The sequence below is a fragment of the Triticum urartu genome, chromosome 7A (genome assembly GCF_056163025.1).
Source record: "Triticum urartu cultivar PI428250 chromosome 7A, HENAU_Tu73, whole genome shotgun sequence".
NCBI lineage: Eukaryota > Viridiplantae > Streptophyta > Magnoliopsida > Poales > Poaceae > Triticum > Triticum urartu.
This window is the reverse complement of record NC_141879.1, coordinates 581,907,280-581,976,650: the sequence shown is the minus strand read 5'-3', so window position 1 is coordinate 581,976,650 and position 69,371 is coordinate 581,907,280. Positions and strand designations below refer to the sequence as shown.

The window sequence follows — 69,371 nt, the reverse complement described above, 5'->3', positions numbered from 1 at the left end:
TCAAGTGAGGAAAACCCAAACCCAAACACCTACAAACTCCAAGTGATTGAGCATCACTTAAGAGACTGATCCTACGTGGATCCGACGCTTGTTACCTTTGAAGACTGTGCTTCTTCTGGACGGTTAGGCGTCAAGGTCTAGAGCATCCAAGAGGAATTGTGGATCGCCAAGTGACCAAGTTTGTGAAGGTTCGGAAGTCACCTGAAGACTTACCATGAGTGATTGGTCGAGGTCTGTGTGATCTTAGCTCAAGGGGAATACGGTGAGGACTGAGTGTTCTGGACTGCGTGTTCAGAACTGGGTGTCCGGGATTGTGTGTCCTCAGGTTTAAATACCTAGCCGCCCTAACCAGATGTACAACTGAGACAGCAGTTGGAACTGGTCTACCAAATCATTGTCTTCACCAAGCTCACTGCTTCTATTTCCTCAACTCTTTCATTTTCTCATAACTATATTGAGTGCTTGTTCATATCTGTGTTTGAAGACTTTGACTGAAGACTTACTCAAATTCCTCAGGTCAATTTCTTCAGTCTGTTTGTCTTCATCTTATGTTATCCTGTGCTTACACTTTCTGTACTCTGTGCTTGTCTTCATTTCATCATGATGACTATGCTTGTGTTCTATTATGTTTACTTTTGAGTACTTATTCCGCTGCTAGTAGTTCTTCGCTAAGGAATTTCCTCACCTGCAAATTCCTCAGTGAAGAATTCATAAAAATCGCCTATTTACCCCCCTCTAGTCGATATAACGCACTTTCAATCGGGCATTGCTAGTGTTTATTCACCCCCCTCTATGCAAACCCTTTCGATCCGACAAGTGGTATCATAGTTTTGATCTCCAGTGCTTTGGCTTCACCACCTCAGAGAAAGATGAATTTGTCTACTTTGAGAAGTCTTAGGTGTAGAGTTCCTATTCTTAATGGAGAGTGTAGTTGGGGAACGCAGTATTTCAAAAAAAATTCTACGATCACGCAAGACCTAACTAGGAGAAGAATAGCAACAAGGGGGGAGAGTGTGTCCACGTACCCTCGTAGACCGAAAGCAGAAGCGTTTAATAACGCGGTTGATGTAGTCGAACGTCTTCACGATCCAACCGATCCAAGCACCGAACGTACGGCACCTCCACGTTCAGCACACGTTCAGCTCGATGACGTCCCTCGATCTCTTGATCCAGTTGAGGCTGAGGGAGAGTTCCGTCAGCACGATGACGTGGCAAAGGTGATGATGAAGTTACCGGCGCAAGGCTTCGCCTAAGCACTACGACGATATGACTGAGGTGTGTAACTGCGGAGAGGGGCACCGCACACGGCTAAGAGAAGACTTGGTGTGTGTAACGCCCCGAGACCGATGTGCCAGGTGTCATCCAGTTATTCGTTGTTGTTGCGTTGTCGTTGCTTGCATGTCATGCATTGCATATCATGTCATCATGCGCATTTCATTTGCATACGTGTTCGTCTCATGCATCCGAGCATTTTCCCCGTTGTCCGTTTTGCAATCCGGCGCTCCGTTCTCCTCCGGTGGTCATTTCTACCTTTCTTTCGTGTGTGGGGATTAAACATTTCCGGATTGGACCGAGACTTGCCAAGTGGCCTTGGTTTACTACCGGTAGACCGCCTGTCAAGTTTCGTACCATTTGGACTTCGTTTGATGCTCTAACGGTTAACCGAGGGACCGAAAAGGCCTCGTGTGTGTTGCAGCCCAACACCCTTCCAATTTGGCCCAAAACCCACCTAAACCTGTTCCATCATCTCGGCCGTTCAATCACGATCGCGTGGCCGAAAACCGCACCTCATATGTGGCCATCCCCGAAATTTTCACGGATGAACCCTAGTCTCCGTCCTCCTCCAGCCGCCGGACATGTCCGACCGGGCCGGACATGTCCGCCTCCGCCCCTCGTCCCACCATATCGCGCCACGTCAGCGCCCGCGCCGCCCCACTTCGCCGCCGGCCCGTGAGGCCCGAATCGGACCCGCCCCGGGCCGCGCCGGGCCCGAGGAGGCCCGTGCCTCCGCCGCCGTCCCCGCGTTGCCGGAGCTCCGCGCCGGCTTCGTCTTCGGCCGCCGCCGGCCAGCAGCTCGCCGGAGCCGACCGAGCCGACCGCGCCGCCCTGCCGCCTGGAGGCCCGCTCCCAGCCGGACCCCGCGCCGCCCAGATCCGCCGACGTCCGCCCGAGCCGCTGCTCTGCCCGGAGCTTCTCACACCGGCGAGCCCGCACCACCGCGCGCCGCCGCCGTGTTGCGCCGCCCCGCCGCCTGCCTCTCGCCTAGGGCGCCACCCCTTGCCGCCGCGCACCGCCAGCGCCACCCCCACGCGCCGCCCCAATGCTGCACGCAGGCCCCGCCGCTTCTTCCTCGCCGCCGGCCACCTCCCTGCTCGCCGGAGTCCGCGAAGACTCGCCGGAGTCCAAGTCCGGCCAGATCTGGGTCGGGTTGGACCAGATCCACCCATCCCTCCAACCAAACGACCATCCCGAACCGGATCCACCTCGTCCCGCTTCTCCTCATCCCGGGTTGACTTTTGCAAGGTTAAAATTTCTCCTAAGTCCTCGAGATTCCCAGTTTCATATGGCCATGTTCATCATGTCGTAACTTTGCATCCATAGCTCTGATTCATGCATATAGCATATCAAAATGTTCGTCTCAGAGAGCACATCATTTCATCTCATTGCATCATTTTCATTTGAGTTCATCTTGATGCCCGAAATGCTGTTAGAAGAGTGCTACTTGAGATAATTGTCAGATCTGCTGCTCCATTTAGATATTTGTCATTTTTGCCATGATTATTGTGTGCATGATATGCCCATGAGCTCTAAACATGTTTTGTTAAGGGTTTTGCCATCTTTCCAGAGGTGCAATCCATGTATTTTTGTGATGTGTGTGATAACTAGCACAAGCTTGCAAAGTGAGGCACCTGGTAATGCTGATTTCAGGGACTTAGCATTTCCACTAAGTCCTTGAGCTGTTTGTCTCATATGGCCATATGTTCATGTTGTTTCCTAGTGATCCATGCCTCTTTTGAGGATTATCAGTAAGGATGTTTTGTTAATCTTGTAGTGCTCTATCCATCCATGTCTTTGTTTGCAATTATGGAGCACCCTAGCTTGAGTCAATCAAGCTCTACTTTTGCTACTTCGTGAATCCGGGCAGATTGTCTACTTGTTAGCGATTTTGCCGAGGATGTTGTAGTTGATCCGTGCATGCTATGTTATTGTTCTTTCCATGTCTAGCTTGCATTTTGTGTATTCTTGATGTTTGTATGCTTAGATTGTCATGCCTTGCTCTGTAGTGAGTGCATCGAGCTCGTTAACATGCCTACTTGATATCTGTTTTCAGCATGCTCCAGTTTTCACCAAGTCTGAGAACTGATTATGTTTTTGCCATGTTCACATGCTTGCAATTGTATTTTCTGATCCCTTTTGGCTCAAGGTCACTAAGGGACTTTTGTTAAGCTATTTGAGTAGTTCCATGCCATGCTTTACTTTGCCATGTTCAGGCCCTGTAGCTTATAGTTTTCATGCTCCAAAGTGTGCTACCTGATCTGAAATTTCAGGCTTGTGTTAATTTCACTAAGTCTGAAATCTGTTTACCAAATGCATTTTTGCCATGCTTGTTTGAACCTGTTGTTGGATGAATTGGCCGTAGCTCAGTGTTCATCTTTTGTTAAGCATCATGAATGGATCCCTGCCATGTATTTTGATGCCATGTTTGGGTGCTGTAGCATGTTCATCTTGTTGCATTTAGATGGCTACTTGCTGTAAATCGCAGACCGTGGTCACATTTGCATTGCTTGCCATTTCCAAACTGTAGCTCCGATTCCGGTGATCTTTATATCGTTTTCAAGCGATTTCACCTCATCTTTCCAGTGGCACACTTGGATTTCCAAGTTGAGGCCAGGTTCATTCATTCCTTTGCAAATCATGCATATGCATCGCATACCGCATCCCGCATATCATACCATGTTCATGTGTTGGTTGTTTACTATGTTTTTTGCTTCTTTCCGGTGTTGCTTCTTCGGGTTAGTTCCAATAACGTCGTGTTGTGAGGATCTGTTCGACTACGTCCGTTTGTCTTCTTCATGGACTCGTCCTTCTTCCTTGCGGGATCTCAGGCAAGATGATCATACCTTCGAAATCACTTCTATCTTTGCTTGCTTAGTTGCTCGCTCACTTGCTATGCCTATGCTGCGATACCTACCACTTGCTTATCATGCCTCCCATATTATTGAACCAAGCCTCTAACCCACCTTGTCCTAGCAAACCGTTGATTGGCTATGTTACCGCTTTGCTCAGCCCCTCTTATAGCGTTGTTAGTTGCAGGTGAAGATTGAAGTTTGTTCCTTGTTGGAACATGTTTACTTGTTGGGATATCACTATATATCTTATTTAATTAATGCATCTATATACTTGGTAAAGGGTGGAAGGTTTGGCCTTATGCCTGGTGTTTTGTTCCACTCTTGCCGCCCTAGTTTCCGTCATATCGGTGTTATGTTCCCGGATTTTGCCTTCCTTACGCGGTTGGGTTATAATGGGAACCCCTTGATAGTTCGCTTTGGATAAAACTCCTCCAGCAAGGCCCAACCTTGGTTTTACCATTTGCCACCTAGCCTTTTTCCCTTGGGAGTCGCGCATTCCGAGGGTCATCTTATTTAACCCCCCCCCCCGGGCCAGTGCTTGTCTAAGTGTTAGTCCAACCCAGAGCACCGTGCAGGGCCATCCCTTGGCAACTTGGGTTACGTCGGCTTCTGTACGCTTAGCTTATCCGGTGTGCCCTGAGAACGAGATATGTGCAGCTCCTATCGGGATGTCAGCGCATTGGGTGGTCTTGCTGGACTTGTTTTACCATTGTCGAGGATGTCTTGAAGAACCGGGATACCGAGTCTGGTCGGAATGTCTCGGGAGGAGGTCTATTCCTTCGTTGACCGTGAGAGCTTGTCATGGGCTAAGTTGGGACACCCCTGCAGGGATTTGAACTTTCGAAAGCCGTGCCCGCGGTTATGGGCAGATGGGAATTTGTTAATGTCCGATTGTAGAAAACCCGAAGTTGACCTTAATTAAAATACATCAACCGCGTGTGTAACCGTGATGGTCTCTTTCCGGCGGAGTCCGGGAAGTGAACACGGTTGTTGGAGTTATGCTTGACGTAGGTTGTTCTAGGATCACTTCTTGATCATAGTTGTTCGAACGTGCTTTGCCTTCTCTTCTCGCTCTCATTTGCGTATGTTAGCCACCATATATGCTAGTCGCTTGCTGCAGCTCCACCTCATACCTTTTACCTTACCCATAAGCTTAAATAGTCTTGATCGCGAGGGTGCGAGATTGCTGAGTCCCTATGGCTCACAGATACTTCAAAAACCAGCTTGCAGGTGCCGTTGAACCGTGCAGATGACGCAACCAAGCTCAAGGAGGAGCTCGATGAAGATCGTGTTCGTTATGTTGTTTCCGTTTCCAGTTGATCAGTAGTGGAGCCCAGTTGGGGTCGATCGGGGACCGTGTCGCACTTGGGGTTCTTCTTTTATTTTGGTTCCGTAGTCGGACCTTGACTGTATTTGCATGTTGTAATGTTTTATTCATGTAATTGTGTGAAGTGGCGATTGTAAGCCAACTATGTATCGTTTCCCTTATGTATTACATGGGTTGTGTGAAGATTACCTCACTTGCGACATTGCTTTCAATGCGGTTATGCCTCTAAGTCGTGCTTCGACACGTGGGAGATATAGCCGCATCGAGGGCGTGACAAGTTGGTATCAGAGTCTTCCTCGACCTTAGGAGCCCCCACTGATTGATCGTTTTTAGCGGCCGAGTTGAGTCTAGAAAAATATTTTGAGTCATTTAGGAATTATATATCGAAGAGTTTAGGAATTCTTTTTACTCCCCAGTCTCCTCATCGCTCTGATAAGGCATCCTGACATAGAGTTTTGACTCTTCTCTTCCCAAATTTCACTAAAAAAAATTTAGGATCACGCGGGTATCTTGGAATCGTTCCAATGGTTTTGTGACGAGAACATTGTCTTGGTGCCTCCTGTCACGGGTTTTGTGGAAGTGTCCCGGGGAGTTGAGCTCCGAGGTGTTGTCGTCATAATTTTATCGTTGCAGTTCTGGAATACCTGAGTTTAGTACGCCGACATCGAAAATTTCTTTTATGCAGTTCGTTGGTGAGATAACCTCGACGCCACCCAGTACTGGGGTGGGAGTTTGGGAGTATTGCCATAACTTGTATAACGGATGTTTTTCGAAGGTTGAGGTAGACGATTTCCGAAGGTTTCTTGGTTATGTGTTGAAGGATAGATACAGCTGGATGTAGGATTTGCTAGATTTGGGTGAGATATTATGCTTCCCCTGTATCCCCAACACCTGATTGCATAACCAGAAAATTTCGGGAGTTTATAAGTGGGAATTCAAATAGCTCTTAGGATATCTTTCCGACAGATGTATGATATGAAATTGGGGTTCGACGTCTAGTGGTCCGCCTATTCACGGTCGGTTTTATAGTGGTCTCGTTGTGTCTTAAAGAGTCCTTGGCTATGCCGACTTGGGGACGCTTCGTATGTCATGTGCACTGCCTTGTACATGATGGTGCTGTACGATCGAGCCCGTGTAGGCCCCACCACGAAAACTTCGGACGAAATCTCTATCATATGTTTGTTCCGGCTTATTCTGCAAGCCAATCCTTTGTTTTGTTTTTGAGTTGTGGTATTCGAGTTGCTTCGAAGTCAAATGTTGATTCCATACCTTTCCTAAATGGTGTTCTCATATTCCTATGTGAATACTAGTCCTTCTCGATCATCAAGTTTGTCATGTCAATTCTTTTCAACCGGCGTGTTTTCTCTTCAAGTGGATCCGATCATTTCAACATCCGCAAGATCAATTATCAGTTCTTATCAACAGTGCTCATTTTATCTGTCCCAAGCTGCCTTTGTTTTCCCGCCCACCCACCCTTGTTTTCTTCGAAGACTCAGATTTCTTAATCAAGTATCATCTCAGTGATGAGAAGTATCTCCATTCTTTTCCATTAATGTTCTTATCCTGTGATTCTCATGAAGTTTCTGATGGAGCGTCAAGCTCATCATTCTTTGTTTTTTTCTTCTCCGGTGGAACCAATTCAAGCTTTGTTGATCATATCCTTTCCTCGTTTCAAATACCATCTCATACCGGTGCACCTCTTAATCATTCACATCCCGCTATACATTTGTTTCGGAGTGCTCAAGATATCCCGAAGATTCGTGTTTACACTCTGCTTTCATTCAAACTCTTTCGAGGATGTCCCCTCATTCAAGTCATTTAATTCAACCAGTGCAATATCTCTTTTCAAGTAATCATTCAACGGTGTTTCTTTTGAGTGGGCCCTAACCCACAGGTCTTTTCCCAGGATCTTACCTGACTCTTCTTATTTTCCCGGAGTTATCCTAAATTCTTGTCAAAGTTTGACGTAAGTATGATTTATCATTGGTCAAATGTGTTTTCCTCCAAAATCTCTCAAATTCCTTTCATCGTTGTTTCAACATTTCTAATTTTTCATCCCGGAGTGTCTCAACGTTCCATGGTGGTGCTTCTCGTCGCCATTCTCTGTACTTGAAGACCGAAGAAGATTTTCTCTCAATCTTGTTCTTGTCTCTTCAAGATTCATGGTGATAGCTTTATGCCATTCTATCATAATTGTTTTCGGTTGTGAGAATTCTTTTCACCCTTCCGGAGCAATTCGAGAGTCTTCTCAGTTTGTTTATCCGGAGCCAATCATCTAAGATTTATTAATTCTAGATTTCAGCTCTCATTTTCAATTCTTACCGGTGCATCGATCAAATATTCTCTAATCAGTGCATGATCTCTTCGTTCTCTCATATATAAATTGTCTCAAGCATCTTCATTCATTTGCAAATTCTTCCCGGTGTTTCTTTATCTTCTCTTTGTTCATTTTCAATTCTTACGGTGCTTTGACCAAGATTCTTCTTCCTTCAATATCATATCAATTCTTTCATTCTTTCAAACTCTAACGGTGGATCATTGAAGACCTTCTCAAGTTTATGTTATATCTCTCTTAATCTTTGCTACAAGAATAAGTAATATGTCAAATCCGTTGATTGTCATTAATTTAATTGATGAAGTATAAGCATAATGTAATTCTTATTCTTGTTTCATTGACTAAATTCAATTCCTTATTCCGGAGGCTCATCAAATTCTTGTTTCCATTTGTTCATCTTTCTTTACCGGAGTGCCAAGTTTTCTCTTTATCTCGTTGCTAAGCTTCATCTAATCATTGCAAGGCTTCAACCTTACTCTTCTCATCTTCCTTTCCGTTTGATCATTCTTTTGTTACCGGAGTTCGTCATGAAGGTTCTACATGATGGTTCATCAAGGATTTAATTCTTTCTCTTAGTGTTCATCGAGATTCTTTTCAAAGGAGCTCAAGCTTTCTTCATCTTGCTATCCGGAGTGCAATTCTTTCTTCCGTATCATTGGAGGTGGTATTATGTCATTCTTGATAATTTGAGTTCATGTTTCATGATTCACATATTATTAAGAATGAGGTATTTTAAATCTATCAATCTCGTCATTGGAATTATCTTGGGTTATTGAAGGATCTAGAAGTAGATGTGTCTAGAGGGGGGTGATTAGACACTTAGTGCTAAAGTTGCAATTTTTAGGCCTTTTTGGTTTGAGTGGAGTTTTAGGCAGAACTTCAACATACACAATACATATCAAGCAAGCATGCAAAGAGTATATGAGCAGCGGAATGTAAAGCATGCAACTTGCAAGAATGTAAAGGGAAGGGTTTGGAGAATTCAAACGCAATTGGAGACACAGATGTTTTTCCCGTGGTTCGGATAGGTGGTGCTATCCTACATCCACGTTGATGGAGACTTCAACCCACGAAGGGTAACGGTTGCGCGAGTCCACGGAGGGCTCCACCCACAAAGGGTAACGGTTGCGCGAGTCCACGGAGGGCTCCACCCACGAAGGGTCCACGAAGAAGCAACCACCCACAAAGGGTCCACGAAGAAGCAACCTTGTCTATCCCACCATGGCCATCGCCCACGAAGGACTTGCCTCACTAGCGGTAGATCTTCACGAAGTAGGCGATCTCCTTGCCCTTACAAACTCCTTGGTTCAACTCCACAATCTTGTCGGAGGCTCCCAAGTGACACCTAGCCAATCTAGGAGACACCACTCTCCAAGAAGTAACAAATGGTGTGTAGGTAATGAACTCCTTGCTCTTGTGCTTCAAATGATAGTCTCCCCAACACTCAACTCTCTCTCATAGGATTTGGACCTGGTGGAAAGAAGGTTTGAGTGGAAAGCAACTTGGGGAAGGCTAGAGATCAAGATTCATATGGTAGGAATGGAATATCTTGGTCTCAACACATGAGTAGGTAGTTCTCTCTCAGAAATAGGATGCTGGAAGTGTAGGCTTAGTCTGATGGCTCTCTTTTTGAATGAAGAGGAGTTGGAGGGGTATATATAGCCTCCACACAAAATCCAACCGTTACACACAGTTTTCCAATCTCGGTGGGACCGAATCAACAAACTCGGTCGGACCGAAAAGGTAAACCTAGTGACCGTTAGAGATTTTTGGTGGGACTGACATGCAACTCGGTAGGACCGACATGGTTAGGGTTTGGGCATAACGTAATCTCGGTGAGACCGATTACACAAACTCGGTGAGACCGAGTTTGGTAATTAGCTAACCAGAGAGTTGGTCAGGCAAACTCGGTGAGACCGATTTGCTATTTCGGTGAGACCGAAAAGTTACAAAAAGGAAACACTGAATTTACATTGCAATCTCGGTGGGACCGATTCGCTTTTTCGGTGAGACCGAAAAGTTACGAAAGGGAAACAGAGAGTTTGTAATCCCATCTCGGTGAGACCGAGATCCCTATCGGTAGAACCGAATTGCTAGGGTTTGGCAGTGGCTTATGACAAGTGAAACTCGGTGGCGCCGGATAGAAAGAATCGGTAGGACCGAGTTTGGCTTAAGGTTTAGGTCATATGTGGAAGTGGGAAAGTAGCTAAGGATTTTGGAGCATATCACTAAGCACATGAAGCAAGAGGCTCATTAAGCAACACCTCATCCCTCCTTGATGGTATTGGCTTTTCCTATGGACTCAATGTGATCTTGGATCACTAAAATGTAAAATGAAGAGTCTTGAGCTTGAAGCTTTAGCCAATCCTTTGTCCTTAGCATCTTGAAGGAGTTCCCACAACCTTTAGTCCATGCCACTCCATTGTTGAACTTATCTGAAACATGCTAGATAGAAATGTTAGTCCAACAAGAGATATGTTGTCATCAATTATCAAAACCACCTAGGGAGCACTTGTGCTTTCAATCTCCCCCTTTTTGGTAATTGATGGCAACATACATCAAAGCTTTAGATAAAGATATAAAGAACAACAAGTAAAGCTTTGGAAGGACATGTAACAAGCATAGGCTCCCCCTACATGTATGCACTCATGTAAATATGAAATATAGAGGCATGTGAGAGCATAACCATGACAGAGTAGGCAATGTGTTACATGTATCTTGGCCATATGCATCAGAGCAAAAGATTATCAAGGAAAATACCTTCATGCTCATGAGTCCTTCTTGCAAACAGTATGTACATAAGCAAGAACTCCTCATACTCATGATTTTGATGCATATACTTACCTTGTGGTCTTGAGTTGGCTTAGGATGGAATGAACCTGCACAAACAAAGTTAGATAACACAGGTACATCCACTAGCCAGAGCAAACAAAAGAAACCACAAGAATACCAAGACTGGGATGACATGTAGAGAGTGAGTACAAGGTACCACATTGGATTCAACATGTCCCCAAGAATAAAGATATGCAATGAATTTGACTGATTTCTTTCCCTTAGGTGTCTTGCTCCCCCTGAATCTTACATGGGATATTGGGAGAAGATAGGGAATAGAAAATCAGAGCTGAAAGATACAAATGAACATGTCTTTCCCCCTAAAAAGACATGTGACATCTCTCCTCTTGAACATCAAGCATCAAGCATCTGGGATCCTTGAGTATTCTCTCCCCCTGGAAGTCTCTCTCTCCCCCTTAATACTTTCTCTCTTGTAGGTTTGGTCCTTGAGACTTTTTCTCTCCCTTGATGTGATCTCTCTCTCCTACAAGCTTTGATGTGATCTCTCTCTCCCCCTTTTCCAAGAAGGGCTTTCTGGAATCCGTCGTATAGGTTTGGTCCTTGAGACTCAGCACAAAGCAATGGATAAAACTGTGATGCTTGTAGAGGACAAGATTCATTGAGTAGAGCTGGATCAGAAGAAATATAGAACAAGTGGCAAACTGTTTTTCCTGTTGCGAAGTTGGTGGCACCGAGTGGTATGTTTCGGTGGCACCAAAAAGATTCGGTTGGACCGAAAATTACAAGTCGGTGAAACCGAGTTCACACGAAAAAAAACACTTGTCACCTCAGCTCACTAGACATGTAGGATCTCACAAAGATTTGCAATGAATTACCTGAAGGATTTGCAAGGAATTGAATGCATAAAATGCAGAACAAAAACAAGGAGAAAAGAGAAGAAACTGAAAGATCTAGATGAAGTTTTTTAAAAAAAAAGAGAAAGAAACTAAACATGCATGAGACAAATGCAATAACACAGAAAAGAACACAAGAGAACTTCATCTAGAGTTGGGCGGTGAAATAGTCACCTATGTTAGAGTATATTGACTTAGGAGTCAAGTGAGAACACTTGATCATAGGTCATACTCATCGTTTAAGCTCAAAATGGGGTTACCATTTTTCATTTAAGCATCTTGATGTATTCACATGTTGTTGAGTTGCTTTGACTCATGTCTTGGAGTAAAGCTTCTCTAAGATGGAATAACATACCTTGGGTGGTGGTGTGGTTCTTGCTCATGTAGTTGAACTTGTGTGGGTGCTCAAGGTTGATGTAGCTCATCAAGAGTTGGGAGCACCACTTGGAGTTTGAGTTCATCTACCTACATGGGTTAGTTCTTTGCAAGGAAGAGCACTTGTGTATCCAAAAATGACAATCATGAAGCTCAACATAGAATTTGTCAAAGGATATGTTTGAATGGTTTTGTGCTTCCTTGTCTTCAACCACCATTGTGTAGAGTCTTGGTGATGTAGAGATTGCTCAAGATGTGAATGAGTCGCAATCTCATGGAATTAGATTCAACCAAGCACCTACATGGGTTAGACAACATGCAAGGTGCAAATATATCCAAGACATAAGATAGTTATCATAAGAGATATATCATGGATTAGTCATAAGCTCATGTCTTGCATGTGTCCAATGGAGTTTCTACTCCAAGTTCGAAGCATCAATGATGTTCAATTCTCCTCTCAACCTGCAAAACACTTTCTCATCAAGTGGTTTAGTAAATATATCCGCTAATTGCTTATCGGTGCGAACGTGCTTAAGGTTAATGTCACCCTTAGCAACATGATCTCGAATGAAATGATGACGAACTTCAATATGCTTAGTTCGAGAATGTTGCACAGGATTATGACCAATTTTGATAGCACTTTCATTGTCACAAAGTAGTGGAACATGTTTCACATAAATCCCATAATCTTTAAGAGTTTGGGTCATCCAAAGTAATTGAGCACAACATGAACCAGCGGCAATGTATTCTGCTTCGGCGGTGGATAAGGATACCGAGTTTTGTTTCTTGGAAGACCAAGACACAAGAGATCTACCAAGAAATTGACAAGTACCCGAAGTGGACTTTCTATCAATCTTGTCTCCGGCATAATCCGAGTCGGAATAGCCAACAAGATCAAAAGAAGACCTCTTAGGATACCAAATGCCAAAATTTGGTGTATGGATTAAATATCTCACTATCCTTTTCATAGCCTTAAGATGACATTCTTTAGGAGCAGCTTGATATCGTGCACACATGCACACACTTAGCATAATATCGGGACATGAAGCACATAGGTATAACAATGAACCAATCATAGAGCGATAAACCTTTTGATCAACCGGTTCACCATCTTTGGTCAAATCATTATGTCCACTAGTAGGCATGGGTGTAGACATACCTTTGCATTCTTGCATATTGAACTTCTTGAATAAGTCCTTGGTGTACTTTGTTTGAGAGACAAATGTACCTTCCTTAGTTTGCTTGATTTGCAAACCAAGAAAGAATTTGAGTTCACTCATCATAGACATCTCAAACTTCTCTGACATTAGCTTTCCAAACTTTTCACTAAAGAGAGGGTTAGTTGAACCAAATATGATATCATTGACATAAATTTGGCATACAAATAGTTCTCCATTAACCCTTTTAGTAAAAAGAGTAGAATCAATTTTACCAATTTCAAAACCACTTGTAATAAGGAACTTGGTCAAGCATTTATACCATGCTCTAGGAGCTTGTTTAAGACCATAAAGAGCTTTGTGAAGTTTGTAAACATGATTTGGTTTCTTAGGATTGATAAAGCCGGGAGGTTGTTTGACATAAACTTCCTCCTCTATTTCATCATTTAGAAAAAGCACTTTTAATGTCCATTTGGTACAAGGTGATATTATGGTGATTAGCATAGGCAAGTAAGATGCGAATGGACTCAAGTCTAGCAACGGGAGCATATGTCTCACCATAGTCCATATCTTCGACTTGTGTGTACCCTTGGGCGACGAGACGTGCTTTGTTGCGAACCACTTGTCCATCTTCATCTTGCTTGTTGCGAAACACCCATTTGGTACCAATGATGTTGTGGTTGTTGTCGGGCTTCTCAACCAATGTCCAAACTTGGTTTCTCTCAAAATTGTGTAGCTCTTCATGCATAGCGTTTATCCAATCCGGATCTTCCAATGCTTCTTCAACCTTCATAGGTTCAATGCTAGAGATGAATGAATAGTTTTCACAAAAGTTAGCTAAACGAGTTTTTGAGCGAGTGATTCTCCCGGTTTGTATATCATTGAGGATTTGCTCAACGGGATGATCTTTGGCAATTCTTGCTCGAACTCGTGAAAGCTTTTGCTTGGGTCTTCGTTGAACATCTTCTTCATCTTGTTCTTCTTCTTGGCCTTCTTCATTGTTGACGTCGTCGTTCTCTTGTCTTGGTGGAGAAGGAGGTTGTTGATGTTCGTCTTGATGTATTTCCTCGTTTTCTTCATCTTGGTGTGTCCCACTTGTGGATGCTTCCGTGTCGATTCTTGGTTCACCTTGTCGCGAAGTAGAAGCTTCCACTTGGACGGATGAAGTACTCTCCTTCACCTCCATTGGACGAATTTTGCCAATGGACAAGTCTTGGATTGCTTCTGAAGGCTCTTTGTCTCCTACATCAATTGGCAATTGCTCTACTTGCGAGCCATTAGATTCATCAAACTTCACATCTACCGTCTCTTCAACCTTTCGGGTGAAATTGTTGTAGACACGGTAAGTGTGAGAGTTTGAGCCATAACCAAGTAGAAAACCTTCATGAGATTTAGGAGCAAACTTTGAACGACGATGCTTATCAAGAATGTAGCACTTTGAGCCGAATACTCGAAAGTATCCAACTTGGGGTTTGTTACCGGTGAGAAGCTCGTATGCCGTCTTGCCGAGTAGCTTGTGAAGATATAAGCGATTTGTTGCGTGACAAGTTGTCTCAACCACTTCTGCCCAAAAGTGCTTCGGCGTCTTGTATTCATCAAGCATCGTTCTTGCCATTTCGATGAGCGTCCGGTTCTTCCTCTCAACAACTCCATTTTGTTGAGGTGTGTACGTAGCCGAGAACTCGTGTGAAATCCCTTCTTCGTCAAGAAAGGTGTCCACATTTGCGTTCTTGAACTCCGTTCCGTTGTCACTCCGAACCTTCTTGATCTTCACGTCAAACTGATTTTGGGCCTTCCTAGCGAAATTTTTGAAGATCTTCTGGACCTGCGACTTGTCATTAAGAAAGAACACCCACGTAAATCTTGAAAAATCATCAACTATAACTAGACCAAAAGAATTTCCACCGAGACTCTTGTAGGCGTTGGGACCAAAAAGATCCATGTGAAGTAGCTCGAGTGGCCTCCTTGTGGTCATGATGTTCTTCACGGGATGTCTTCCTCCAACCTGTTTACCTGCTTGACAAGCACTGCAAAGTCTATCCTTATCAAATATGACATCGTTAACTCCAAGGATATGATTTCCTTTAATAAGCTTGTCAAGGTTTCTCATGCCAACGTGACCTAGTCGTCTATGCCACAACCAACCTTTCGAGGATTTAGCAACAAAGCAAGTTTTAGGTTGTGCCTTTTTAGAGAAATCGACAATGTAAAGATCACCTCTACGCATACCGGTAAAGACCATTTTATGATTGTCTCGACGAAATACTTGGCAATCTACCTCAGTAAATAGGACATTCAAACCGAAATCAGCAAGTCTAGATACTGAAAGTAAGTTGTAGCCGAGAGATTCAACGAGCATGACATTTTGAATGGAACTATCATGTGAGATGGCCACCTTACCAAGGCCAACCACTTTACCCTTTGAATTATCACCAAAGGTGACATATTTTCGAGGGCCATCATTTTCAGCAAGCTCACGAAACATCTCTTCATCTCCGGTCATATGATCAGTACATCCACTATCAAGAACCCATTCCTTTCCTCCTGATTCATATCCCCGAAGATTTGCCATAAGACCAAAATGTCTCATTGCATCATCAAGATCGAAGTCACTATCATCATCATCATCATAGTATCCATGTTCATCATGATCTTGTGACTCATCATTTCCTAGAGAGGGTAATTCATTAGATAAATGATCATCAAAGTGGTCACTTTTATGAATTCTTATAGCTTCGAATATGATATCACTAATGATTCCAACATCTCCTTTAGCATGCTTAAGATTGGTAAGTTCAAATAGACAATTACCAAAACTAGGATCACTAGAGTTCATCTTACTCAAGGCAATAGATTTATGGAGAATTTCATCCAAAGTTTTTGAGGAATGATCGGGAAATCGTTCCTCAAGAAATTTCCATATAGTATAGGCACAATTAAGAGTAGGCAAACTAGAAATCAAATTTTTGGGCAATCCTCTAATGATGAGCTCAATAGTTCTAAGATTGCGAATCATGTTAATATCTTCGTCTAGGGTAGGATGCAAAGGATCAATATGAGGCGCACAAGGACTAGCAATATACTTGTTCAAATGATATTGATTGAAGATTACAAGCATCTCATTTTTCCACTCATGAAAATACTCTCCATCAAGAATAGGCACTCTACGTCTAAGACTCCCTAAGGTAGACACATCCATCTTCCTCCAATGGTGATTAAACCAAGGCAATGGAGACCAAAGCTCTGATACCACTTGAAGGATCTAGAAGTAGATGTGTCTAGAAGGGGGTGATTAGACACTTAGTGCTAAAGTTGCAATTTTTAGGCCTTTTTGGTTTGAGTGGAGTTTTAGGCACAACTTCAACATACACAATACATATCAAGCAAGCATGCAAAGAGTATATGAGCAGCGGAATGTAAAGCATGCAACTTGCAAGAATGTAAAGGGAAGGGTTTGGAGAATTCAAACGCAATTGGAGACACGGATGTTTTTCCCATGGTTCGGATAGGTGGTGCTATCCTACATCCACGTTGATGGAGACTTCAACCCACGAAGGGTAACGGTTGCGCGAGTCCACGGAGGGCTCCACCCACAAAGGGTAACGGTTGCGCGAGTCCACGGAGGGCTCCACCCATGAAGGGTCCACGAAGAAGCAACCACCCACAAAGGGTCCACGAAGAAGCAACCTTGTCTATCCCACCATGGCCATCGTCCACGGAGGACTTGCCTCACTAGCGGTAGATCTTCACGAAGTAGGCGATCTCCTTGCCCTTACAAACTCCTTGGTTCAACTCCACAATCTTGTCGGAGGCTCCCAAGTGACACCTAGCCAATCTAGGAGACACCACTCTCCAAGAAGTAACAAATGGTGTGTAGGTAATTAACTCCTTGCTCTTGTGCTTCAAATGATAGTCTCCCCAACACTCAACTCTCTCTCATAGGATTTGGATCTGTTGGAAAGAAGGTTTGAGTGGAAAGCAACTTGGGGAAGGCTAGAGATCAAGATTCATATGGTAGGAATGGAATATCTTGGTCTCAACACATGAGTAGGTAGTTCTCTCAGAAATAGGATGCTGGAAGTGTAGGCTTAGTCTGATGGCTCTCTTTTTGAATGAAGAGGAGGTGGAGGGGTATATATAGCCTCCACACAAAATCCAACCGTTACACACAGTTTTCCAATCTTGGTGGGACCGAATCAACAAACTCGGTCGGACCGAAAAGGTAAACCTAGTGACCGTTAGAGATTTTTGGTGGGACTGACATGCAACTCGGTAGGACCGATATGGTTAGGGTTTGGGCATAACGTAATCTCGGTGAGACCGATTACACAAACTCGGTGAGACCGATTTTGGTAATTAGCTAACCAGAGAGTTGGTCAGGCAAACTCGGTGAGACCGATTTGCTATTTCGGTGAGACCGAAAAGTTACAAAAAGGAAACACTGAATTTACATTGCAATCTCGGTGGGACCGATTCACTTTTTCGGTGAGACCGAAAAGTTACGAAAGGGAAACAGAGAGTTTGCAATCCCATCTCGGTGAGACCGAGATCCCTATCGGTAGAACCGAATTGCTAGGGTTTGGCAGTGGCTTATGACAAGTGAAACTCGGTGGCGCCGGATAGAAAGAATCGGTAGGACCGAGTTTGGCTTAAGGTTTAGGTCATATGTGGAAGTGGGAAAGTAGCTGAGGATTTTGGAGCATATCACTAAGCACATGAAGCAAGAGGCTCATTAAGCAACACCTCATCCCTCCTTGATGGTATTGGCTTTTTCTATGGACTCAATGTTATCTTGGATCACTAAAATGTAAAATGAAGAGTCTTGAGCTTGAAGCTTTAGCCAATCCTTTGTCCTTAGCATCTTGAAGGAGTTCCCACAACCTTTAGTCCATGCCACTCCATTGTTGAACTTATCTGAAACATGCTAGATAGAAATGTTAGTCCAACAAGAGATATGTTGTCATCAATTATCAAAACCACCTAGGGAGCACTTGTGCTTTCAGTTATATTTCACCTAAAGCTTTCCCTAAGGAGTAATGCTATTAATGGCGATAATATATGACCCAAGTTCTTCATGTATCCTTCCGGTGATAAGTTTCTCGTCTCCTTGTTCATTCCAATCCAATTCTTTTTCCGTGAGTGGCAGGTTGTCACCTCATAATTTGAGATGTATTCCATAAGACCATATCAAGCTTATTCTTTTCGTTGTTGGTTTTCCAACAACTCCGTTCTAGCATTTGTTGTAATCGTGCTATCTCAAGATATTGTTTTCCCTTCGTTCCGGAGGCATTGTGATGTTGCTCTCCTCAACCCATCTTCTTGGTTTGTCAGGACCATGTTTTGATCGTGCTTATCCTTTTAACCGGAGGTTGTGTGTTGATGATTTCATCAAGTATTCTCTCATCTTACCAAGTTCTTATTCAATTCCTGTTATTTTCAACCGGAGTGCTGCCCGAAGTTGTTCTTCCTTGTTCTTTTTCCCTAACGGAGTGTTTTTCAACTTCCTTCATCTCCGTTGCTTTCTTTCTGTCTTTTGTTCAAACTTTCAAGGTTCGTGGTTTCACTCGTTTGTCAAAAAAGCAACTAAATTTTTCCTCTTCTCTTTCTCTTCTGTTTGTCCCTCCGGTGCCATTCTAGATCTCGGGACGAGATCCTCTCATAGTGGTGGAGTGTTGTAACGCCCCAAGACCGATGTGCCAGGTGTCATCCAGTTATTCGCTGTTGTTGCGTTGTCGTTGCTTGCATGTCATGCATTGCATATCATGTCATCATGCGCATTTCATTTGCATACGTGTTCGTCTCATGCATCCGAGCATTTTCCCCGTTGTCCGTTTTGCAATCCGGCGCTCCGTTCTCCTCCGGTGGTCATTTCTACCTTTCTTTCGTTTGTGGGGATTAATAATTTCCGGATTGGACCGAGACTTGCCAAGCAGCCTTGGTTTACTACTGGTAGACCGCCTGTCAAGTTTCGTACCATTTGGACTTTGTTTGATGCTCCAACGGTTAACCGAGGGACCGAAAAGGCCTCGTGTGTGTTGCAGCCCAACACCCTTCCAATTTGGCCCAAAACCCACCTAAACCTGTTCCATCATCTCGGCCATTCGATCACGATCGCGTGGCCGAAAACCGCACCTTATTTGGACTCTCCTAGCTCCCTCTACCTATATATATGTGGCCATCCCCGAAATTTTCGCGGATGAACCCTAGTCTCCGTCCTCCTCCAGCCGCCGGACGTGTCCGACCGGGCCGGACATGTCCTCCTCCGCCCTTCGTCCAACCAGATCGCGCCACCCCACTTCGCCGCCGGCCCGTGAGGCCCGAATCGGAACCGCCCCGGGCCGCGCCGGGCACGAGGAGGCCCGTGCCTCCGCCGCCGTCCCTGCGTTGCCGGAGCTCCGCCCGGCTTCGTCTCCGGCCGCCGCCGGCCAGCAGCTCGCCGGAGCCGACCGAGCCGACCGCGCCGCCCTGCCGCCTGGAGGCCCGCTCCCAGCCGGACCCCGCGCCGCCCAGATCCGCCGACGTCCGCCCGAGCCGCTGCTCTGCCCGGAGCTTCTCACACCGGCGAGCCCGCACCACCGCGCGCCGCCGCCCTGTTGCACCGCCCCGCCGCCTGCCTCTCGCCTAGGGCGCCGCCCCTTGCCGCCGCGCACCGCCAGCGCCACCCCCACGCGCCGCCCCAACGCTGCACGCAGGCCCCGCCGCTTCTTCCTCGCCGTCGGCCACCTCCCTGCTCGCCGGAGTCCGCGAAGACTCGCTGGAGTCCAAGTCCAGCCAGATATGGGTCGGGTTGGATCAGATCCACCCATCCCTCCAACCAAACGACCATCCCGAACCGGATCCACCTCGTCCCACTTCTCCTCATCCCGGGTTGACTTTTGCGAGGTTAAAATTTCTCCTAAGTCCTCGAGATTCCCAGTTTCATATGGCCATGTTCATCATGTCGTAACTTTGCATCCATAGCTCCGATTCATGCATATAGCATATCAAAATGTTCGTCTCAGAGAGCACATCATTTCATCTCATTCCATAATTTTCATTTGAGTTCATCTTGATGCCCAAAATTCTGTTAGAAGAGTGCTACTTGAGATAATTGTCAGATCTGCTGCTCCATTTAGATATTTGTCATTTTTGCCATGATTATTGTGTGCATGATATGCCCATGAGCTCTAAACATGTTTTGTTAAGGGTTTTGCCATCTTTCCAGAGGTGCAATCCATGTATTTTTGTGATGTGTGTGATAACTAGCACAAGCTTGCAAAGTGAGGCACCTGGTAATGCTGATTTCAGGGACTTAGCATTTCCACTAAGTCCTTGAGCTGTTTGTCTCATATGGCCATATGTTCATGTTGTTTCCTAGTGATCCATGCCTCTTTTGAGGATTATCAGTAAGGATGTTTTGTTAATCTTGTAGTGCTCTATCCATCCATGTCTTTGTTTGCAATTATGGAGCACCCTAGCTTGAGTCAATCAAGCTCTACTTTTGCTACTTCGTGAATCTGGGCAGATTGTCTACTTGTTAGCGATTTTGCCGAGGATGTTGTAGTTGATCCGTGCATGCTATGTTATTGTTCTTTCCATGTCTAGCTTGCATTTTGTGTATTCTTGATGTTTGTATGCTTAGATTGTCATGCCTTGCTCTGTAGTGAGTGCATCGAGCTCGTTAACATGCCTACTTGATATCTGTTTTCAGCATGCTCCAGTTTTCACCAAGTCTGAGAACTCATTATGTTTTTGCCATGTTCACATGCTTGCAATTGTATTTTCTGATCCCTTTTGGCTCAAGGTCACTAAGGGACTTTTGTTAAGCTATTTGAGTAGTTCCATGCCATGCTTTACTTTGCCATGTTCAAGCCCTGTAGCTTATAGTTTTCATGCTCCAAAGTGTGCTACCTGATCTGAAATTCCAGGCTTGTGTTAATTTCACTAAGTCTGAAATCTGTTTACCAAATGCATTTTTGCCATGCTTGTTTGAACCTGTTGTTGGATGAATTGGCCGTAGCTCAGTGTTCATCTTTTGTTAAGCATCATGAATGGATCCCTGCCATGTATTTTGATGCCATGTTTGGGTGCTGTAGCATGTTCATCTTGTTGCATTTAGATGGCTACTTGCTGTAAATCGCAGACCGTGGTCACATTTGCATTGCTTGCCATTTCCAAACTGTAGCTCCGATTCCGGTGATCTTTATATCGTTTTCAAGCGATTTCACCTCATCTTTCCAGTGGCACACTTGGATTTCCAAGTTGAGGCCAGGTTCATTCATTCCTTTGCAAATCATGCATATGCATCGCATACCGCATACCGCATATCATACCATGTTCATGTGTTGGTTGTTTACTATGTTGTTTGCTTCTTTTCGGTGTTGCTTCTTCGGGTTAGTTCCGATAACGTCGTGTTGTGAGGATCTGTTCGACTACGTCCGTTTGTCTTCTTCATGGACTCGTCCTTCTTCCTTGCGGGATCTCAGGCAAGATGATCATACCTTCGAAATCACTTCTATCTTTGCTTGCTTAGTTGCTCGCTCACTTGCTATGCCTATGCTGCGATACCTACCACTTGATTATCATGCCTCCCATATTATTGAACCAAGCCTCTAACCCACCTTGTCCTAGCAAACCGTTGATTGGCTATGTTACCGCTTTGCTCAGCCCCTCTTATAGCGTTGTTAGTCGCAGGTGAAGATTGAAGTTTGTTCCTTGTTGGAACATGGAGATGTTGTTCCTTGTTGGAACATGTTTACTTGTTGGGATATCACTATATATTTTATTTAATTAATGCATCTATATACTTGGTAAAGGGTGGAAGGTTCGGCCTTATGCCTGGTGTTTTATTCCACTCTTGCCGCCCTAGTTTCCGTCATATCGGTGTTATGTTCTCGGATTTTGCATTCCTTATGCGGTTGGGTTATAATGGGAACCCCTTGACAATTCGCTTTGGATAAAACTCCTCCAGCAAGGCCCAACCTTGGTTTTACCATTCGCCACCTAGCCTTTTTCCCTTGGGAGTCGCACATCCTGAGGGTCATCTTATTTTAACCCCCCCGGGCCAGTGCTTGTCTAAGTGTTGGTCCAACCCAGAGCACCGTGCAGGGCCATCCCTTGGCAACTTGGGTTACGTCGGCTTCTGTACGCTTAGCTTATCCGGTGTGCCCTAAGAACGAGATATGTGCAGCTCCTATCGGGATGTCGGCGCATCAGGTGGTCTTGCTGGACTTATTTTACCATTGTCGAGGATGTCTTGAAGAACCGGGATACCGAGTCTGATCGGAATGTCTCGGGAGGAGGTCTATTCCTTCGTTGACCATGAGAGCTTGTCATGGGCTAAGTTGGGACACCCCTGCAGGGATCTGAACTTTCGAAACCCGTGCCCGCGGTTATGGGCAGATGGGAATTTGTTAATGTCCGGTTGTAGAAAACCTGAAGTTGACCTTAATTAAAATACATCAACCGCGTGTGTAACCGTGATGGTCTCTTTCCGGCGGAGTCCGGGAAGTGAACACGGTTGTTGGAGTTATGCTTGACGTAGGTTGTTCTAGGATCACTTCTTGATCATAGTTGTTCGAACGTGCTTTGCCTTCTCTTCTCGCTCTCATTTGCGTATGTTAGCCACCATATATGCTAGTCGCTTGCTGCAGCTCCACCTCATACCTTTTACCTTACCCATAAGCTTAAATAGTCTTGATCGTGAGGGTGTGAGATTGCTGAGTCCCTATGGCTCACAGATACTTCAAAAACCAGCTTGCAGGTGCCGTTGAACCGTGCAGATGACGCAACCAAGCTCAAGGAGGAGCTCGATGAAGATCGTGTTCGTTATGTTGTTTCCGTTTCCAGTTGAACAGTAGTGGAGCCCAGTTGGGGTCGATCGGGGACCGTGTCGCACTTGGGGTTCTTCTTTTATTTTGGTTCCGTAGTCGGACCTTGACTGTATTTGGATGTTGTAATGTTTTATTCATGTAATTATGTGAAGTGGCGATTGTAAGCCAACTATGTATCGTTTCCCTTATGTATTACATGGGTTGTGTGAAGATTACCTCACTTGCGACATTGCTTTCAATGCGGTTATGCCTCTAAGTCGTGCTTCGACACGTGGGAGATATAGCCGCATCGAGGGTGTGACAAGTTTGATCCAACCCGACCCAGTACTGGCCGGACTTGGACTCCGGCGAGTCTTCGCGGACTCCGGCGAGCAGGGAGGTGGCTGGCGGCGAGGAAGAAGCGGCGGGGCCTGCGTGCAGCGTTGGGGCGGCGCATGGGGGTGGCGCTGGCGGTGCACGGCGGCAAGGGGTGGCGCCCTAGGCGAGAGGCAGGCGGCGGGGCGGCGCAACAGGGCGGCGGCACGCGGTAGTGCGGGCTCGCCGGTGTGAGAAGCTCCGGGCAGAGCAGCGGCTCGGGCGGACGTCGGCGGATCTGGGCAGCGCGGGGTCCGGCTGGGAGCGGGCCTCCAGGCGGCAGGGCGGCTCGGTCGGCTCGGTCGACTCCGGCGAGCTGCTGGCCGGCTGCGGCCGGAGACGAAGCCGGCGTAGAGCTCCGGCAACGCGGGGACGGCGGCGGAGGCACGGGCCTCCTCGGGCCCGGCGCGGCCCGGGGCGGGTCCGATTCGGGCCTCACGGGCCGGCGGCGAAGTGGGGCGGCGCGGGCGCTGACGTGGCGCGATCTGGTTGGACGAGGGGCGGAGGCGGACATGTCCGGCCCGGTCGGACACGTCCGGCGGCTGGAGGAGGACGGAGACTAGGGTTCATCCGCGAAAATTTCGGGGATGGCCACATATATATAGGTAGAGGGAGCTAGGAGAGTCCAAATGAGGTGCGGTTTTCGGCCACGCGATCGTGATCGAACGTCCGAGATGATGGAACAGGTTTAGGTGGGTTTTGGGCCAAATTGGAAGGGTGTTGGGCTGCAACACACACGAGGCCTTTTCGGTCCCTCGGTTAACCGTTGGAGCATCAAACGAAGTCCAAATGGTACGAAACTTGATAGGCAGTCTACCGGTAGTAAACCAAGGCCGCTTGGCAAGTCTCGGTCCAATCCGAAAATGTTTAATCCCCACACACGAAAGAAAGGTAGAAATGACCACCGGAGGAGAACGGAGCGCCGGATTGCAAAACGGACAACGGGGAAAATGCTCGGATGCATGAGATGAACACGTATGCAAATGAAATGCGCATGATGACATGATATGCAATGCATGACACGCAAGCAACGACAACGCAACAACAGCGAATAATTGGATGACACCTGGCACATCGGTCTCGGGGCGTTACAGTGTGCCTTTGGGGTGCCCCCTCCCACGTATATAAAGGGGGGAGGAGAGGTGGCCGACCCTAGGGGCGCGCCATGGGGGGAGTCCTACTTGGACTCCCGTTCCAAGTAGGATACGGTCCCCCCCCTTTCCTATTCCAAGTAGGAGAAGAAGGGAAGGAGGAAGAGGAGAGAAGGAAGGAGGGGGCGCCGCCCCCACCCCTTATCCAATTCGTACTGGCAAGGGGGGTGCCCGCCACCTCCTGGCCGGCCCTCTCTCTTCTCCACTAAGTCCCATGGTGCCCATTAACCTCCCGGGGGGTTCCGGTAACGCCCAGTACTCCGAAACTTATCTGAAATGACCCGAACCATTCTGGTGTCCGAATGTAGCCTTCCAATATATGAATCTTTATGTCTCGACCATTTCGAGACTCCTCGTCATATCCGTGATCTCATCCGGGACTTCGAACAAACTTCGGTTCATCAAAACACGAAACTCATAATACAAACCGTCATCGAGTGTTAAGCGTGCAGACCCTACGGGTTCGAGAACTATGTAGACATGACTGAGACACATCTCCGGTCAATAACCGATAGTGGAACCTGGATGCTCATATTGTCTCCTACATATTCTACGAAGATCTTTATCGGTCAAACCGCATAACAACATACGTTGTTCCCTTTGTCATCGGTATGTTACTTGCCCGAGATTGGATCATTGGTATCATTATACCTAGTTCAATCTCGTTACCGGCAAGTCCCTTTACTCATTCTGTAATGCATGGTCATGTGACTAACTCATTAGTCACATTGCTTGCAAGGATCATAGTAATGTGCATTACCGAGAGGGCCCAGAGATACCTCTCTGATACACGGAGTGACAAGTCCTAATCTCGATCTATGCCAACTCAACAAACACCATCGGAGACACCTATAGAGCGTCTTTATAATCACCCAGTTACATTGTGACGTTTGATAGCACACAAGGTGTTCCTCCGGTATTCGGGAGTTGCATAATCTCATAGTCTGAGGAACATGTATAAGTCATGAAGAAAGCAATAGCAGAAAAACTAAACGATCATTATCCTAAGCTAACGGATGGGTCTTGTCCATCACATCATTCTCTAATGATGTGATCTCGTTCATCAAATGACAACACATGTCTATGGCTAGGAAACTTAACCATCGTTGATTAACGAGCTAGCCAAGTAGAGGCACACTAGGGACACTTTGTTTGTCTATGTATCCACACATGTACTAAGTTTCCGGTTAATAAAATTCTAGCATGAATAATAAACATTTATCATGATATAAAGAAATATAAATAACAACTTTATTATTGCCTCTAGGGCATATTTCCTTCAAGTGCTTTAACTTTTCGAAAGATGAGATGCTTAATATATTTGATGATTGCAACTTGAGTGAGTATATTCATCGTCCTTATGAACCCTCCATTGATCCCTTGCACCCAACCCCTAAAGAACCTAACATGCTTTGTAATTTGAGAACCGTAAATCTTTTTATTAGAGGTCTTCCTAATCGTGCTCTTCATAGTATGAAAAACCTTGTATGTGTTTATACTTTGTAGAATGACTTAGAAAAACGACATCCAAATTATTCTCTTAAGAGATTCGATGAGAATCTACACAAGATAACCGTTTTCCGTAAGATCATCAAGCCCGATGATCCCAACTTTGATAAGTACTTTTTTGTACTTAGAGATCTTATTCTTGTTAGAGAAAATCCTATCACCCTTGCTAATATTATCACCAAAGCTATTCGTATTCATTCTCTTGAAAAATGTCATGTTCATGCAACTAATGAGAATAATGATTTACGTGATCAAGAAGATGATGACATTGGTGAACATTGTTATTGTGATAAGAGCATTGACGATGATGATAAGGAGTATGAAAAGATATTGAGAAATCTTAGTCTCATGGTGAATGTTCGTAGAGATTATATGTTCGGTGGAAAGGAATGGATTCTTGGTTGTGGTTGCACCGATCACATGGCCGGCGACAAAGACATGTTCCGTGAGCTTGCTAACAATGATTGTCCACGCAAGTATGTGACTTTTAGAGACAACTCCAAGTACAACATGCATGGCCTTGGTAAGGTGGGCATATCACATGATAGCTCGCTCAAAAATGTTACATTGTCGAATCTCTTGGACACAATCTACTTCTTGTATATAGACTTGCCGATTTTGGTTTTAATGTTCTATTTACTAAAGTAGATTGTCAAGTTTTATGTCGAGATAATAATATATAGTTTTCATCGGTGTGTGTGTAGAGATAATTTATACATTGTTGATTTCACTAAAAAAAATGAAACCTCACACATGTCTTATTGTAAAATATTCTAAAGGATGGTTATGATATAGAAAACTAGGACATGTTGGGACCTTGCAAATAATCTAATCAAAAGGTGATCATATTCTTGGTGTTAAAAATGTTATCTTTGACAAAAAATAGACTTTATAGTGTTTTTCAAGCAGAAAAAGTTGCCAATGAAAAATATCAATGCTACGAGGAGACCACTTAAACTACTTCGCATGAATCTTTTTGGTCCAAATGCTTACACTGGTGCTCGCATTTTCCTGCATTTATTCCAGGCCTTTCGGTGTTGTGCGTTTAATGGGAGGAGATGTTCTCGTTGATTACAAATGTGTACGTGGCCACTTTGTTATACCAGGTCGTTTTCTCGAAGATGCTCATAGGGATATGATGTATGTATATGCGTTTATACTTTATATAGAGATAGATGTACGTGCGTATGTCTTTTATAGGGATGAGTGGATGTGCGTATGTATTGGGTTGAGAAAAAACGAGATGATTTTTATGAGACGACTGATAGTCGGCCCAATTACCGTTGATGAAGCTCAGTTGGCAGATACAACCAGATCAACGGGTGAGATCTCTTCTCTGCATTCCCAAATGTCCCTCGTCCGCCGCCGCCTCCTCTCCACCGCGGCGGCGGTTGCCGCTGCTCGCGGCCCACCGCCGGTTCGCGTCGCCTTGACGGACTCAGCCGGCCGTGGAGTCTTCGCTACCCGCCCCATCGCCAACGGCGAGGTCCTCCACTCGGCGCAGCCTCTCGTCACCCATCCGTCCCGCTCTCTCTTCCACGAGGTGAGCGCGCCCCCACTTGCTTCATATTGGCCACGAATGGAGCGAACTATATCGGATTGGTCTCCTCAGGTGTGCTACCGCTGCCTCAGGAGGAAAGCGGGGAAGGGCGGCGACTCCAGAGGGGACTGCTACTTCTGCAGCGACGCGTGTCGGGAGCATGCCGAGGTGAGGATGCCTTTGCACTGTTCCTCCTGCAGATTCAGTAGGTTTTAGTGGTTTGTACAGTTCCAGTAAGGACAGTCTATGCTACCTTGTTCTTCTGTGAGCAATGACTTTAGTCTTCACATTATTCTGAATAAAGAGATTGAGATATGCCATGACCGCTTAACTTTATTTTATGATGCTTCTTCGACTGTCAGACGGATAAAAGATACCATTGCTAATTCCGCTTCTTTCGGAAGAGCAAAATTACTGTCTCTTTTAGCGGCTAAGATGTGTGGTTTCATCCTGTTTAGGGATTCCATGGCATTGAAAAGAAGGCGGATTGGTCTTTGTTAGATGACCACTGTAGGTATGTTTGTTACTACATTTCATCTTGATGTTGATGTGCATCTCCTGACTTCTCTCTAATAACGTTGTCAGTTATATTCGTTTTGTTATTGTTACGATATTGCCGTTTTGCTTGACATTCGATTGTCAGTGTAGCATCCTGGCTTATCTGTCTTTATTCTTGTGTGCTCTGAAGTTCACGTGGTCTCAAGTACCCATACATGGTCAAGCGGCTAGCTTGCATGGTTATATCAGGAGATGTTGGTGCAGATTGTCTTGACATTCTTCAGCCAGCCCAATTGCACCAGGGTACACTTATTGAGGTAGCCCTTTTTTGCGAGCTGTCGAGCTAGTTTTTTTTACTGAGAATGGAGTTGATTTTTTCTTATGCTTCATATGTCCATCTTCACAGCTGTAACTATTATCATCGCAGAAAAAAGAATGTCATAGCATTCACATGTTTCTTTCCCTATGTTGTTGTACGGTTGGTCCTGACATGGATATAATTGGAATATAATAGATGGAAGAGGAGTTTGAATTTTTGAAGTCCACTTTTAGGAAGGCAGGGTTTCAGGAAGAACTCACAACTTGTATCCTTTTATATCTTATTTCACCCTCTCTATCATTTGGTTTTCCTGGAGTTTCTTTGACAGTATTAGTTTTGACCAAACAATGGTACATCAATGTACTTGCAAGAATACGTGTAAATGCATTCCGTATTGAATTGGTTGCAAGTTCATATGAGGATCTTCTATCCTCAGCAGTAGCGTCGGTAACATGTGATGCATCAGTTGGCAATGCTGTATATATGCTCCCCTCGTTCTACAACCATGACTGTGGTATGGCTCTTCACATGCTCCTGTTAACGGGAAAAGGGGATATTAATATTTACCATAATGGCTCTCATTATGACTTCTGAAGTTTTTATTTGAAAGCAAGGATATGACTTCTAAAGTTCTTATTTGAAAGCAAGGATTTAACTGCTGCATTTCCTTGTGACGTAGAATTTGTTGTTGTCTGTTGTGGCATATGAAGTGTTGATTGTGCTGTCTGAGTTTTCAGTATTATTTCAGTACTATGCAACTCCAAGTTATATCCACTAATCACTAATGTACTACTACCTCCGATCCATAATAAGTGTCGCAGTTTTGAACTAACCGCAGTTTAAAACTGCGACACTTATTTTGGATCGGATGGAGTATTTGTTTGCTTTCATTGCACTCGATGATGAAATACCTATATTGTTTTACATTCGAAACAAGATGAATTATCTTCCAATTGATGCATTAGAAAGAAGATTGCTAGTATAATGGTGACACACAACAATGGATGTAATTCCATCCTATAAGCAGCGATTTTTCTACTTGCTTGGGTATCACTTCCCTTTCTTTTCAAATTCAAATCCGAATATTCATATTCTTTTCCTGTCAACTTGCAGATCCAAATACTCACATAGTTTGGCTTGAAAACGCAGACGCTAAATTGATGACCCTTCGTGATATTGACGAAGGTATAGATAGGTGTAGCAGTACCTATGTAGCCTTTGTTCTCTTGACAACAGTTAAAGCAAAAACACTGATGGGTACCAATATCTTAATGCTGCTCTTTTGCATCTGTCATAGGTGAAGAGCTGCGCATCTGCTACATTGATACAAGCATGGATGTGAACGCCAGGCAGAAGATTCTCACTGAAGGATTTGGCTTCCAGTGCCATTGCCAACGGTGCTTATCTGGGGACTAAAATTCATCGTTTACCTTAATGGTCGCTTCCCTCGACGTGCGTGACATCAGTTTCTGCTATGGTTCATTTAATTCACATAAGGTCGCCGACCATGAGGACTGCACCTCTGCATCTGATGAAGCCAGTAGGCGCCAACACTTGCAGGTTCCTGTATCAAGATATGCCCCCAGTGTTAAGTGAACTGGTAGAGTCCAAATACTAAACATTATTGATTAATACTACTTAATAGACAGTTTTATAGGTTGTCGTTGACCAAGTGCTAAAGATTGTAAGTTGACATTGTAAGATCATTAGGTGTTCGTTTAATGCCATTGTTGAAGTTTCACACATGTATTCAATCTTGATGCATTCGCTATATACTTCTGTCAAAGCTACCATCAGTTTTTCTTTTTTCAAAGGAAAGCTACCATCGGTTGTTTCTGAAAGAAATCTGTCTTCACATCCTCATTTCTTATGCAGGTTAAACATGAACAGTGAACCTGTTGAGCTATCTATGATGTGGAGAAAGAAGAATCAGTTAAAACATAATAAGTTCAGTTCCCTGGATAATAGGCAAACATAATATTTTAACTTCAACTGTACAGTGTCCTTTTGATTTGTAATGTTAAGATAGTTCAATCACTATCCTTCCAATTTGCAGAGAGCAGCTTCATCGTCGCTCCTGTTTTCAGTTTAATTTAATGATCAGTTGATGAATGGAATTGATTTTCATATTAACAGTTCTGTAGCTCCCACTCTCTACATACTTTTAGAGTTTCATTGACCCCGACAAACTGAGACATTGGGGAAACATGGGCCGCCTGCACATTTTCTAGTTATGCTTTCTGGGAAGATGTACTCGTCGAACTGAGGATGTCCGGCTCATACCATGCCGAATTTTGTACACCAACAGTTGATACATACAGGTCTTTAAAAATGGTCAGCATAGTCCTAGTTAAGCAAGTTCAGCAATCGTATACGACACAGCAAGTCACTCAGAGAAGCACCAGAACATTGCAGCTATTTTACTCGAAATACCTCAAGACTCCGCAAAAGAAAGGCTTGCATAATGTTTATTTATTTAATTATTTTTATGGTAACATTATTCCCTTGATGATTGTGTCACCAACTTATTTTGTTTCTCTGTTTACATGATTTAGAAATAATTTGCAAGGATCAACAACCAAGCTTGTCCCAGTTGCATGCTCAGTTCAGGAGTCCAGATGCTCGGTAGGATTCGACGCTGTCCCCCAGGGTCTTCTCTACAGGCCTGAAGGTCCACCCTAGCTTCTGAAGTTTCTCTGAACTATAAACAAGATTTCCTTCCACTTCCGTAAAGCTACATAGAAATTTGGAGAGAAAAATAAGTTTCATCCAAGCTAAGCATGGAAAAGCAGGGGTGAAGGACACACATCGAGCAGCATTTGGTGATATGGTGAAACAACATTGGTTCATTAAAAATTTAAAGTCCATATCACAAACTACATGCTCACTGGCATGGATACAATTCTAGGAATGTGAATCTCTATTAGGCTTTAGTCAATTTGTCAATCCCTGTTCAAGTACTTGAATTCTACAATTAGTAATATCAGGAAAGACAAATGGATGTTGAATTCTTCTAGTACCTTTTCGAAGTGAACTGAAGGTTATTTATCCTTCCTTCTTAGGCAGTGCCAACTAACTCATGATATGTAGAACTAAAATAGCCATAGCGCTGGTAAGGTAAAAAAAAGTTGCCTGCTGAGGAAGGCGCTTACCTTTTGGGATATGTGTAGGTTGGATACAAGGTCTTCAGTATGTTAACCATATCACAGACTTTTATTGCAGGTGCATTACATATGTACCGTCCGGACATCTCTGGATTCTCATACGCCAGAAGAATAGCATCAGCAACATCACGAACATCCGCTATATCCCTGCTTTTATTTTCTACAGTATCATGTTCTCCTGCAAAAAGATAAGTGTTTTAGTAATACAGAAACAGAATTATAATCCTAAACTAGTTTGGTGAACAGCTTCATTTTTTTTTGAGGGATGGTGAACAGCTTTATTTTAATGATATGCAGTTATTTTTTGCAATTTAGTATCTTTTTTTACCATGTGACACATGTGGTAAGCAATTCAAACAATTCAAATAAATAAGTAGTGTCCTTTTTTCAGTTGGAAAATGTGCAACCGAGTGCAGAGATCCTTTTTGATGTCCATAATTTTTATAGTATAATGAAAGCAAAGAGAAGACAGACATAACAACATAACACACCCACCTTTCAAATAGTTAAGGAGAATTTTACTGCTTGAATTTATTGTAGACTGCATCAAGGGTCCAATTACCAATGATGGGCATATAGTTACAATGTCCAACCCAGTTTTTGCTGCATAAGCAAAAGCCTCGCGCTCCGCCAATGTTTTGGAAAGGTAATACCAATCCTGTCAAATAACAACACATGTTTGTTTTGAATGGGTGATCCAGAAAAAAATTATCTTTTATAAGAATAACAAGACAGGAGCAGTATCTTGTGTGGTTAGCGGAAGAATTTTGTATTAACCTAAAGTTGTGTTATGACCGGCATATTAGGGGCTTAGCCCAGTGGGTTGTGGCCCAAGTTATCTTATTGTTATTAGGGGTTTAGCCCAATTATCTTATCGTTATTAGGGTCGTTTGCTTAGGAGTCAAGTAAACCTCTTTATATAAGGAGAGGAGATGTATCAATCTAATCAAGCAAGAAGCAATCATTATTTGCTCGGCTTCCCTTAGGGAGCCGGGAGACGTAACCCTAGCCGCCTCTTGCGCCGCCGCCGCCTCTTCTCCACCACGCAAGGACGGCACCCAGCCGCCGGCCGCCGCGCCCTCGTCCTCGTCTTCCTCCATCTTTTCCCTACAATCTCCGCCCTAGAACCGGCAGAACCTAGCTCCTAACACCTTGGTATCAGGTAGCTTAGTTTCGATCATGTCTTCGCCGCCGCCCATCCCGTCGCTTCCGCTGCCGACCGTCACCACCACGCCGCTGGCCTTCTCCACCGCGCCGCTGGTCGCATCCTCCGGCGCCGCCACCACCCAGATGACGGCGCCCTCCACCGCACCACCGACCGCCGCCTACACTTCGGAGGAGATCACCGGGGTCCTCAACGATCTCGTCACCGTCGTCCAGGGGATACAACTATACCTAGCCGGCACCTACGGGCCGCCGCCGCCCTTGCCGCCGGCCGCCGCGACCTGGCCAGCCGCCCTGCCGTGGTATTCGGCACCCGCGGCGCCGACCGATCCTCTACACCACCACTGGCCGCTTCAGCCGCCGTCCGCCGTCGCGCCCCAATGGCCGCAGTGGCCGGTGCCGGCCCTCGCCGCGTCACCCACGCCACTCGGGTCCTCGCCGCCACCGCCCTGGTAGCCCTGGCAGCCGCCGCACCCCGGGGCCACCGCGACGCTGGTCGGGCCGCTGCAGCTACAGCCAGCCCCCCCCCCCCCACCGCCCCGATCTGGCCACAATGGCCGGTCGCGGGCATCGCCGCGCCCGCCGCCTCCGCCGTTTCCAGGCAGCAGCAGCTGCCGCTGCCGGCGCCTCCGCCGCCCAGCACCGGGCTGACTACAACCGCGCCGGCGGGCGTGCCGATTCAGCAAGTGCGGTTCCCGCCCTCGCCGTCCCAGCTTCCGGCCTGGTTGGCCGGGACGTCACCGTCGTCAGTCTACACCATGGCCGCGGACCAGCCGGCGCCCTCCCTGTCGTACGACGGGCCCTCCGGCTCCGCAGGTTTCCACACTGGCTTCGACGGGCCATCGCTTTCCTGGGGACCACCTGTGCACACCGGACCAACGCCATCCTCTTTGCTACTCCGTACCGCCGAGCCGTACACTCACGTCGGTCATGCTCAGACACCGCCGCGCTTCGCCAAGCTCGCCTTCGCCACCTATGACGGTGTCGAGGACCCCCTCAACTGGCTCAACCAGTGCGAGAAGTTCTTCCGGGGGCAACGGACGCTCGCATCGGACCGCACCTGGCTCGCCTCTTATCACCTCCGCGGCGCCGCACAAACGTGGTACTACGCCCTCGAGCAGGACGAGGGCGGCATGCCCCCATGGGAGCTTTTTCGTGAGTTCTGCCTCCTTCGCTTCGGACTGTTGATACGTGGGAGCCGGCTGGCGGAGTTGGGCCGCCTTCCCTTCACCTCTACTGTGCAGGACTACACCGACCGCTTTCAGGCCCTGGCGTGCCACACGTCCGGCGTGACGGCTCACCAGCGGGCCGAACTCTTCGTCGGTGGTCTGCCAGATCATATCCACGTGGATGTCGAGCTGCAGGGACCTCAGGACCTCTAGACGGCCATGTACTACGCCCGCGCGTTCGAGCGCCGCGCGGTGGCCATCCAGCAGGCATCACCGTCCCGGGCTGCTGGGCCACCACCCTGGCCGGATGTTCCCGCGCAGGATCGACCTGCTCAGGCTTCCGCGGCACCCCTTGCTGTGACCACGGCGCGCCCGTTCCGCCGGCTCACCTCGGTCGAGCTACTCGAGCGTCGCCGCCAAGGGTTGTGCTTCAACTGCGACGAGACCTACATGCCTGGCCACGTCTGCCCCGACTCTTCTACTTGGAGGCGGCAGACTACATTGAGGAGGATGCCGTCGCCGCCGGGCTCAGCGACCTGGCCGCCCCAGCTGTCGCGGAGGTGTTTGACGCTGGTTGATCACCTCGAGGAGTTCAGCAAGCGCTTCCCCGCCTTACAGCTCGAGGACGAGCTGTTTGTGCAGGCGGGGAGAAGTGTTATGACCGGCATATTAAGGGCTTAGCCCAGTGGGCTGTGGCCCAAGTTATCTTATTGTTATTAGGGGTTTAGCCCAATTATCTTATCGTTATTAGGGTCGTTTGCTTAGGAGTCAAGTAAACCTCTTTATATAAGGAAAGGAGATGTATCAATCTAATCAAGCAAGAAGCAATCATTATTTGCTCGGCTTCCCTTAGGGAGCTGGGAGACCTAACCCTAGCCGCCTCTTGCGCCACCGCCGCCTCTTCTCCACCACGCAAGGACGGCGCCCAGCCGCCGGCCGCCGCGCCCTCGTCCTCGTCTGTTAGCGGCTAGGGTTCTGCCCGGTCTTGGCCGGAGACAGTAGGGAAAGGAGGGGGAAGGGCAAGGGCTTGAGCGCGGCGGCCGGCGGCGAGGCGCCGTCCTGGCGCGATGCGGCGGCGGCGAGAGAAGGAGGCGGCTAGGGTTTAGGGTTTCCGGCTCCTCTGGGAGCCGGGCAATAGAAATAGTCTTATTGCTTAATTCCCAAAATAGTCTTACAGCTCGTATATTAACCATAATCTGAAAATAAAACTAAGATAACTTGCGGGCCTAAGCCTGCCTGTTGGGCCTCCTGCGGCCATAGACCTGGCCGGTCATAACATCTCTCCCCGCCTGCGCAAACAGCTCGTCCTCGAGCTGAAAGTCAGGGTAGTGCTGGCGGAACTCCTCGCGCTGCTCTCAAGTAGCGTCCTCCGCTGGTAGTCTAGTCCACCGGATCAACACGTACCAGGAGCCTCGGCGCAGCTGAGCCTTCAGCGCCTTCTCTGGCTCAAGAAGGAGACGCCCGTCCGTGATCGGTGGAAGGGCCGGCGGCGCCGTGGGTGGCTCGCCGCGGAATGGCTTGAGCAGCCCGACATGGAAGACATCATGGATCCGCGCGCCTGTCGGAAGCTACAGACGGTAAGCCACTTTCCCAATGCGTTCCAGGATCGCAAAGGGACCGGCATATCGAGGACCGAGCTTCTTCCTCGCGCGTGGGTCCAAGGACTGCGTAGAGCGGTAAGTAGACGCAGCCATACCCAATCACCCACCGCGTACTCCGCCTCGCGATGGTGGCCATCATAGTAACGTTTGGCCAACTGCTGGGCCTGCAGGAGTCGTTGCTGGACCTCCGCGAGCATCTCATCACGGCTCCTCAGAAGAGCCCCGGCTACCTCGGTCCGTGCCAAGGCCGGATCAACCGAAAGGATCGGCGGGGGTGGCCGGCCATACACCACCTCAAAGGGCGTAGCACGGAGGGCGGAGTGATAAGAGGTGTTGTAGCAGTACTCCGCCCACGAAAGCCAGTCCACCCATGCGCGAGGGCGATCACCTGTAACACAACGCAAATACATGGCAATCACCTTGTTAACGATCTCAGACTGGCCGTCCGTCTGAGGGTGGAAGGCGGTGCTCAAGTGTAGCTTCACGCCCGCCAGCCGAAAAAGGTCACGCCACACGTGTCCCGTGAACACGGGGTCCCGATCACTGACGATCGAAGAAGGGAACCCGTGGAGACGGACAATGCCATCGAAGAAGGCCCGTGCGATAGATGCCGCTGAATATGGATGGCCAAGCGCGATGAAATGAGCATACTTGGAGAAGCGGTCGACCACCGTGAGAATGACGGACTTGCCGCCCACCTTGGGGAGGCCCTCGATGAAGTCCATGGAGATGTCCGCCCAAACCTGAGATGGGACCTCCAAGGGCTGAAGCATGCCAGCCGGCCGTAGAGTCTCCGTCTTGTTGCGCTGGCACGTCACACACGACCGAACCCAATCACGGACCAGGGCCCGATCACCAGGAATGTAGAAGTCGGCGCGGAGATGATGGAGCGTCTTCTGCACTCCCTCATGGCCCGCCGAGTGAGCGAGGCGCAGCACCTGCTGGCGAAGATCGTCGTGCGCCAGAACAAAGACCCGGCGCCCATGGAGAAGCAGGCCATCGGCGAGGCGCCACGGCTCCTCCAGCTCTCCCGCCGCTAGCTGCTGCTGCAGAAGGAGGGAGTCGGCCGCGGCAGCGGTCGCCCGGCGGATGTCGGCGTAGAGGGCGAAGGAGGGCCCGGTGATGATGTAGAAGGCCGCCCCCTCCGCCGCACCGTCGTCCACATTGGCGTCACGCCGAGACAGGGCGTCGGCGACGGTGTTAAGGCGACCCGACCGGTACTCGACGGTGAAGTCAAAGCCAAAGAGTTTACTGATCCATTGGTGATGGGGCATCGTCGAGAGCCTCTGATCCAGCATGAACTTGAGGCTGTAATGGTCCGTGCGGATCCAGAAAGAGCGACCCCAAAGATAGGGCCGCCAATGGCGTACTGCCTGCACCAACCCAATGAGCTCATGCTCATACGCCACCAACTTGAGATGGCGTGCGGCAAAGGGGCGGCTGAAGAAAGCGAGGGGTCCCTCGCCCTGGTGTAGGACCGCACCGAACCCCGCACCGGAAGCGTCGCAGTCGACGGTGAAGGGAAGGTCGAAATCCGGCATCTGCAGTACGGGTCCCGTCGTGAGGGCCCCCTTGAGGGCCTCGAATGCTGAAGTGGCCTCCGCATCCCAAGAGAAGGCGTCGCGACGGAGGAGACGCGTGAGCGGGGCCGCGATGAGGCCAAATTCCCGGATGAACTTCCGGTAGTACCCTGCGAGGCCAAGGAACCCGCGAAGAGCCCGTGGAGACTGCGGGATCGGCCAGGCGGCGACGGCCGCCACCTTGTCGGCGTCCATGGCCACTCCCTCGGCCGAGATGACGTGGCCGAGGTAAGCGACCGAAGGTGTCCCGAACGAGCACTTCGAGCGCTTAAGATGAAGATGATGCGCCCGAAGCTCGTTGAAGACGATGGCCACATGCTGGAGGTGCTCTGCCCAGGAGGCGTTGTAGATAAGAATGTCGTCAAAGAAAATGAGCACAAACCGACGTAAGTAGGGCCGGAGGACATCGTTCATCAAGGCCTGAAATGTCGCCGGGGCGTTGGAGAGGCCAAAGGGCATCACCAAGAACTCGAAGTGGCCGTGATGAGTCCGAAACGCCGTCTTGGCGATGTCGTCTGGATGCATGCGCACCTGATGATACCCCGACCGAAGGTCCAGCTTGGTGAAGAAGCGCGCCCCGTGTAGCTCGTCGAGAACCTCATCGACAACCGGAATAGGAAACTTGTCCTTTAATGTGAGAGCATTAAGGGCGCGGTAGTCGATGCAGAAATGCCACGTGCCATCCGACTTACGAACGAGGAGGACCGGTGTTGTAAACGGGGACGTGGAGATGCGGATGATGCCGGCGGCAAGCATGAGTGCACACTGTCGCTCCAACTCGTCCTTTTGCAACTGTGGATACCGGTAAGGCCGTACGGCCACAGGGGCCGATCCCGGAAGGAGGTGAATACGGTGGTCGTAGATCCGGGCCGGTGGCAGACCATGTGGCTCCTCAAAGAGATCCCGGTGCTGCTGCAGGAGTCCGTCCAAGAGCGGATGCTCGGCCTCCATGGTTGTCGCGGCCAGCTGAAGAGGGGGTGCGGGTGCGGCCCCCCTAATGCCCTCCCACCGAATGTGACGACCCAAACGCCAGAAGGTCATCATCAGCGCGTCGAAGTCCCAAAGAATAGGACCCAACGTGTGCAAGAAGTCGACGCCGAGGATGAAGTCGAAGCAGCCCAAATCGATGCCGGCGCAGGTGATGGTGAAGTGCTCGTCGCCGATAGTGATGGGCACGTCGCGGGCGAGCCCGTGGCAGTGTAGGCGGTCGCCATTAGCGACAGTAACCCGCAACTGCTCCTCTCCGGCCGGCTGGAGCGCAAGACGCCGCATGGTGGCCTCCGGCAGGAAATTATGCGTGGAACCTGTGTCCAGGAGGGCCACCAGGCGCTCGCCATGGATCATGACCGGTAAAAGCAGCGTCCGTTCATCACGGATGCCGGCCAGCGCGTGAAGGGACACCACGAGGGCGGTAGCCGGGGCCGGTGCGGGTGCCGCTGCGGGCTCCGCAAGAGTCGGGGCGCCGAGGTCAGCCTCCGGGGTGTCATCCTCGGTCTCGTCCGTCGTTTCCAGGTAGAAGAGGCGCGGGCAAACATGGCCCGGCGCATAGGGCGCATCGCAGTTGAAGCACAGGCCCAAGCGCCTGCGTTCCAGCTGCTCCGCCTGAGTGAGGCGCTGAAACGGCCGCGTCGGGGCCGGGGTAGCGGCCGGGGCGGTGGTCGAGGACGACGGCGCTGCCGGAGGCGGCCGGGGAGGCGGACGACCCCCACGTGGCGCGGATGGCCGCGTCGACGTCAAAGCCTGGGCACGCTGCTCGAACGCCCGCGCATAGTACATGGCCGTCTGAAGGTCTTGTGGTCCCTTCATCTCGACGTCCACGCGGATGTGGTCGGGAAGGCCGCCGACGAAGAGCTCCACCAGCTGTAAGGCTGTCACACCCGGCGCGTGGCACGCTAGAGCCTGGAAGCGGTCGGCGAAATCCTGCACCGTGGAGGTGAACGGTAGGCGGCCCAACTCGGCCAAGCGGCTCCCGCGTACCGGTGGTCCGAATCGAAGAAGACATAGCTCGCGGAAGCGATCCCACGGTGGCATGCCGCCCTCGTCCTGCTCGAGGGCGTAGTACCATGTCTGGGCGGCCCCGCAGAGATGGTAGGAAGCCAGCCACGTGCGCTCGGACGCGGGCGTGCGCTGTCCACGGAAGAACTGGTCACATTGGTTGAGCCAGTTAAGCGGGTCGTCCGAACCGTCGTACGTGGCGAAGTCGATTTTTGCGAACCGGGGCGGTTGCTGGTGTGGCGCGCCTAGGCCCACTGCCTCGGCGGTACGGAGGGCGGATGACGGCACCCGGTCCAGGGTGGAAGGCTCGGCGTAGTGCCCTGTGACGCCCGACGCCTCGGGCTGCCACTGGACCCCTGACGGCGGCCGGGCCTCCGTGGGAGCCGACGGCGGCCCGTGGAGCCAGTCGGGAAGCGGCGATGGTGACGAAGGAAAGCGGACCTCCTGGATCGGAAGGCCGCTCGGCGAGGACCCGCCCGGGCCAGGGTTGGGCGGTGGCGGTGGTGGAACTGGCACCGTGGCCGCCGGAAGGGACGACGCGATGGAGGGTGGCGCGGACGGCGGGGTCCAGGTCGGCCACTGCGGTCCCTGGACGGTGGCGGGGGGCGCGGTTGGCGCTGAGAACGGTGTCGGCCACTGCGGCCAAGGCGGCGTCGAAGCCGCCGGGGCGGGAAGCGCCGGGAAGCCGCCGGTGAGGGCCGCCGGTACTGAGTACCACGGCAGCGCCTGCTGTCCCGCGGCCGCGGCCTGATGCAGCGGTGGAGGCGGTCCATACAGGCTGGCCAAGTAGAGGCGGATGCCCTGGACTGCCACGACTAGGTCATTGAGCACGCCGGCCATAGCCTCCGGTGTGAATTGCGGCGGCGCTGGGGAAAGCGGCAGCGATGGTTGCTGGATGGGGAGGTGCGGCTGGCCCTGGCCCGGCGTGGTGCCGGGGGCGGAGGAGAGCGGCGCTGATAGGGAGGCCGTAGTACCCGGCGACGCGGTGGCGCTGGTGGAGGAATCGGTGGCAGCGGCGGTGGGGGAGGCGTGGTGGATCGGCGGCAGCGGTGGTGGGATTGGCGGGGAAGACATGGTCGAAATCCGGGTACCTGATACCAAGGTGTTAGCGGCTAGGGTTCTGCCCGGTCTTGGCCGGAGACAGTAGGGAAAGGAGGGGGAAGGGCGAGGGCTTGAGCGCGGCGGCCGGCGGCGAGGCGCCGCCTTGGCGCGGTGCGGCGGCGGCGAGAGAAGAAGGCGGCTAGGGTTTAGGGTTTCCGACTCCTCTGGGAGCCGGGCAATAGAAATAGTCTTATTGCTTAATTTCCAAAATAGTCTTACAGCTCATATATATAACCATAATCTGAAAATAAAACTAAGATAACTTGCGGGCCTAAGCTTGCCTGTTGGGCCTCCTGTGGCCATAGACCTGGCCGGTCATAACATCGTCTTCCTTCATCTTTCCCCTACAATCTCCGCCCTAGAAACGGCAGAACCCTAGCTCCTAACAAGATGAAAGCCAACTATTGCTGATGCTTCCCATTTGGAAAATCCTCTCTTGTGTGGTCTAGAGACATGGACGAGCTGAACCATGGTTCAGCAAATCCTCTCTCTTCCAAAACAAAGCGAAAAATAGAAATAGAGTGCATGAATAAAAAGTGACTTTGAGTCAAAACCAAATTTTGGCTTGTTTTAAGTCAGAGCCAGCCTATGAGTCAAAACTGAATTTTCGGTCAATGCCAACTATCAATAGAGTTTGCTGTGTTTTGCTTTTTCCCGCCTTCTTCGTACTCCCTCCGTCCGAAAATACTTGTCATCAAAATAGATAAAAAGAGATGTATCTAGAACTAAAATACATCTAGATACATCCTCTTTTATCCATTCTGATGACGAGTATTTCCGGACGGAGGGAGTATTTGGTTAGTTTGGGTATCGGCTAGCCTAGGCCTTGTTTTCTTTTCTTCCTAGTTTTGTCAGGTTTGCTTTGTAACTTTTGCGCCTTCTTTGCTGCCTCAAGATGATTAAGAGGCAATTGCAAGGATTTAATTCAATCGTGAGGTGCTGATGAGACATGTATGCATGGCTCAGATCAACAGTATCCCATCAACACAAAGAACAGGGTGAACTCAAGACATAAAAAGGAGTTCCATGAACGAAATATTTAACCGGAAAAGACAGTAAGTGTTCAAATGGGCTCTAGACACAGGGTGGACCCAATCTCGCTAAAAGATACAGATCTAGGGAGGATCAAGTCCAGCGAGCTAGTGAATGATTAGATAAGATCCTTTATGGACATTTGTTCTCAAGCTGGGATGTGGTGTTGCAATAGGCATGTGAGCGTAACGGGGTTTTTTGCAGCTAAATGCTTGCGTTCTACATTGAGCTTAGTGGCTTCTCTCGAATCAAAAAGTTTGATCTAAAACAGAGGTAAATGTCAACCTTAAACATTGACTCTTAATCCTATATATACATTCGAAGTGAAACATTGAGCCAAAAAACAGGAATCTGTAATGTAATACTCCCTCCGTCCGGGAATACTTATCATCAAGATGAATAAAGGGGGATGTATCTAGATGTATTTTAGTTCTAGATACACTCTTTTTTATCCATTTTGATGACAAATATTTCCGGACGGAGGGAGTATGATATATCACATAGGCTAAACAATCATACAACCACACAGGTGTTGCCTTACCCCATTCTTTCTGCAGTAGTCCTCGTCTGACCAGCTCTCTTCATCAAAGGCTTTGCCCTTGGGCCAGTTAGGATTAGCGACCACTGCAACACCTGAAGACACCATGACTACTCGCTTAACTTTCGCCTCATGGCAGGCCTTCAGCACATTCAGTGTGCCTGTTACAGCAGGAGCTATGATCTCTGCCTACAAAGCAGCAAGATTACATCATCAGAATAGATGCTTATTTCTAGAAATTAACTATGTGGTTACATGTAGATGATGGCACTGGTAAAAGAAAAGGAGTAATGTATGGCAGGTGAGCCTCAAACCAGATAACTATGTCTGCTAGACTGCTACCATAACAATGTTGCAGATCTCACACTTTATGGAGTATACATTCAGAATGTCTCCTGCCAGTCAGAGATCGTCCTTCCAGGGGATCTTTGGGCAACATCGTTGAGAAGATTTCTGTCTAAGGTCAAGTAGAGATACTTATGCTGGCAGACTGCATTCTACTAAGCCACTGTGTTGAACAGTTGTATGTTCATATTCGCCTCAGAATCACACAAATTATGCGATGCATGTTCTTGAGAATTCACCTCTGGGTCGGTTGATCGGCCAGAGGGGACAGGGCAGGCGACATGGAAGACGCCCTCACAGCCGGCAATCGCCGCCGATACACTGTCGTAGTCCAAAAGGTCGGCCTTGACCAGCTGCAACCTTTCCTCGGCACCGCCTAGCCCCTTGAGATGAGCATTCTTAGCATCACCTGCAGCAAAAATAAAAATAAAAATGGGAGCTTAGCCAGAGCTGCAAAACCACGAATAACAAGTATGCTCAACTTCTTCAAGTTTTCAGAATTACGAATGTAGGATCTTCTAACTCTTGTGATTCGTTCTAAGTTTTGCTCTGTGAGAACAGATTAAAGACAGAAATTGCCGGAGGATCAAACTTTAGGATCTCAAAATGGCAAAATTGCTTCAGCTGACTTCAAGTTCCAACAACCACGTATGGTCGGCTCGGCTGGCCTGCTTCGCCGCATTTCGTATCAACAGCAACCATCTATCCATCTGATCGTCGAGCGGTCGAGGGCAAGCCAAGGGAAATTAAAATGGGAGCGACGGGGAAGGAAGGCCAGGGCGCGCTCTTACCGGGATCGCGCGCCGTGCCGCGGACGGTGTAGCGGGCCTTGGGGGCGGAGAGGAGGAGCTTGACGAGCCACGAGGCGACGAAGCCCCCTGCGCCGGTCACGCACACAACGCTCGTCGTCTTCGCCGCCGCCACCTCCATGCTCCCGTCCCTCTCTCTCTCTCTCTCTCTCTGCGCGCCTCTACAGCTCTACTGCTCACTCTCTCTGCCGTGCGCTGTTTGCTTGTTCCTTCCGCGTCTCGCCGCGCGCCGCGCTGGCCTCGTGCGGGGTTTTATATTTTTGATGAAACAAGATCAGAGTCTTTCGGCTTTGGTCTTTGGTTTTGCGAATTTTATGTGTGTAGTCCTCGACCTTTCCCGTATTTGTGTGTCCGCAACCTCGCTGTCGATCGATGGCATGGGATGGGAGCGTCGTCTCCCGTGATAAAAATATTCCACTGTACAACCACGCCTAATCATCCGGCCGCATACCGATTCTTCATGATCTAATTTTCCTTTTAAAAAATGCAACGTCTTAAAAAGGAACACCAAGTACAACGTAACGTGTTGTGTGTGTGTACACACGCTACCACACGCACAAGTTAAACGATGGCACACATTTTTCTCTTACCTAAAAAAACTTGGAATCAACACCGACACATAAGTTTGGCTTCTGGGTGCACATGCACCAGACAAAAACATTAACATCAGATTTTTTTAAAAAAATGAACAATTCTATTTTTTAACAAACATAGTCAAATATTTGACTCACATGTAAATTTTCATGAAGAAGTGTTTTGGACAAAGGGACAAAGTGCATGCTCTAAAACACCCATTGTTCAAGCATATTTTAGGCCCACTTTTGTTTTCTCGCCTTAATCACCACGGATGTGATTTTTTCACGAAGTTCACATGTGAGACAAAGAACCTCTTGCATGAAGGTCGTGAGTTTTGCTTAGTACTCTCTCCGTTCCGAATTACTTGTCACAGGTAGGGATGTATCTAAATGTATTTTAGTTCTAGATACATCCATTTTTACGACGAGTAATTTGGAACGGAGGGAGTATATGTAAAGCGTAGTCTGAATGTTGTTGCTCACTTGATGGCTCAACTAGGTCGCATGTCGCGGCGTACTGCTACCTGGCTAGGCTCAGGACCAGTTGATTTGTGTAATCTCTGTCAAAACGAGTGTAAGACTGCTGCTTAATTAATATATACACTTGTTGATCCGCAAAAAAAAGAGTAGACCACCCGACCATGTTTTCAAATCGGAATTGCTTAACTTTTTGTTGTTGCTATTTTTAGTTTTTTATGAAGTGTTTGGTTACTTTCTCAGTGGAACCTGTCTCAATGGAGCCTTTTTTGGTGTATACAGGTTCCGGGCCATCATCTGCATGTCGTTTGGTAGACTGCATCAAGCACAACTCGCATCATTCTTATAGTGTAAATTGCAATAGGCTGAGTCTGCATCTGGAAAAACTGCCGATCTAGGCGTTCCCTGCGGGCTTGGCTGAGAGCGCTTTAAGTTCCGTGCGAGCCAGTTTCTACATGTAGGTCAGGCAACCAAACAGCTGAGTACTTGGCCCGCCAGAGCCTAGTTGGGCTTGATACAGCCTACCAAACACATCCTTGATGTTTTCGGATGCACTTGGATCCATCATAACATTTGTCGGCATCAGGCATCTATCCTCTATTCCTAAATTGTTGTGACTAATTATTTTTCTTATATCCATACAATTATGTCACAATAACAAGTTATACATGGCAGCTATTAGTTACAATTTTCATTAATTTATCCATGCAACCAAGCCACATCATCAAGTCATCCATGTTAGTCATAATTGTTTTTCTATATTAATTTTTATTTTGATATGAACGATATATGTATTGGAAGCTTGGAGCATACCTCTCAAGTTCATGCTTCACATTATTGGTAGAAACTAATATCTTGTTAACCTCAACCCAAAAGTTTTCTCTTTTTTTTTTGCTACATCATGTTTAGATGCTCCATATATTATATTGCTTTTAAAGTGTAAACCCACAACACACTTACATTTGCTTTTGCATTAGCTTTAGTTACTTTATACCACATATTCATATATTCCTTTTATCTAGCACAAAAATATATATTCCTTTTAGCAAGATTCCCACAGCAACACATGGGATATCATCTAGCATAACTAAGTAGGTGATCTCCACTAACATAATTGAAACATGCCACATCCACATGCAACCATGCACAGGGAAGGCTCTGTTATTAGCATTCTATAATACTACTTATATTCAATAAATGTTTTGTATATATATACTCAAATACAGTACAACATAGGAATTTTTCATTTCGGTCTCATATTGTTATCCAAATATTCATGTTCCATATGACTAAATCCCATTGAAATATATTACAACCAATTCCTTGAGCAATGCGTGCATATATATAGGAATCCTAAACTAAGTGTGAGCATAAAAAGGCTATGAATGTCAGTTTCATGCATGTTAATAGTAGGATTTAATCCGTTGTTAACAAAAAGAAGTCTAATTCAAGATTCCAAATGAATTCAAATAAGTATGCCATCCATTTGATTTTTTATATGTTTTATGGATAGGAGCTAAAAAATAAGCATTTTTTTTCATTTGGAGGCTTTTTTGATACATTAACTTCAATTCTGAATTGTATATGGTAAATAGGTAGAAATTCATTTAATACATAAATTATACCAAATTATACCTTTGATGTACACATATATAATGTAGTATGTTATATGTAGAGAAAGTTTGGAACTTTTCAGTGATTTGTTTTGGAAGGTACTACATGGTGTACCTTAACTTGGTATCAAAATATAATACATAAAAAGATGGGCATAAAAGTATATTTATGCATAATTTTGTAAAATCAAGTTGTTATCTAAATCTCTCCCTCAAAAAGAGTTGTAATCTAAATCTCAAGTGAAAACGATAAAGAAATGTTCTGTGAAGTTCAAACTTCCAAATTTTACCTTTCAATGATATGATTCTTACTCCAAGATGCATGTGCTATAAAAGCAATGTACGATCCAAGATTTGTGAAATTATAAAACATTTTAAACAATATCTTATGAGATCATGACCCCATTCCAATTTTAGTAGTTTTCATATCACATTTAAACTGTATAAAAATGAAAAAAAATATCAACATTACACATGTGGAGGTTTGAACTTTTCCAAGGAGACTTTTTGTTTAGAAAAAAATTGGAGAGGAGCTAAAAAGTTACGGAGGTACTTAAATATGAATTATTATTTTCATTTGTTGAACAATTTTTGATACATATAGTTCAAATGTGGATTATATCGAGTGATAGCTAGAATTTTATTTAATACATGAATAATAGCAAATGAATTAAAGAGATACTAACTTTGACATGAACCAATATCCTCCGATCCAAATTAATTGTCACAACATTAGTGCAACTTTGTACTAAAGTTGTAGTAAAGCTGCGACAATTAATTTGAATCGTAGGGAGTAGTATTTTCCATGTAGAAAATGTTCGTAGCATTTTAGATAAATATTTTTTGAAGAGACTACAAAAGGAACCTTAACTTGGTATTCTAAAATAGAATATAAAATATTAAATAACAAGAGTACATAAAGGTATATTCATGCATAATAGCATAAAATCAAATTGCTTTCTAAAATCTCAAACTTTTGTAGTGGTATGTGATGGATTGGGACCATCATGTTTCAACAGATTTCTTGTAGTGCCTTATGCTTATCCTGTTTTTTTTAAAATATCATTGTCGAATTTTTCCAACTAAACTCTTCAAAATCTCTTCATTTTTCTTCAAAAAATTTCTTTGTAGCTTGCTATCTATGAAAACCATCGCCACATCATTCTAAACCGTGCTGAAATAGTCTTATGGAGTAAATATGTCCAGATTTGATTGTTGACGTGATTTTTTTGGTTTAAGAGCTAAGGAATTAAATATAGGCAGTGATAGAGAAAAGGATGATTGTTTTTATTTTTAGTTGTGCTAGTGAATACTGAATGTTGTGAGTCCAACATCTGAACCATAAAGCTAGTCATAGCATGTTTTTGATGACTATTGTCCCATCAAAGGGAAGTAAAAATATACATAAAAATTTGGAATTCAGCGTTTTCAAAAGATTAAACATTTATTTGGGAATCACTTTAGTTTGCACAGAAAAATGGTGAATCACTACACTATAGCAATGCCATTAATATATGAAGAGTAAATTAAGTGCAAGAACATACTTTGCCCGGACTGATTTCTACATTGTGCACATGAAGGAGCGTCTCCTAGTACTATGCCATTTTGATGCCGATAGCTAAATTTTGTTCAAACGAAGCTCAAAACAACCAAGGCTGACATCAACTTACAAAATGAACAAAAACCAGACTTGTTGCCACCGGCATCTCAAGCTTATGAAAGAAAATGCATAAATATTGTTGGCTCAATCCAGGACAGATGCAGCCTTGTATGATTCGACACTGTCCCTGAGGGTCTCCTCAAGTGGCTTGATTTTCCAGCCCAGCATCTCAAGCTTCGTTGAACTAAATGAGGGCTCGTCATCCACTTGGACAAACCTGCCATTGGTTTCGAGCAGAAATACGCATTAGGCTACAGTAGTCATGTCATGGCATCATTGGCATGCCACCATTACCAATTTGCCTATGCAAGAAAGATGGACTTATATGCACCAATAAGAGACTGATCATCATTAATTCAGTGCTTCCACAAGGCACAAAGCACCGTGTATCAAATATGCAGAAACATCATTTTTGTTTCATTCTAATATCAGAAACTAGCTTAAGAAATCAGAGGAAGCGTTGTACCGATCACCAAGTTGCATTTATAAACTCAACCATATGTATATCAATTAATGACAGGCTTACTTGTTCGCAAATTTGTAAGCAGGATACATGCCCTTCAGCAGGTCAATGACATCAGAGACCTTCCTTGCATGTGAACTGCATACATAGCGTCCAGAGACCTCTGGGGTTTCATACACCAAGATGAGAGAATCGGCAACGTCCCGAACATCCACGAAGTTTCTGATTTTGCTCTTTACCTCATTATCACCTGCAGAGAGTCAGAGGATAAAACCATTTCAATCGAATATACTAATGTATGAAGCAGGTATTGGACCTAATGCAGTCATGGAAACATAGGCAAAGAATTCAGCCTTCGGCGATGACTATTTCAGATCGGTGTGGCAAAGCGAGGCAACCTTTCAAGAAATCAACTATGACCGAACTGCTCGCGTTCACCGTAGGTTGCAGCAAGGGCCCGATCACCAAGGACGGGCAGACTGTCACGACATCTAGTCCGCTTCTCTTTGCGTAATCCAAGGCCTGAAGCTCTGCCAGTGTTTTGGAAAGGTAGTACCAATTCTGACAGAATGATAGGAGGCAGGATTAGAAACTGCGAAGACTGAAGCCACATTTCTGCATAACTAAGGGGACTGAAATGATGTTTGAAACGCATGAATTTCACTGGAGACAATCCAATTCTTCATAATCACTGGACACTGCAGTGAGTTGTGACATCTCAGGAATTAATTACGCCGCACTTACAGGAACGATCATGACTCGTGATTTGGTTGGTGGTCTCACCTCTGTGGTTCTGCAGTAGTCGACGTCAGACCAGCAGTCTTCATCCATGGGCTTGCCTCCAGGCCAGCTGGGGTTCACCATGACGGCAGCGACGGAGGACACCATCACAACCCTCTTGACCTTAGCTTCAGAGCAAGCTTTCAGGACGTTCATCGTGCCAGTCACAGCAGGGGCAATTAAATCAGCCTGCAGAAACATGCAGATGGAGGCGCTTGTTGGATTACAAGAACAGAACAGGACGTGTTCGCCTGTACCCGTTTATTGACTGAATTTCGGAGAAGAAAACGAGAGAGGGAAAGGGTAAAGGGGAAAAGGTACCTCGGGGTTGGGGGTGTGGTTGGCGAGGACGGGGCAGGCGACATGGAAGACGACGTCGCAGCCGGCGATGGCCGCCGCCATGCTGCCGTAGTCCAGCAGGTCGGCCTTGAACAGCCGCAGCCTCTCCGCGGCGCCGTCCAGCGCCGCCAGGTGCGCGTTCTTGGCGTCGCCTTCCGGCAGCAACAGGAGACCGAATCTTCGTTTAGCATCGGTCATGGTCACGGAAGAATCCAACGGTTCAAGAAGCTCACCGGGGTCACGCACGGTGCCGTGGACGGCGTAGCGGCCGCCGCCGCGGGAGAGGAGCAGCTTGACGAGCCACGAGGCCACGAAGCCGCCCGCGCCGGTCACGCACGCCGTCGTCGTCGTCGTCGTCCTCCCGGCGCCGTCCATCGTTGCTATGGCAGGAGGGAAGAGTGTCGGAGGTACTACCAGCGGTCAACGAGCGCACGCAGCTATTTGATGGCGCGCTGGGTCGGACCACTATTAGAGCACGTGGAAATCGCATGAGTTGACGAAACACTTTGATGGTACTCTACTGTTTAATTGCAGTGGATGGATAGAGCTTGCAAATTTGGGTCGGACTAAGAAAAAGGTGAAGTAGGGCTGAAATAGTAGGAGCATATGTAGATGTAGAAATCCGAAATATTCCTTCAGTTCTTAAATATAATTTTTTTTAAAGATTCTAAATGGACTACAACATATAGATGTATATGAATATAATATTTTAAAGCGTAGATTCATTTATTTTGTTCCATAATGTAGTTTTTTTGTTAAAATCTCTAAAGAAACTTACATTTGAGAACAGATGAAGTATACATCAGCAAGGCCCATCCCACCAACAGATCATGTACATAAAAAAAAATCTCAAATACATCCGCAAGTGATGCAAATATACATCCCTTAGCACCAAAGCAAAACCCAATTAAACCCGGCAATGCGAGAAGAACTGCAGCGGCGGCGGCGGTCCTCCTACACGAATCAATCAAGGTTCCCCATAAAAAAAAATCAATCAAGGTTCCTCTGCTTCCTCGATTTCGGTGAGATCCGCGCGCCCTGCCCATCCCAGGCACCTAGCAGCAGCCAGGATGAAGCCGCTGGCATCCCCGCGGAGGCGCTGGAACCAGGAGCGTTTCTTATATTATGGGATAGAGGAAGTAAATAGAGACAATATAATATTATGTATAGCTCAGATAACATTCAATTTAAGTGTCCCTGCTATATGCTCAAGTTCATGTATGTTCAAATATATACATTTTTTTTCCAGCCTAGATCAGGTTCAGTTTAGCTCAAGTTGTTGTTTTGTTTGTTTTTATGGTTGATTTGAGATGATTTTGACCGTTCATCTCCGGTTGCCTGAGAGCCACGAGGCCATGATGGATTCCGGCCCTTACCGATAGGAGGGCTCCGTTTTTAGTTGTCTCTTTAGAATTTGTTAGGATTTATGTCCTACTTAGGAAGGTGAGACGGTGGGCTTCATGAAGATGGAATAAGGTTCTAATCACTTAGCCCCGTTTCGGGCGTGTCTAGCATTGTCGGTGGACGTGTGTCTTTGGTGGATCTGTTTCTGGTGGATCTGATCGGATCAGATCACCGTTCATCAACATTCATGTGCTTTCAGGTTGGATCCTTCTGATCTACACTACTCTTCATCGGCGGCGATTGTTGTTCTAGTGCGCTGGTCCTATGGGGTCTTAACACGATGACTTTCCGACTGTCTATTATACAAATTTTACCCGGCTCAAGCAAGGGAGGGGCTATGATGGTGCACTTTCGGGTCGTTTCAGTGCATGTAGTCGTCGCTAGGTGGCCTATATATCTGGATGTAACTTTTATTATTTTTTATGTTCATGTACTGTCATGATTGAAAACAAATAGATCGAAAGTTTTTCTGTAAAAAAGATATGAAATTACGAATTAGCTGTCGTGCACCTAGACTATTTTACATCTTCCGTTGGAGCGGCCCGGCTACTGTATTTTACATTTTCTGTTGGAGTTGGGCGTTCTTTAGTGATGTATATTTTACTCACATCATTTTTGGTGTATAAAATACATTATCTATTGGAGATCTCTAAGAGCAGATTTGTTGCTCACCGGCTCCAGGGAAGCCTGGTTGTCAAAAAATACCATTTGAATTTTTGAAAAATTTCCTGAAAAATGAAACATAAGTATGGATGTTTATGTTTCTGTAGGTGCAGTATTTGCCTTTATACACACAAAAACAAAATCATTGAATTTTATAGTGAACAGTGCATGTGCTAGAGATACATGATTTTATTTTTTAGATCACACCAGAATGTTTTTGTCATGAAAATTTATAGAAACGTAGTATACATTCCTATGTATGCGTGTTATTTTTTGTTTCAGTTTTTTTCTTTGGAACTTTGAAGTGTGATTTTGTATTTTTCAAACGTGTCCGGGTTCCAAAAGCATATTCCATGATTATTTATGTTTTCTTTTAGACAATGATTTTTTTTAGTGATATACAATTTCCGTGAAATAGTGTGACTCAGTTAACATCATAGGCCTGTTAATTATTACAGGCAACAAGCCCATGATCCGCGTGTGAGCCCGTACTGGAAGCCAGCCCGCGTCCAGACTCGCTAGCCCAGAGACCTCCAGTCAGCGCACACCCGTCCGCTCAAAAAAAAAAAAAAAACGGCCGAGGGCGGCAGGCACATCGCCGGCGACCCCATCCGGCCGCCGCGGCTGGAGGACGCGGGACTGGAGGACTGCGCGCTCCCGCAAGAGTCCATCGCCGAGGCTTTCTCCCTTGCAGCGTTGGCCGTTTCCTCCCGCCTCCCTCACCTCTCCCTCTCTGATGACGAGGACGAGGGGGACGACCCGCTCGCGCCTCGTGGAGGCTGCGTGGAGGCGGGACCCACCTGCGGGGCCATTCCCGAATCCCTTGTTGGCGGAGGGCGCGGCAGTGAATGCCACGCCGACGAGGTCATGGTCGTCGCCGGGCGCGGAGACGAGGAAGATAGGGTTGTTGTGGTCGTCGGCCAAGAGCTGGGACAGGAGAAGGGTTGCGCCGAGGGGACCAGAGAAGGAGAGCAGCGGAAGGTGGAGGATGGGATTGTGGAGAAGGCCATCTTGGTGAAAGATTTCGCGTGAGCTTTTCTTCTAGCTTGATGAGAAGACATCTCCCTAGTATTTGTTGTTTCTTTGACTTGCAATGTATACCTTGATTTTAAGATCAGATGACATTATGCTAATCTCTTTGGTACGGTGGCAAGTTACTTAGCATCAACGGTATTTGACTCGGTGCATTGCTGATGATTGCTGCTGTTTCCTGCTTGATTTGTGCTCGAATTAGCGACATGCTCTTGTTCAAAGAAGTTCGTGACAAGCTAGTGGTTTTGGCAAGCTGCAAATGCAACTGATATTTATTGGCTGTCCTAAGGGTAAGGGGAAATGATGCAAATGTGATTGTGTCTGACATACAATGTGTCTTAGTAGAGCTTGCAAACAGAGAAATGCCACAAGAAACCACTGGATTTGACTTGGCATCAAATCTTTGCAGAAGATTATATTCAGAAACATGCTTTACCATTTCAGGGGAAAAGATTTCTTGCAGAAACCTTCCTCGATGGATTCAGTGGGAAATAATAAAAGGCACCACTCATAAAAAAAATCAATAGAACAGAGCAGACTTCTTGTTGATTATGAACATGATATGGATCATGTACCTTTTCAACAGGAACTGAAATTGGATTACGGACAAACTAACACCATTGCAATACACAGTGCCACTGGCGAGCAAAACTAGTGGAAGATTTTCTTATAAACTAATTAGATGTGCTAAGCTCACTAGCAGGTTAGTGTGCCGATATCCTGGCGTAGCAGCAGATTATTGTGTCAAAGTGAATGGAAGTGTTGAAAAGGATGTTTGTGTCGAGACTTGAGAGTAGATATGTATAGCTGAGTAACTAGTTAAATAGCTTGAAGGATTTTTCGACGTGTAACATGATCGAGGTCATTTCATCTCTTTGTTCTGCCCATATATTTGCAGCCCTGCAGGTAGCTTTTATGCTTAAGTGTCTTTTCTGCAACAAGATGAACTCTATGATTCAATTAATTTCTGAAAAAACTAAGGCTAGATGGTTTCAGCTAAGTCATCTAACAATCTGCGTAACAGAGTCTTTTTGTGACTGGTATTTTTGATTGGCCAGTCACGCTTCCTGGTAGGATGGCTGCAAAAAGGTCATTATGATAGCATGTTTCTCAAAGTTCAACAGATATATTTTGATTGGGGTAAGAGATTCATAAAAATACTATTCGCAATTGTTAATATCTCTGAAATATGATCGTATATCATGTGTCCCATCTAGTCCAGGTTTATCAGCTCTGCATTTTGAGGTACTCATGTGCTTCAGTATTCCAACTGTACTCAAGTGCTTAAGTGCTTCAGTGCTTTAGGTACATCTACTTGATTGCTTCATTTGGTTTAGGGAAGTATTAAGAATTCCCACTTTCGGATGCTTCATTCATGTTTGTTGTGCATGAGCCAAGGGGAAAATGAAGCTGGCCAGAATCTGTTGCAAAGAAAGGAAGCCAGATACATCAGGTTTCAGCATTTTCATCTGTTTCAATTTAAGATCATTGTAGCTTTAATTGATGAGTTCTTCTCATTTTTGGCATGCTATCCAGGTAAAAAAAAATTGGTATGCTTTTGATTTTCTATCACCTCTTCTCATCCTCATTACTACATGATTACACGAGCACCGCCATGCAAGGCATCTTTCCTGAGTTATATGAATTCATGATTTAAAAAGGCAACAACTTAACCTTCTTTGCAGACCCCCCCCCCCCCCCCCCCCTCCCCCCCATTGCCAGGAGGGTGTCTCTTGAGCGCTTCCTGGAGAAAATGCCATGACATGTTATCACGAACAAAGGATAGCAGTAGGCAGCAGCTCTCTATTTTCTTCTGGAGCATATTATTAATTCCACTTGCGGATATTTCAGATTAGTTTTTCTACATGCTGTACATGTGTACCACAATATTCAGAAATGCATTATGCATGTGGCCAAGTCTTCAGAACGTGGTCTTTTACTGCTGGCCCCTTTCATAACCACGTCCAATCGATTTATTTCGCCTTCCAACTGTATTTGGATAATTTTCCATTTTAAACTTAATGATTTAGCATGAGAGGTTTGGTATATGACACACATATTTTCCTGTGATGTAGTCATTGACTATGTGAGAAAAGTCTGAAAATGGGTATGTGAGACGCTGCATGAGTTGGAAATAAGCCAGGCAGTAGATGAGATAATATCAATTTAAGAAGCATAGTGATATTCAGTGTAAGTAATGCTGTTTTCAGAGGTAAAAAATAAAAAACCGAGGATGGATTGTGCTCTTCAACCGGAAAGATGAACATGAACTTTTGGGGAAAATAGATAGTATTGAACTTTTCATTTTGTTAAATCCTTCGATTAATAGTCCTCCTGTGTTTAAGTTTTTTTTTCCTGGCCAGCAGGCCGCGGCAATGCACGGCTTCCCTTCTAGTTTTCATTAAACCTCCAAAATATTCACCATAGTTTGGCAAGACTAAGATAATCAGGGCACAGTGTTGTCGCCGGAAAATGCTCCAAGTATGAATTCCCTTATAGTTTTCATTAAATCTCCAAAATATTCACCATAATTTGGCAAGACTAAGATAATCAGGGCACACCCTATTCAGGAGGCCGATCTTTTTTTAAGTGTTTTTTAAATAGACGCTCATATAAATGCACATACACTCATCTTGTGAACGCATGCACACCCTATCGCTATGAGCATCTCCGAGAGCTGGCACGCCATCTTAAGATTGACGAAATCACGACATGCGCCTCGTAGTCGGCATGAATGTCTCCTCCCTGGTGTGCTGGTTTCATCATAAGGAACCTAACCAGCTGAGCTATGCTCAGTTCGTCATGAGGCTGATCTTTTATCTATACAGTTACTAAGCTCCCAAGATTTTTGATGCTCCCGGTACGTCGTGGTTTTTGAGTCGGTTGTAGGCTTGCCTATGAAGTTGTGTATCGGCTGTTACTTGTATATGAGCCCGCTTCCATGTTTTAAATATCCGAATATTTTAAAAGTCCACGAACAGTTTTGGTCTCTGATTTTTCTTAATTCATGAAGACTATTTGAAATCCCTAAATATTTTAAAAATTTACAAACATTGTATAAAATCATGTTTTTCTCAGGCGGAAGATTTTTTAGAATCCAAGATTAAAAAAATCATGAACATCTTTTGATTTAGCAAAAAATTTGAAAACAAAAAAATTGATAGCATGTCTCTTCTAAGGTAGCAGCGGAGCGAGTAGGAAAAAAAAGTAAGCAAGCGAGTGAGGCAGTGGGCCGAGGTGAGCAAGCGCGAGCTTCACTGGACGACCCGACGGGCTCACACAATCACCATTGATTGACAATAAAGCCGGAACATGTAAGGAACCACGCTAGAACAAGTCCACTCTCCTTTCAAAACAAATACCATCTCCAACGGTATCCCAATACAATATATGAATGAAAAAATACCATCAAAATATAGTTAAAAACTAAGCCAACACAGATAAAGTCAAAATGAAATAATGAACTACAATAATCTACGAGAGAGATTAATCCCACGAGTGAATAACGGCGCAACAAAGTGCACGATAGCCTATAGTACATGATTGATAGCACCAAGAAATTGCACGCCAAGGAGTTCAGTATAATGCCGAGAAAAGTAGAGATGCAACATGACAACCAGTTTTTCTTCCCAGGAACTTTTTATGTTGACAATTTAATGATGGAGCAAACTACCTTTTGAAATTTGTAGGCCAAAAACTTGTTATCTCAATTCAAATAGTTTTCCATACCGCTTACAAAAATTATTTATTCTCATTAGTACATGTTTATTACATCCAAAAATACTATCCACCCAGTTGGTCATCACTTAGTTCACGGGGCTAAAGGAGATGAGGTTGCGTGTGTTGCTCCTAATCTCCTCAACCAAAAACGCTTCGTATCTAACAGGTTTGTTGTTGCTGTTGAATGCTTTGATGATGAGGTGATATTTCACACCGGCATCGGGCGCCTTTTCACCGCTCATCACCTTGATGAACTTGAGCCCATCGTGCGCCTGCTTGACGTGCTCCGCCACTGCCCACTTGCCGAGCTCCTGGACGTGTGGTTCATTGACGCCCCCAATTGGATACTAGGCTACTTGGGCGGATGTGGCAACGGGATAAGCCACTACAACAGTGGCGGCAATGAGGAGGAGGAGACTGCAAGTCCTCATGGTGACAGATTTATGGTGGTACGACTTTGGGTTGATGGATGCGCTTATGTAGCTTGGGGATCAATCAAGGTTCTTGTTGTTGTGCTGGTTAGGTGAATGAGGTGCATGACATCTAAATATATATGGCCATTGCAAGGTAGATATTAATTGCATACATATCCACCATAAGCAATTCAGTAGTATCAATCAATTAGATGCATATCCAAATTGTTGTACTAAAGTACTTCCTAAAATGAAGTGTGGTCATTAAGAAATTCACATGATATCATTGATGGATTATTTTCTGCTGCTGCAAGGCTTGGATTCTATTGGTATATTCATAGACCAAGTTACTTTTCAAAATAAGACGACATCGACCTATTCCAACGGTGTACATTGGCCAATTGTGCACCGACCTAGAATCCACAAATGGCGTTGGTCGATGAAGACAACGCGATTGTTGGAAATATGACCTAAAGGCAATAATATTATATTATTTTATTTTATATATTCATAATTACGAACTTATATTGTATGCTATAACTGCTATGATCTTGGAATGTACGATTCAGTAGAAAACTCATATGCACGTGCGGAATGATAAGCGGTAAAATAAGATTCCTAGTGTATAATGTATCCATGGCAAAAAAAAAAGGAATCACAAGGATAGTAATGTTAGGAGCTCGGGTACATCTGCACCAAGTGAAGTAATTCAAAAAGACAACCCGTTTAAAAAAAGCTAAAGAAAACTACACATAAAAGATGAGAGATTCTTCTAGGTGGTTGCAAAGTTTCACGCTCACATGACATCTGAGGAGCTTGGCACAAAGAAAACAATATAAAAGCTCAAAAAATGCCCAAAGCTGCAAAAAAAATTGATCTCTGATTATGTTTGTTTTGTACTGAGCTCCTCGGATGCCGTCTCAGTGTGAAAATTTGCACGCACTTACAAGAGTCTTTCATCTTCGATGCGTAATTATTTTTAGATTTTTTTGGATTTGTTTGATATTTTATTTCCTTTACCTTTCCAGCGCGTTTGGCAATATTTGGGAAGGGGGATGGGAGTTTAGTGTAGGGAATTGTATTGAGATTAGATATGATATGAGTCATTTTATTCTCAATCCTCGGTTTGGCCATGATAGGAATTATTTTTGAGAATTTGAGAATTTGAGGGTATTTGTATTCCTTTGTTTGGTTCATGAGAATTGACAAGGGACTAGACCAGGAAAATGAACATAAAGTTATGACGAAGGGTTAAGATTGACTCACTAAAATAATTCCCTCTCAACTGCCAACCCCTTCCTCTCCCCTGTTAATAAAACGGTGAGAGTTGAAGTCTCAAGTCCTAGACCTATTCCTTTACAAATTCTCAATCCCCTTAACCAAACAAATGATTTGAAGTCTGGTACCCCTTTAATTTCCATTCCGTGACTTTAATTACCCTCAATCAGACACCCTTTTCATACCGGGGAGCATGAGCTTGGGGTCAGAGTTGGATTTCCGGAACATGAGTAACTTTTTTGTAGGAAAAAAACATGAGTAATTGAAAGGACGTTTCAGTTCACAGTTACCTCCATTAAAAAAAGTTCACAGCGATCTGCTTCTGGGCTAAGCCCAGCCCGTTTGAGAGCTGCTACCATTCCACAGCCCAGAGTTCCATTTCTTCTACGCTTATCTCCATTCCTATTCAGAAAAATCTCCATTCCGACTCTCTCTCCACCGAAACAGAAACACCAACCTCCCCTCGGCCGGCGACCATGGCGGAGGCCGCGGCCGCAGGAGCGACGCCTCTCCTCTGCAACCTCCCCGATGAGATCGTGCTCTGGGAGATCCTCGCCCGCCTTGACCCCAGATCGCTCATCCGCTGCCGCGCCGTCCGCCGCGCCTGGCGCCGCGCCACCTCCACCCGTCGCTTCCTCCTGGCCCACCACGCACGCCAGCCCGCATTCCCCATCGCCGCCGACAACAGGTACCGTACCTTCCTCGCCTTCGACCACCGGTCGGCCGCCACCGCCGACGCCCAGTTCCACACCGTCGCCCGGCTTGGCGGGTCCTTCAGTCTGGAGCTCTGCTGCGACGGCCTCCTCCTCGTCGCCAAGTCTGGCATGCTTGGCAATCGCGCCCGCCTCGCCGTCTGCAACCCGGTAACGCGTCAGCACGCCTCCCTCCCGCCCCTGCCGGACTTCAACATCCTGGGGATGTACCTACACGGACCTACCGACGAGTACCGGCTGTTACTGCAATGGAGGGGCGCAATGGACTGGGGGGACGACAGTGACTTTGACTCGCCTACAGGCAAAAATGGCTGCTATGTCTTTGCGCTGGGATCCGACCAGCCACCGAGGTACATCGGGTTGTCGGAGCCCAAATTCTCGTCGGCTTACTTCCACGGACCTGCCCGGGTGCGTGATAGCCTGCATTGGTGCCTGTTTTATCGCCCAGGCGAGACCCCACTGGAGGATTGTGAGGCTGGATGGGAACTGGTGGTATTTGACACCATAGCTGAGTCATTTCGGCAGATGCATGCTCCAGTTGATCCCACCAAGTCATGCATCCTTGAGATGGATGACATGCTTGGCATCTATTGCTGTAACAAGGCTGCGGAAGTTGTTGATATATGGGTGTTGCCGAACTACGACAGTGAGGTTTGGGACTTGAAGTACCGGGTTGCATTGCCGATCGCAGAAATCAGGGGAAAGCTTGAAGGCCATGATGGTGAGTGCTATTGGTATGTGACCGTTGCTTCGGGTGGTGGTGACGAGCTCTTGCTGGCCAGTTTTGGTCGTTCGCTGTTTTACATTGACACTCATGGCAAACTGGTTGCTAGCTTCCAAGACATCTTTCCCTCTAGGCATCGGCTCAAACAAACTCTTGTTCCGCATGATTTCTTCAGAACAGTAAAAGGTCAGGCTGTCGACGCTTCACCTTTCATCTGACGGATGTTGAGAGAGGCGGTGCTTCTTAACAGGCTAGTTTTCGTATCCTCGTGAGTTGTAATGTCTATGTATTGGATCAAGTATGGGCCTGCTGATTTCTTCTTTTTGTGTCAATCAGAAGTGACTGTCATGTGGTTGCATGAAACCTATGCTTGTTTCACACTTTAGATACCATTTCGGGATGAAGTGACTACTGCTTGTGTTGATGCTAAAATTACCAAGCCGTTTTGTTCTGCTTTTGAAATATTGTCGAACTCATCCGCCTCATGTCTCTATTTTCTTGGGCTGAGGACATGCTTTATTCTATATTCATCTAGTGTTCTTCTCCATACTTGATATTAAGCATTCTTTATGCCTCACATCACTGTTTCTTGAACTGAAGAATTGATCGATTTACCTCTTGATCTAGTGGTCTTCTTAATAGTCAATTTTTTTTTGTGTTTGCTGTTTGTACCCTTTGTTGTAGCTGGCAATGAGAAGAGGCAGGTTTTACTCCTTGCCGACTTGAAGCTGCACCTGACTTCTAGAATACCTTGGAGCACAACTAATTTAATTAAATGCTTGCATGTTGCATCATAGTCAACTTCTCAATGAATTGTTCTGTTATAATTCAGTTTTCTTCATGCATCTATCTATCACATCTACCACCGTCAACTGTGGCTGTCTGTTGCTGGTTATAAGTTAACTAGTATATGAGCTCAGTTGATGTGATCCTCTAGTAAATTAAAACTTGGCTTATGCAGGATCATGTATTGGATTATAGGCTTGCAGCAATGTGCATTTGTGGGAGATGATTGATGGTCATAGAGCCATCTTATGTGTGTCTGTCTTGATAGCTTCGAGCAGATCTATTTATTGCAGGATTTAGACATGTTTTACTTTAACAAATGATTCCAAATCCTTTTGATTTCTTGTGTATAAGATTTTAGGCTAGGTTTCAATGTCATATTTACGCCCTTTGCTCAATAGCTAATAAAATAATAAGAGAAATGATGGACATGGTTAGTTAGGTCTTACGGAGACTAAGCTCACCACTATATCGAGAATTGGACATGTCTGTAGTAGCATTGTTCTAGAAAAGTCTGGTACCGCAGTCCTGAAAATCTATGAATATCTTGTTGCATTTTTCTGTTGCACAGTTTGCAATTATTACCTATTATTATTTCAATTCAATTGTTAACCATTTTGATAGATGCTTCATGCGAAGCTTGTAGCACAATTGCTGTTAATAACTTCTTTGGCGGTGCTGTGCATATAAAAGTTCCGGGCACAATTCGTTTTTTGTTGTTTCTACATGCGTTTGGTAGATTCAGATGTTAACATATTTCTGCTGGCAGGTGCTGTACTTTACAGATTTTTTTGTGGGTGTACTTTACAGTTAGTAACATCATGTTCAGAGCGCACAGACATGCTGTTTGGACTTCGGATCATACTATGAAACAGAAGTTGTTTAGGATTGAGGGCATGCTTCATTCTGTTTATCTAGTGTTCTTCTCTTGCTGGTCAGTTTTGGTCATTGGCTGTTTTACGTTGACACTGATGGCAAACTGGTTGCTAGCATCCAAGACATCTAGGCACCGGCTCAAACAAACTCTTGTTCCGCATGATCTTTTCACAACACTAGAAGGTTACGCTGTGGATGCTTCACCTTTAATCTGAGGGCTGTTGAGTGAGTCGGTGCTTCTTAATGGCCTAGTTTTCATATACTCGTGAGTTGCAGTGTTTATGTATTGGATCAAGTATGAGCCTGCTGATTTCTTCTTTTTGTGTTGATCAGAAGTGGCTGTCATGTGGTTGCACGAAAGCTATGCTTGTTTCAGACTTTAGATACCATTTCGGGATGAAGTGACTACTGCTTGTATTGATGCTAAATACCAAGCCGGTTTGCGCTGCTTTTGAAATATTTTCGAACTGATCCACCTCATGTCTCTATTTTCTTGGGCTGAGGGCATGCTTCATTCTGTTTATCTAGTGTTCTTCTCCGTACTTGATATTAAGCATTCTTTATGCCTCATACCATTATTTCTTGAACTGAAGAATTGATTGATTTACCTCTTGATCTAGTGGTCTTCTTAATTGTCAATTTTTAGTGTGTTTCCTGTTTGTTCCCTTTGCTGTAGCTGACAATGAGAAGAGGCAGATTTTACTCTTTTCTGACTTAAAGCTGCACTTAACTCCTAGGATACCTTGGAGCATTACTGATTAAATTAAATGATTGCATGCTACTCCCTCCGTCTGGAAATACTTGTCATCAAAATGAATAAAATGGGATGTATGTAGATGTATTTTAGTTCTAGATGCATCCATTTTTGTCCATTTTGATGACAAGTATTTTCGGACGGAGGGAGTACATCATAGTCAACTTCTCAATGAAGTGTTCTGTTATAATTTAGTTTTCTTGATGCATCTGTCTATTGCATCTACCACCTTCTACTGTGACTGTATGTATGCTGGTTGTAACTAGGATATGAGTGCAGATTGTGATGCTCTTGTAAAATCAAATTTGGCTCATGTAGGATTCTGTTGATTGTAGCAATGTGCATTTGTGGGAGCTGATTGATGGTCAAATGTGGGGCCATCTTACGTGTGTCTGCCATGATAGGTTGGAACAGTGTTATTTCTTGCAGGATTTAGACTTGTTTTATTCTAGTGAATGATTCCAAATCATCTTGATTTCTTGCATAAAGAATGAGATTTTGGCTGAGTTTCAATGTCATATTTCTGGCCCTTTGGCCAGTAGCTAATAATCAGAGAAACGATGGAGATGGTTAGGTAGGTCTTATGGAGACTAAGCTCACCACTATATTGAAAATTGGACATGGTTGTGGTAGTATTGTTCTAGAAAAGACTGGTACTGCAGTCCTAAAAATCTTGTTACATTTTTCCGTCGCATGATTTGCCATTACTACCTTTTATTATTTCAATTCAACTGTTAACCATTTTGGATAGATGCTTCATGCGATGTTTGTAGCACAGTTGCTGTTAATAACTTCTTTAGTTGCGCCGTGCATATAAAAGTTTCAGGCACAATTAGTTTTTTGTTGTTTCTACATGCATTTTGTAGATTGGGATGTTAACATATTTCTGAGGGCAGGTGCTGTACTTTACAGTTAGTAACATTCTGTTCTGAAGCATTCTTTATGCCTCATATTACTATTTCTTGAACTGAAGAATTGATTGATTTTACCTCTTGATAGCTGTTTCCTGTTTGTAACTGATAATAGTTGTTTCCTGTTTGTAACTGATAATGAGAAGAGGCAGATTTTACTTTTTGCCTACTTGAAGCTGCACCTGCCTTCAAGAATATCTTAAGCACAACTAATTAAAATAAATGCTTGAATGTTGCATCATAGTCAACTTCTCCATGAAGTGTTCTGTTATAATGCAGTTTTCTTCATGCATCTATCTATTGCATCTACCACCGTCAACTATTGCTGTCTGTTGCTGGTTATAACTAGTATATGAGCGCAGTTGATGTGATGCTCTCGTAAAATCTAACTTGGCTTATGTAGGATTCTGTATTGGATTGTTGGAATGTGTATTTGTGGGAGCTGGTTGATGGTCAAATGTGGGGCCATCTTATGTGTGTCTGTGGTGATAGGTTGGAACAGTTTTATTTCCTGCAGGATTTAGACATGTTTTACTCTAATAAATGATTCCAAATCTTCTTGATTTCTTGTGTAAAGAATGAGATTTTGGGTTGAGTTTCAATGTTATATTTCAGGCCCTTTGCCCAATAGCTAATAGTTAACCACTATATTGAGAATTTGACATGGTTCTAGTAGTAGTAGTATTGTTCTAGAAAATAATGGTACAGCAGTCCTGAAAATCTTGTTGCATTTTTCTGTTGCACGGTTTGCAATTGTTGCTGCTTATTATTTCATTCAACTGTTTGTAGCACAATTGCTGTTAATAACATCTTTAGCTGTGCTGTGCACTTAGAAGTTCCGGGCACATACATTTTTGTTGTTGTTGTTGTTGTTGTTGTTGTTGTTGTTGTTTCTGAGGGCGGGCGTTGTAGTTTACAATTACTATATCCTGTTCAGAGTGTAAAGACACATTGTTTGGACTTCGGATCATACTATGAAATGTGAGTGGTTTAGGATTGAACTCGATCTGAAGAGTTCGAGATGTGCTTGTGATGCTGCAGCAGAAGCGGGTGCGCTTGCACAACTACTGAAAAGCAGCATGCTAGCGTGTGAGGCGAACAGTACTGAAAGAGATCATTGTTTTCGGTCTTGCATAGTACGTGCTACCTGGTACTAGTGTTATTTCACCGACCAAACGTAATTACCAGGCTACCTGTGCCTGTATTTTAAGCAAAAGTTTAGTACTCCCTTCGTAAAGGAATATAAGAATGTTTAGAACATTAAAATAGTGATCTAAATGCTTTTATATTTTTTTATAGAGAAAGTATTTGTGATGCTCGTAAAAAAATGACCGTAGAAACCGGTATGTTGGTCAGTGAAGTTCGATTTTATAGCGAGCTCAGTTAGTGAGAAGTGGTAAGAACAAAAAATGGCGGCCAGAATTTGTTTCGTAGTGGAGCAGCTAAGAGCATCTTCAGCCGTTCGCCCCTCCCCCCCCAAGGGCGCCCAAAAAGAACCGTCTGAGATGACTTTGTTCCCAGTCGTCGGCCCACAGGTCGTTCCGGGTTCAGCGATATTTCGTACAAATATATGCAAACTCGACGATTTTGGCACGAACTCGGTGAAACTTCATTGAAATTTGTACAGAAAATATGAAAACAACGCCTAGCCGCCGTCACCATCGCCGTCGCCGTCGTCTACATGCCGAGAAGCCTGTAAAAGCGGGTGTAGTCGCTGCCGTCGCCATCATCGTAGTCGTCGTCGCGTGCCTCGCCTGTGCCGCCGCCGTCCCTGCTGCAGCCCTGGCCAGGGTCGCTGACGCGTGATGGGGCGCTGGACGGCCCAGCCTTGTCCTCCTCATCGCTGTCGAGGACGATGACACCGCCCTCCTCGCACCCGCAGCGCCGGGCCTGGAGCTCCGCGTACGCCGGGCGCTGGCGGTGCACCTGCTCCCGGGTGTATTCCTCCTTCGCCCACTTGAGGGCGGACTCATCGTTGGGGGCCACCATCTCGACGTGCTCCGACTTCACCGGGAGCAGCCCCGGCTCGGGCTTCGGTCGGACCTGAGGGAGCTGCGCGGGGAGGGTCGGGCACCCTCGTTGATGATGAGGGCACCGCCATGGGTGCGGCGCCCGAGCGGCGTCTCCTCCGGCCCCATCATCCGTGGCGTCCAGGAGCTACCCCGGCGGCGAGAGAAGGACGGTCGCGGCGGGTACTCGAGGCGCGACACGTTTCCGGTCTCGATGTGGTTGAGGACGGCCTCGAGGGTGCGGCCTGGCACGCCCCACCACTTGCGTCGCCCGTCGGCATTGAGGTGGCCGCGGGGGATGACGCCGTTGGTGGAGGCGATCTGCTCCTCGCAGCGGCGTTGGAAGTACATGGTCCAGAGGGTGTGGCTGTCGGCGGCATAGCGCGGCTCGTTCCGCTGCTCCTTCGTCAGGGACGAGCTGATGCGGGCGATCTCGGCCCGCCGTGCCGCCCCTTCGGGCACCGGGACGTCACCGGCGCTCAGCCTCCATGCCCCCGGCACTCGCATGTCTGGGGGCGCCGGGTACTCGGCATCGTAGAGCAGGCGCGCCTCCGGCTCTTGGAGGTTGCGGCGGCCGAAGCCGTTCGCCGCCGCGCCGTCGCCTGGGAACCTCTCGGCCATCTGTTCGTCGACGGGAAAAGGGGAGAGTGTTGCTTTTTGCGGTAGAGATGGGGGAAATGAGAGCTGTGGCGGCCACCGGCGGGGAGGTCGCCTTTTATAGCCGTAGCTGGGGCGGCGACGGGCTGCATGCCGGGCGACGCATGGCGGGAGAGGGCGGGACGCGCGTCACGGCGCCTTCATCACTGCGCTGCCCGTGAGGCACCAATGGAGGCTGACCGACGCGGCAGCCTTCGCATTGATTTCTGCGGGAACCGAGGCGATGAGGACGACGAAGGGGCGTCTCGCTGACTCGGCGGGCCCATTCTCTTTCGCGTCAAAAACGCTCGCCCCGGCGCCCTCCAGCGCGCCGGGTTCGGCCTGAGTCCGCCGGCGGCAGTTTGAGCCTAAACCGGCGAAAACAGATTTTTAGGGACGCGACTGAGCCGATTTTTAGACGCCGGCCGCCAACAGGGGGGCTTGTTGAGGGCGCGGCTGGATATGCTCTAAGAGGGGCCAATAATGGTGTGCCATCGGAGTGGATAGCGGTAAGGCGACGCCGGCACACTCTTCCTCTGTGCCCATCGACACGCCGCAGAAGGTGGGGAGCACATCGGCGGCCCGACGAGGTTAAAATTCAACTATGCGTATTCGGGCACCTAGTTGTTGGATGGAGGCTGATCTTCTGTCCGGAACAGCGACGAGGCTTGGCCGCTCCTGATGTTGGATCAGCGCCTGTACTGTACTGTACTGTACTGTCAGTGTTGTCCGTCATCATTACGTGAAGTAGTAAGTTGTTGGAGTCATTTCAGAACTCACATCTCAATACCTACTCCTGTGGCATTGCGCACATAAGCTACGAACGGCACGCATCTCCAAGGCATTGCTTAAGTTATCCTCATCGGCTAGCGTGATCTGCCGACGGTGTCGGCTAGAGTGGCATCAGTGCAGTAGAACAAACAGCGCTTTTACATAAAACAAATCAGCACGGCATTGCCCGTCCGTCGAATGAGGTGCATGCAGTCTTAACCAATGGAGTCCGGCGGTTCGCGCCCGGACCAGTGAAATGATCTCTTCCCCCCCGCTCGAATCCGTCCAAGCGCTCCCTTTTCGCATCACAGCGCAGCACGCCCAGCCCCGGCCGATCCGCACACATGATCGCCAGTGCGCGGGCCATTTTAAATACGCCTCCCGGCCAGTGGAATCACAGGCTCGCAGCGTGCTGACCTTAGGGAACTCGACAAACCCGCCATGGGATCCCATAATCGGCCCCGGCTAACCCCGCGACGTGTCCCGGCGAGGAGTATTATAGTGGCCGCAGCGGCGCCGTGCCGTGCCGCGGGGGCGAAGCCCATGTGCGCGCCACCGGTCCGGGGATCATTAGAGCCCGTCCAGGTGCACCGCGCCCCGACAAAGGCGTGGCCTGGAAAAGCGCCTTAAGCCGGGGGATCGGGGGCTAATCTTCGCTGTCATTGGTGGGTTAGTTTAATTGCTTTGCTCTTATCCTCGGCGCCGCTGTTGGAGCTGGCCGTTTGGCAGCTTGGAGGAAGGAAGGAGGGCGTGGGGGTTATCTTGAGGTTGGATATGGGCTAAATCGAACCATTGGATGTTCACAAACCCTCAAGATTTTATATGTGCGTACGAAAGGTCATACAAAAGATTTTCTCAATTCTCTCTAGGCCTCTCTCTCAACCCTAACCGCCGCCAAGTTTCTCCCATATGACGTCGCATCGGTGCCCCTTCGCATCCCCGTTAGATGGCCTTGTCGGTGGGAAGAGGAGTGGGGGGCGTTTGTTCGTTTTTTTCTCCTTCAGTATTGTTTCCCAGCGACATGGACGACGTGGCGGCGGCAGCGATGACGTATTTGAATGAGGTCTCTCCGGTCACTTCCTGCCTCGACGACGTCCGATCGGGCGTCGGTCAAGGGCCTATGAGAGTTTGTCTCTCTAGATCTCTCGGCTCTCTTCAAATCTTGATAGTTAGTGTGTCCCTAATGGAGAGCAATTGATTGGCTATTAATGCGACGACTTCGACATCTTATTATGTGTTGTTTTGCGACATGGCCTGATTTCTCCAATCATCTGCACCCGATGGTGATGAACTGCAAACCTATTTTGCGTGGGATGATGCTCCAACCAATGCTTCTTCATGAACTTCTAAAGGATGAGTGGTTATTGCGGCCTTTATGTCAAAGGCGTTTGCAGATGTCCATTTATTTACTGTTGGTTTGGTGTAATTTTCAATCTCCCATGGGTGGTGTATCATCGAAGGAAGAAGAAGGCGAATATGTTTTTATTTTGTACTGGTTGATCTGTGTTTTTAGTTGTTTCCTATTGTACTAGCAATTATTTTCCTTAATAAATATCACATATAAAATGCTTGTTAGTGTTTCTTAAAAATAGATTTAATCAGCGAACTGAGCCTAGCTCAGATGGTTAGGTTCTTTGCGGTGGAAACAACCCAACAGGGTTCAAGTCCTACACTTGGCATTGGCGCTCGCATTTTCTGGATCTATTTCAGACTTACTGGCGATATTCGTTCAATAGGAGAAGACATTTCCAATGACTACAAAGAAGCATGTGGTGACTTTATCAATCAATTAGAGAAACAGATATACGCCCTATTTTGGCAATTAGATGACATATAGCTTCATACATGTTTGGGAGAAGCCCATATTACAATCTCAAACTACCAGCAAAGCCTAACACAACCTTCAACTACGAAACTGTGTAATTTACAACCCTTGGCTTTCAATACTGAAAAACAACCTTCAGGTGGTTTTTTACATGTGTTGACTTGTTTTGACCTGTCAACGTCCTAGTCATCCGCCATGTCACCATCTCCTGAATATGAAATTTGCTTGTATTTTTACCATTCAACAATACTTCTTCAAACTTTCATAGATTGAATCTAAGGGTTGTGTAGATTTTTGAGGATATTTTCAATTTTTTCTGAAAACTGTTTATGCCAAAATTTAACCCAGAATGACTGAATGTGAATTTTAGCTCTCATTTTTTTTCTCCTGGTTGGAACTTTCCCTGATTTATTATAACATTTGTGTTGATTTTTGAGATGTTTTCCATAATTTTCTGGAAACTTTGTTCTTGACCAAAATTTGACCCCAAATGGCTCTGAATTTGATTTTTTCTCTCATTTTTCTATACTTGGCAAAACGGGTTTAAAATTTCTCAGATTCAATATAATGGTTGTTTAAAAGTTTGAGAAATTTTTCAAATTTTTTTCTGGAAACTTTTTATTTCGACCAAAATTTGACCCAAAATGGCTCAGAATTTAAATTTTCGCTCTCATTTGTTTTGCACTTAGCAAAACTGGTTGAAACTTTCCTAGATTGAATAATAATGGTTGTGTTGATTTTTGAGTTTTTTTCAATTTTTTCTACAAACTTTTTTTGGCATAACTTGACCCCAAATGGCGCTGGCTAGGACGCTGACCAGTCAAACCGGTCAAAAGTCACCTAAAGGTTGTTTTTTGCCCGATATTAAAAGTTGTGGGTTGTTAGATAGTTTCGTAGTTTAGGGTTGTGTTTTTGGACTTTGCTGATAGTTTGACGTTGTAATATGGACTTCTCTCTACATGTTTTGATGCTAATCATATGTGTTTGATTTAAAAATGATGAAAAGATTATGTCATGCTAGATCTAGTAACGTGGAATTCACATTATATTGGTACTCTTTTCTGCTGGCAATCAATATCTTAAAAATATAATAGTTCATTTTAATACATGAGTGATACTATTTCATTTCTCCATGTTCTTGAGATTAGGATGGAGGTGAGATTTTCAACCAATTCATGGGTCTGGGGTGAGTTAAAAAATCTGCACATATAACTATTTATACTAAACTTTGTTACCTCGTTATAACACACCTAGTTGTATGTTGTTTTTATTGATACATTTTTTATATATTATACATACAACACTTTTTTATTGGCGGTATTAACAACTCAAAATGTCTATTAATACTAGGGTTTCAGTTCCCCATACAATGTCCATATATAACACTATATATTTGTAGTGATAAACCAAACATGTGTTTTGTTACAACAAGTGATTTAATTATTTAGTTTGGGGTACTTAATCAAACTAATATTTTGACATTATTTTGCCAATGTAGTTATGCCATTGATGTATTATAATGTATATATATATGTACCATTTTTTCATGGTATTGTTAAATGCATGTATAGTTGGAGGATTGCTTTTAGAACATGTGGATATAAAAAACTTGAAGAGATATCCGGAGTTCAAGACTAGAGAGTTTAGGTGTACCTAAATAGATATTTCTAGAGTGTGTGAAGTGTAAATTAGTAATGTGCCATCACGGAAATCTGCTACTGATCACGAGCTCATATGCCCATGGATGAACAATAAATTTGCATAAAGCAAAACATATATACATGAAATATCTATTTAGGTTCCCGAATCTAATGATCTGACTTGGGGCAGAATTTTCGATCTGGCCGAGGTGGCCAGTCAAATCGGTGTGATGCTACCGAAGACAAAGAGTGGTCCTGGGAAGAAAGTCATGCCGCAGCCGACACTATTGTCGATCTGGAGGCGAGCCATCGAGCCGCTTCGGCTACGTAGAGGGACTTGTATGGGCCACCAATGACTAAGTCCAATCCGGTAGATCTCGGGCAGGGGTCCCTGAAAGTGCATTATATCGACTAGAGGGGGTGAATAGGCGATTTTTACAAATTCGTTGTGACGCCCCCGATTTGACCGTACACTAATCATACACGCAAACGTGTACGATCAAGATCAGGGACTCACGGGAAGATATCACAACACAACTCTACAAATAAAATAAGTCATACAAGCATCATATTACAAGCCAGGGGCCTCGAGGGCTCGAATACAAGAGCTCGATCATA

General features: G+C 46.1%; 5 protein-coding genes, 1 long non-coding RNA gene and 3 pseudogenes across 9 annotated transcripts; 5 read left to right on the top strand and 4 right to left on the bottom strand.

Annotated features, from left to right (window-relative positions):
• Positions 1-27,130: 27,130 nt before the first annotated feature.
• SDG38 (SET domain protein 38) lies at positions 27,131-30,230 on the top strand. 3 transcript variants are annotated; one of them, XR_015610261.1, is made up of 8 exons: positions 27,131-27,379; positions 27,449-27,544; positions 27,835-27,890; positions 28,065-28,191; positions 28,389-28,707; positions 29,307-29,378; positions 29,491-29,793; positions 30,069-30,230. XR_015610261.1 is itself a non-coding variant. In XM_048684743.2 (8 exons), exons 1-8 carry the CDS (start codon positions 27,185-27,187, stop codon positions 29,607-29,609), a joined length of 915 nt encoding a protein of 304 aa, XP_048540700.1. In that variant the 5' UTR covers positions 27,133-27,184; the 3' UTR covers positions 29,610-30,230. The 3 variants fall into 3 exon arrangements, 2 of the variants coding, with proteins under 2 accessions (XP_087390661.1, XP_048540700.1); XM_048684743.2 differs by having other exon boundaries at positions 27,133-27,379; positions 28,389-28,458; positions 28,528-28,707; positions 29,491-30,230; XM_087534535.1 differs by having other exon boundaries at positions 29,491-30,230.
• On the bottom strand, positions 28,593-29,758 carry LOC147960526 (uncharacterized). Its single transcript, XR_015610262.1, has 3 exons — positions 29,624-29,758; positions 29,401-29,506; positions 28,593-28,727 (listed from the first exon to the last, which is right to left on the bottom strand). It is a non-coding gene; the product is annotated as an uncharacterized LOC147960526 (long non-coding RNA).
• A 400-nt stretch (positions 30,231-30,630) lies between the features above and the next one.
• LOC125519961 (cinnamoyl-CoA reductase 1) lies at positions 30,631-42,946 on the bottom strand. The gene is made up of 6 exons (XM_048684742.2): positions 42,674-42,946; positions 42,122-42,291; positions 41,541-41,726; positions 31,853-32,015; positions 31,346-31,535; positions 30,631-30,927 (listed from the first exon to the last, which is right to left on the bottom strand). The coding sequence occupies exons 1-6, from the start codon at positions 42,810-42,812 to the stop codon at positions 30,795-30,797; spliced, it is 981 nt and encodes a 326-aa protein (XP_048540699.1). The 5' UTR covers positions 42,813-42,946; the 3' UTR covers positions 30,631-30,794.
• LOC147960525 (uncharacterized) lies at positions 32,031-34,268 on the top strand (annotated as a pseudogene).
• Positions 42,947-46,834: 3,888 nt separating the features above from the next.
• LOC125520531 (cinnamoyl-CoA reductase 1) lies at positions 46,835-49,045 on the bottom strand. 2 transcript variants are annotated; one of them, XM_048685485.2, is made up of 6 exons: positions 48,832-49,045; positions 48,581-48,750; positions 48,263-48,448; positions 47,878-48,040; positions 47,543-47,729; positions 46,835-47,233 (listed from the first exon to the last, which is right to left on the bottom strand). In XM_048685485.2, the coding sequence occupies exons 1-6, from the start codon at positions 48,971-48,973 to the stop codon at positions 47,101-47,103; spliced, it is 981 nt and encodes a 326-aa protein (XP_048541442.1). In that variant the 5' UTR covers positions 48,974-49,045; the 3' UTR covers positions 46,835-47,100. The 2 variants fall into 2 exon arrangements, with proteins under 2 accessions (XP_048541442.1, XP_087390660.1); XM_087534534.1 differs by having other exon boundaries at positions 48,581-49,034.
• A 472-nt stretch (positions 49,046-49,517) lies between these two features.
• LOC125519088 (uncharacterized) lies at positions 49,518-51,838 on the top strand. Its single transcript, XM_087533398.1, has 3 exons — positions 49,518-49,737; positions 51,124-51,145; positions 51,193-51,838. The coding sequence occupies exons 1-3, from the start codon at positions 49,518-49,520 to the stop codon at positions 51,695-51,697; spliced, it is 747 nt and encodes a 248-aa protein (XP_087389524.1). The 3' UTR covers positions 51,698-51,838.
• A 3,480-nt stretch (positions 51,839-55,318) lies between these two features.
• LOC147960524 (putative cysteine proteinase inhibitor 7) lies at positions 55,319-55,926 on the bottom strand (annotated as a pseudogene).
• Positions 55,927-57,523: 1,597 nt separating this feature from the next.
• Positions 57,524-58,956, top strand: LOC125524591 (F-box only protein 8-like). The gene has a single exon (XM_048689627.2). The coding sequence runs from the start codon at positions 57,585-57,587 to the stop codon at positions 58,761-58,763; it is 1,179 nt and encodes a 392-aa protein (XP_048545584.2). The 5' UTR covers positions 57,524-57,584; the 3' UTR covers positions 58,764-58,956.
• Positions 58,957-63,377: 4,421 nt separating this feature from the next.
• On the top strand, positions 63,378-64,547 carry LOC147960523 (uncharacterized; annotated as a pseudogene).
• The last annotated feature ends 4,824 nt before the right edge of the window (positions 64,548-69,371 follow it).

What these genes read in the sequence shown, in the direction of transcription:
- LOC125520531 (XM_087534534.1), bottom strand. Translation starts at nt 48,973, where the DNA reads ATGGACGGCGCCGGGAGGACGACGACGACGACGACGGCGTGCGTGACC. An exon ending in CATAGTTGATTTCTTGAAAG is followed by an intron (nt 47,730 to 47,877) that starts GTTGCCTCGCTT and finishes GACTCTCTGCAG; the next exon opens with GTGATAATGAGGTAAAGAGC. An exon ending in GCTTACAAATTTGCGAACAA is followed by an intron (nt 47,234 to 47,542) that starts GTAAGCCTGTCA and finishes AACCAATGGCAG; the next exon opens with GTTTGTCCAAGTGGATGACG.
- LOC125519961 (XM_048684742.2), bottom strand. Translation starts at nt 42,812, where the DNA reads ATGGAGGTGGCGGCGGCGAAGACGACGAGCGTTGTGTGCGTGACCGGC. An exon ending in GCCGATCAACCGACCCAGAG is followed by an intron (nt 41,727 to 42,121) that starts GTGAATTCTCAA and finishes GCTGCTTTGTAG; the next exon opens with GCAGAGATCATAGCTCCTGC. An exon ending in ACCTACACATATCCCAAAAG is followed by an intron (nt 30,928 to 31,345) that starts GTAAGCGCCTTC and finishes ATTTCTATGTAG; the next exon opens with CTTTACGGAAGTGGAAGGAA.
- SDG38 (XM_087534535.1), top strand. Translation starts at nt 27,185, where the DNA reads ATGTCCCTCGTCCGCCGCCGCCTCCTCTCCACCGCGGCGGCGGTTGCC. An exon ending in CCCGCTCTCTCTTCCACGAG is followed by an intron (nt 27,380 to 27,448) that starts GTGAGCGCGCCC and finishes TGGTCTCCTCAG; the next exon opens with GTGTGCTACCGCTGCCTCAG. An exon ending in CGTGTCGGGAGCATGCCGAG is followed by an intron (nt 27,545 to 27,834) that starts GTGAGGATGCCT and finishes CATCCTGTTTAG; the next exon opens with GGATTCCATGGCATTGAAAA.
- LOC125524591 (XM_048689627.2), top strand. Translation starts at nt 57,585, where the DNA reads ATGGCGGAGGCCGCGGCCGCAGGAGCGACGCCTCTCCTCTGCAACCTC.
- LOC125519088 (XM_087533398.1), top strand. Translation starts at nt 49,518, where the DNA reads ATGCGAGAAGAACTGCAGCGGCGGCGGCGGTCCTCCTACACGAATCAA. An exon ending in TATATTATGGGATAGAGGAA is followed by an intron (nt 49,738 to 51,123) that starts GTAAATAGAGAC and finishes TAATTATTACAG; the next exon opens with GCAACAAGCCCATGATCCGC. An exon ending in AACAAGCCCATGATCCGCGT is followed by an intron (nt 51,146 to 51,192) that starts GTGAGCCCGTAC and finishes TCGCTAGCCCAG; the next exon opens with AGACCTCCAGTCAGCGCACA.